At 36.4% G+C, this 72,089-nt stretch overlaps 2 protein-coding genes across 4 annotated transcripts; one reads left to right on the top strand and one right to left on the bottom strand.

Annotated features, from left to right (window-relative positions):
• Positions 1–18,058: 18,058 nt before the first annotated feature.
• Positions 18,059–50,743, bottom strand: LOC110703736 (ycf3-interacting protein 1, chloroplastic-like). 3 transcript variants are annotated; one of them, XR_002507758.1, is made up of 7 exons: positions 50,177–50,740; positions 50,043–50,087; positions 21,824–21,937; positions 20,728–20,808; positions 18,732–18,899; positions 18,566–18,633; positions 18,059–18,308 (listed from the first exon to the last, which is right to left on the bottom strand). XR_002507758.1 is itself a non-coding variant. In XM_021881518.1 (7 exons), exons 1-6 carry the CDS (start codon positions 50,495–50,497, stop codon positions 18,625–18,627), a joined length of 738 nt encoding a protein of 245 aa, XP_021737210.1. In that variant the 5' UTR covers positions 50,498–50,737; the 3' UTR covers positions 18,059–18,308; positions 18,584–18,624. The 3 variants fall into 3 exon arrangements, 2 of the variants coding, with proteins under 2 accessions (XP_021737210.1, XP_021737209.1); XM_021881518.1 differs by having other exon boundaries at positions 18,584–18,633; positions 50,177–50,737; XM_021881517.1 differs by lacking the exon at positions 18,566–18,633 and having other exon boundaries at positions 50,177–50,743.
• A 3,745-nt stretch (positions 50,744–54,488) lies between these two features.
• LOC110703752 (protein FAR1-RELATED SEQUENCE 5-like) lies at positions 54,489–55,538 on the top strand. The gene has a single exon (XM_021881537.1). It carries the CDS (start codon positions 54,489–54,491, stop codon positions 55,536–55,538), a length of 1,050 nt encoding a protein of 349 aa, XP_021737229.1.
• The last annotated feature ends 16,551 nt before the right edge of the window (positions 55,539–72,089 follow it).

Below are 72,089 nucleotides of genomic sequence, written 5' to 3'. Positions count from 1 at the left end.
GTTAATGAAAGTGTTAAACTTTTAATGACATGTTTGGTGTATGAAATAAGTACTTTTTGATATATCTCATATAATAAGGTTGTAAGACAAGTGTTTATGATCTTAGTACTATTTTTAATTATAATCTAATCAACATCTGATTATGCCATTCCAAATTAATACGGCTGATTCTTTTGTGGTATTGGACATGATATATGATTTGACTTGACACACAAACTTGCAATACCAAAATTAATTTTTGCAAATTGCAACTATTGATACCTATTACTTTTGACTGATAGCCCATGTATGATGAGTTTAGATTATTGTGTAATGATATTGTGCCATCGCTTGTGTAATGTGGTGTCTTTCAGGTCTAGAGCTCTTTACTTTCTTTTACTTGGTGTTAAATTTTTCTAATTGTGATGCTGATTAGAAATTTGGAGTATGATGCATTTGATATTGGGTTTATTACAACGGATGACTTTACCAATGCGGACATTTTGGAAGCAACCTATCCGGCCTTAACCAAAAGATTTTATGATGATTGGGCTGCTCATCCTGCAATTCCCATTGTCACTGGTTTCCTTGGAAAGGTTTTTTGCTGCTCTACAAAATATTGTCAGGGAGTCTTTTCTTAGAAATTACATCATCTGTTTTGATTCGTTATGGAAGTGCCTTTTCAATTTCTAGGCTTGCAAGTCTTGTGCTATCATAACACTCGGCAGGGGTGGCAGTGATTTAACTGCTATAACCATCGGCAAAGCACTAGGCTTAAGGGAAATACAGGTTGATCTGTCTTATATTTTATTGTTTAATATTTGAATTGTATAAGATCATATCCTAAAATATAAGTAAGTGCTCAAAAGATTGTTCCATTATATATTAAACTTATTTGCTTGTATTTTCTCAAGTATGGAAAGATGTTGATGGTAGCGATTTATCCTCTGATGAGTGTCATTATGGCATCATTTGGCCTCTTTTAGGATGATTTTCATACTATTTTATAGCCCTTTTCCTTAGCTTTTCCTTGGTTTTGTTCTTTATTTCGTTAGTTTCTACTTTCCATAGTTAGTTTCCTTGTTTTGTGCATTTCTTTGTTTATTTGTTTTTTTTCCCTTTTATTTGTTTGTTTTCGTTTGTTTTTAGGTTATGATCGTGTTTCCAAGGATTCTCGAGCCTTCCTCTCATATTTCTCATCAATTTGGATGACTCATGTTCGCCTTTCGGAGCTTCAAGTTTGAAGGAGCGCAAATGGCGAGTCAAGAGATCGGTGCACGTATGGGGTGGGGGCGTCATCTTTGCCATGAACCCACCAAAATGTCCCTTTCAAGACTGCCTTCCTTGGTGTTCATCATCATCATAAAGACGATCCCACGAGGATGAGCTTGGACGAAGAAAGAGAGGAAGTACCCTGAGGTCGCGCACAAGGGTAGTGCGGTCGCGCACCAAGGTGGTGCGGGCGTACCATATGGTGGTGCGGGCGCACCTCTTCTTGCCCTTGTTCCGTACCCTTTTTCCTGCGGACGCGCTTCTTCCTTGATGCGACCGCACCTTCCGGGGTTTCTTTTGGGACAATCTAACTACTTCTTCTTTTTTATCTTTCTTATATATAGTATTTCCTTCTATATTTAGAGAGAGAAGAATTATAATAGCATTAGAATTAGTTTAGGTTGGATTTTTAGAGAGAGAAACTCTAGGTTTTAGAGAGAGAATTTCATAGTGGATTGTTGATGATTGAAGCTTTCTCCATTTCCTTTGATCTTTGATCAAGTTTGTAAGATTTCCTTTTCTTTAATGCAATCTTTAGTTTGATCTTTAGTTTGATTTCAATTGTTTGTTGAATCTTAAATTTGATTGAAGTTTGATTGGTTTGTGTTTGATTTTAGCTTGTTTGATTTGATCATGATGAATTTGTTGCTTAGTGTTGTTTTGATCTTGATTTCAATGGCTAGTGAGTAGATAGCTTGCTAGGGTAATGGTGAAGCATGTATGAGTAATGGATTAAAACTAATTGGGAAAAATTGATGGAGTTGACTATGTGATTAAATTGGTTGATAATCATGTGCATGTGTGTGATTAATTAAAGAGTAACTAACTTTGATTGTTGCACTATATTGCATTGTAAGTTCACAATGATACAAACCATTGATTTGTGGCTTGCATTTACACGATTAAGGTGTCTTGTGATGTTTCCTAGCTAGATTTTATCGTAGTTGACGCTAGTTAGACCTCTAGGAGAATAGCTTGATATTCTCTCTTGGTTGCATGATTGATTTGCCCTCACATTTCTTGACTTAGTCAATTTAACCTCCTAATTAGTTGAATCCGTTATGATTACATGTGGATCCTAGCCCTAGTGTTTATTACATTTGATTTCTTCTCGTTTATTAGTCGTCTTTGTCCTAGCATAGCATTCACACCTAATCATTACATTTCGGAATAGCTTGACCATAGACAATAGATAATTGCCCACCATTCGTTTGGTTTCGACCCTCAACTTACCATTATACTTGTGAAGGGTTGTGTTGAGTGTTTATAAATATTGTTTGACCTTGGGTAGGGGTTAGCCTCAACGATCTAGCTTCAACACTCGTCAAAATGGCGCCGTTGCCGGGGAATGGTGTCGTGATTGTATATTGTTGTTGAGTCTATTACACTTAATTCAAAAACACAAAAAGATTTTCCTTTAGGCTACACTTGTAGCCGTGCTACTAATAGTTTCGTTTGAGATTTTGTGCAAGTGAACATGGGAGAAGCTCATAGAGTGACGTTGAAGGAGTTGGGCACGCCGGGCGCTTACAAGTATGAGAGCGAGATTGCTCTATTATTGATCCCGGATGGTGATTTTGAAATCAAACTGGCTATGATCACCTTGATTGAGATGAAACAATATGGTGGTACAACAAGTGAAAATCCTCTCAACCATCTCAAGGATTTTGAGAAGTATTGCAATACAATTATGGTAGGCGGAGTCGCTCAAGAGTATATAAGGCTCAAGTTGTTTCCCTTCTCTCTCATTGGAAGAGCTTTAGAGTGGTTGGATAAGGAGGTCAAACCAACGTCCCTAAGGACATGGGATGAATTTACCAAGGCTTTCTTGTCTCGCTTCTACCCACAAAAGAAGACGGCGGAGGCTAGAGCCTTAATCCAAAGTTTCAAGCAATTGCCTAGAGAGAATCTCTATGAAGCATGGGAGAGGTACAAGGATTACCAAAGGGAATGCCCTCACACCGGAATTCCAACCTATCAAGTCATACAAATTTTCTATGGTGGTTTGAGCTCTCAAGGTAGATCGAGCCTTGATGTCGGAGTTGGAGGGCCGATTATGAACAAAACGTAAGAAGAGGTTGTGGATGTAATAGATGATGTGGTAAGGAATTACATGGATTGGCATGATGTAGAGAGAGAATCGACAAGCACAAGTGGCTCAATCGATCAATCTAATGTCGTCAACAATTTGTCCACATTGGTCTCGGAGTTAGGAAAGGAGGTGATTTCTCTCAAGACCAAGCTCGAGAGTCCTTCACAAGCTTCTAGTCTTCCCTCCCATTTTAAGGGGAAAGGTACATCTTCCTACTCCAACCCCCTTTTTGCTTCTTGTTGCATGATAAGAGAATGCTTGGTTTGTGATTTATGTGGAAAGAATGATCATAATGCTTCTAATTGCTCCAATGTTCCTTGTGATGGATATGAGAATGTGCATGTGAATTGTGTTGATAATAATGATAATGGACCTCGATTTAATGCTCAAAAGAATGTTAGGAGTAGGAATTGTCATAGTCATGGGAGCTATGATAATTATAACCAAAATAGTGGTTATGGTAACCATGTGACCCAAGAATTTTGTGGTAACCATAATAACTTTTGGTGTAATGATCAAAGCCATGGCCAAGAATATGGGGATCATAACCAAGGTTATAGTAACCATAATCAAAATTCCGGCGAAAATCATGGTAGGGGTAATTGGAGTAATCAAAGTAGGGGAGATTTTCAAAATGATGTTCAAAGAGATACCCCACCCCAAATTACTCCAAAGACTCAAAGCCAAGGTGATGATTTCTATGCTCAACAATCCCAATTGAATAGGCTAGAGAATTTCATGATGACTCAATCCGAGAAGTTTAATGAATTCACATTGTCTTGTAACAAAATGTTTGAGGTCCTATTTACTCATGGAAAGATGCTTGAGAAACAAATCAATGAACTAGCCATCCCTTTGAGAGATTGTGCTAGTCCTCTTTCTTTACCCTCACAAGAAGTTGACTCTAGGGAACCGATGTGTGCTATGACCACTAGGAGTGGTAAGGTCCTTAAAGAGAGTGTTTCTAGGAAGAGTAAGGAGAGTGATTCGAGTGAAGGGAATAAGCATGAAGAGCCTAGCAAGATGAGTGAGGATTCCAATGATAATCCTAAGGAGAAAGAGAGGAAGCAAGATGAGGTTTACAAACCTAGACTTCCTTACCCCCCCCCCCCAAAGCACAATAGGCACAAATTGGATGAGCAATTTGGGAAATTCATCGAGATGCTTAAGCAACTTCATCTTACTCTTCCTTTCACCGATGTGGTAGAACAAATGCCAAATATGCTAAGTTTCTTAAGGAAATTTTGAGCGATAAGAGAGATTGCAATATGGTGGAACCGGTGAATTTGGGGGAGTGTTGTAGTGCCTTTATTCATAATGACTTACCCCAAAAGTTGAAAGATCCCGAAAATTTCTCCGTACCTTGCAAAAACAAAGGAAAATTATTCCAAAATGCTCTTTGTGATCTTGGTGCTAGTGTTAGCATCATGCCTTATTCCGTTTTTAAGAAACTTAAGCTAGGTGAGCTCCTTCCATCCAACATGACCCTTCAATTGGCCGATCGGTCTATTAAATTTCCAAAGGGGAGAGTTGAGGATGCTCCTCTCAAGATAGGAGAGTTCACCATTCCCGTTGATTTCATTGTGCTTGAGATTGCGGAAGATGACCATATCCCTATCATCTTAGGAAGACCTTTGTTAGCCACTTTGGGAGCCTTAATAGATGTGAAAGGACGTCGTATTACCTTGAGAATTGGTAAGAATGAGGAAAGTTTTGAGCTAAAACCAATGCATGAGTCTTTGTCTCTTGTGAAAGGGATTATGTGTGTTAATTCCCCTCACCCCATTGATAATGTAAGCATGATTGATTCCTCAACTAACAATGTTCTTGAGAATCATGATGATGTGCTTTTGAGTTGTGATTGCAAGAAGGTTAGTGAAGAGAAAACGAAGCTTCCCAAGCTTATGGACGAGGAGGAAATAGACATTCCTCATTGGTTTGAGCTCTACCCTCAAGAGGAGGACGATGACCCCAATAGTGTGGATGGTGTGAAACCATTTACAAAGAAGAACAAGGCAAAGAAAAGAGCACGAGATTCTAGGAAAAAGAGAAAGAGAATTAGATTATGGAAAGAGAAGCTTGCTTTTGAGGAGTTATTGAATGATGTCTCATCAAGCAACAACGAGAAGTTGCTAGAAGTTGAGGAGAAATTTGCTCTTTCCGCCACTTTGAAGAATGTGTTTTCTTTTACCCTCCATGATTTGGAGGAAGAGTCAAGCTTAGGACCATAAGCAAGCGCTTCCCGGGAGGCAACCCGGAGATCTCTAACTTTTCTTTTTGATTTTGAATTTTCTTATTTTCCCTTCTTTTACTTTCTTTTCTTTTGCTTTTCTACTTGTTTGGATTTGTAGGTTGGAATCTTGGGATTGGACTTCATCAGGTGAGCATGAGGAATGAGAAGGTGTTTTGCGGTTTTTGATGTGATTACACTCGATATCATCGAAATTTGAGGTAAAAGGGTAAGAATTTTAGTGAGGTAAGATAGGGAATTTTGTGCTTTAAAAGTTGAAGGAAGTTTGTTTTCGGTGGGTTCATGTGGTGCTACCATTATTTTGGGATTTTGAACCAACTAAAATGGGGTTTTGCTACTGCCTATGTTGGTGTTTATTATCATCATTATTTGTGTACCCACCAATGGCCGCACCCACTGCCATGCCCCCTTATCTTCTCCTTCCTTATTTCTTCTTTCATTTCCCCTTATTTCCTCCTTCTACCTTCGACCCCCATCACCCTCATTCCCTCAAAACCGCACCAACCTTCTTCCATAAGTCATCAAATTTCATTTATCCAAAACCTTTGGATCCAAATCCCTTTGAATCCAAATTTTGTAGTCTAGTGTCTTTTAATTAGCTAGTAGTTTAGTTGGTTACTTAGTGTTACTTTGTAGCTTCCTTTTCTTCTCTTTTTGGTTTTGAAGTTACTAACCATTTTCTTTGTTTATAGCTTCTTTTGCTTTTCTTGTTCTCACATGGCTCTATGATGATGCTTACGATCTTGGAATGCAACGAAGGTGGTTCTTTCTATCGCCTTTCTTTATTATGCTAAGCATGGATAGCCCGGTGAGACCTTTCTAATTTTCCTCTTTATTTTTCTTTGGATGCATAGATTAGGTTTAGTTTAGGGGGAGCTGAACGGTTCGAGGATGATTTCTTTTGAAACGTAATGTGTTTGGGATCGATGACGATGTTGTCATTCGATCACTTGTATGTCGATTGGGATATATGTGTTTAACTTGCTTTCTAGTTCTTTTCTCCATTTCTCCTATTCTTCCTTTATCTATGACTTTCCTTTTCTTTTTCTTTTCTCTTATTTTTCTTTTCTTTTATTTTCCTTTGTCCTTGTTTTGGTTTTGGTTTGATTTTGAGGCTTATTTTTCACCATTTTTATTTTCCTTATGAATTGGACTTTGTACATTGGACTTTGTCTTTTGAATGATTTTCTTCCTAGGTAGTAAGGGTATGCACGGTTTGAGACTATGCTTGGTTAACTCTAGGATAGGTGTATGCTAGGGTAGTTGGTTTGAACTAGGTGGATCATGAAGCCGGATTCTACTCGTTTGTGGCATGTTGGTAGTTACTCCCTATAGTCAATTTGACACCACTAGTGAGTTTTTGCTACCTCCATGTGAGTTTCATCGTTTTTTAAGCTTTCAACCTATCTTGTATGAGCGGCGTGGATCCTTGACTATTGCAAACCTAATCCATAAAGCTTGATTTATGATTCTTAAACCCGAGACCGAGCTATCTAGGGAGGACAAAGGCACCTTTTTCGGGGTGGTATTTTCATTTTTAGGATAGTTTGTTTAATATTTGTTTTTGGGTTTACATTTGCCTTCTTGCAACCATTTGAGCCTATTTCCTTCTTTTCAAGCCACATCTTTAGATCTTTGGCCTTTTGTTTCATTTTCTTTCTTTTCTTGTTTTTGTGAAGCAATTGATCATTCTTGACGGAGTTGTGGTGATATAGTTGGGATATGTGGTTAAATTGATGCAAGCTTGTGATTTCATCTTCTTTGTGAATAATAGCAAATGAGTATGAGCAAAATCCGACCTACATTATAAAAGGCATGGACAAATAAGTGCAATATTGAAAAAGCCGTCCGAATTTGAAAAAAAGAATGGACAAAGCAAAGCATATAAAAAAACAAAAAAATTGAAAAGTGAAAAATTCAAAAATATTTTGATGTATCCTTTTCTCCTTCTAAGCATTGAGGACAATGCTTCATTTAAGCTTGGGGGAGAAGCGTTTACGCTTTTTGTACTTATATTTGTGATTCATAGCTTTAAATAAGCTTGGGGTGTACGTATTTTTGTTTGGATTGGTGATTACTTGATTGTGATTCTAAGAAAGGGCCCGTTCTTTGCTTCACTATTAGGAAAACCACCAAATTTCAAATTTTAGCCTACCTTCACCCTTTGTGCCCTTATGTTACAACCTTTGGGAAAGCCCTTTCGACCTAGAAGTTGAGTCACTATTCGGGGGAGGGAATCATGGGTCATTGCCTAAGGAAAGGGGATGCATAGTCAAGATTGTCGAGTAGCCTAAATAAATCTCTTTTTCCGGTTCCTTCGAGGAATCATTGGGGTGCTCGCTAAGGGGAGATTTGAGACTAGTGGGGAGAACGCGGTAAGATCGATTGGGATGAACGTGGATTGTGATGTCTAGTTCCTATGCTTAGTATACCCATGTTTCAATCAACCTTGGATATCTTAGAAAGTGCATACCTTGAATGCTTGAGAAAGATTTTCATTCATTTGCATTGTAGTCTCTTTGTAAGTCCATTTCGCAAAGGTTTTGTTTTCCCTTTTCCCTTTTTCTTTTCTTTTTATGGTTTTTCCTCTTGGATGTTGGGGAAGAGTTATGGGTAAACTCTTAGGATACCCTTACGAGAGAATTACTCGTCCTCTAGGGCGATCTAGGGGTTTAAAATGGCTTGTTGTAACTATAAACAACCGTGATTCCTACGACAGTGAGTCTTAGTGTATATTCTCATCTTGAGTCTTTCTTTTTCTTTTTGTTTTTTTTTTAATAATTCTTTCATCCTTATTCTTTCTTGCTTTGTTTTGCTCGAGGACGAGCAAAAGTTTAGCTTGGGGGAATTTGATGAGTGTCATTTATGGCACTCATTTGGCCTCTTTTAGAATGATTTTCCCTAGCCCTTTTCCTTATCTTTTCCTTAGTTTTGTTCTTTAATTCGTTAGTTTGTGCTTTCCATAGTTAGTTTCCTTGTTTTGTGCATTTCTTTGTTTATTTGTTCTTTTTCCCTTTTATTTGTTTGTTTTCGTTTGTTTTTAGGTTATGATCGTGTTTCCAAGGATTCTCGAGCCTTCCTCTCATATTTCTCATCAATTTGGATGCCTCATGTTCGCCTTTCGGAGCTTCAAGTTTGAAGGAACGCAAAGGGCGAGTCAAGAGATCGATGCACGTATGCGGTGGGGGTGTCATCTTTGCCATGAACCCACCAAAATGGCCCTTTCAAGACTGCCTTCCTTGGTGTTCATCATCATCATAAAGACGATCCCACGAGGATGAGCTTGGACGAAGAAAGAGAGGAAGTGCCCTGCTTTCAGGTGCGGCCGCGCACGAGGGTGGTGCGGCCGCGCACCAGGGTGGTGCGGGCGCACCTCTTCTTGCCCCTGTTCCGTACCCTTTTTCCCGCGGTCGCGCCTCTTCTATGATGCGACCGCACCTTCCGGGGTTTCTTTTGGGACGATCTAACTACTTCTTCTTTTGTATCTTTCCTATATATAGTCTTTCTTTCTATTTTTAGAGAGAGAAGAATTTGAATAGCATTAGAATTAGTTTAGGTTGGATTTTTAGAGAAAGAAACTCTAGGTTTTTAGAGAGAGAATTTCATAGTGGATTGTTGATGATTGAAGCTTTCTCCATTTCCTTTGATCTTTGATCAAGTTTGTAAGATTTCCTTTTCTTTAATGCAATCTTTAGTTTGATCTTTAGTTTGATTTCAATTGTTTGTTGAATGTTCAAGTTTGATTGAAGTTTGATTGGTTTGTGTTTGATTTTAGCTTGTTTGATTTGATCATGATGAATTTGTTGCTTAGTGTTGTTTTGATCTTGATTTCAATGGCTAGTGAGTAGATAGCTTGCTAGGGTAATGGTGAAGCATGTATGAGTAATGGATTAAAACTAATTGGGGAAAATTGATGGAGTTGACTATGTGATTAAATTGGTTGATGATCATGTGCATGTGTGTGATTAATTAAAGAGTAGCTAACTTTGATTGTTGCACTAGATTGCATTGTAAGTTCACAATGATACGGACCATTGATTTGTGGCTTGCATTTACACGATTGAGGTGTCTTGTGATGTTTCCTAGCTAGAGTTTATCGTAGTTGACGCTAGTTAGACCTCTAGGAGAATAGCTTGATATGCTCTCTTGGTTGCATGATTGATTTTCCCTCACATCGCTTGACTTAGTCAATTTGACCTCCCAATTAGTTAAATCCGTTATGATTACATGTGGATCCTAGCCCTAGTGTTTATTACATTTGATTTCTTCTCATTTATTAGTCGTCTTTGTCCTAGCATAGCATTCACACCTAATCATTACATTTCGGAATAGCTTGACCATAGACAATAGATAATTGCCCATCATTCCTTTGGCTTCGACCCTCAACTTACCATTATACTTGTGTAGGGTTGTGTTGAGTGTTTATAAATATTGTTTGACCTTGGGTAGGGGTTAGCCTCAACGACCTAGCTTCAACCCTCGTCATCCTCAAGCACAACTTGTACCGTACCTGACATTTGATGAGGCAGCTGAGCTTGCTTATTTTGGGGCACAGGTAAGCACTAACTAATTTTTTTCATGTGCTGAGGTTGATTCTTTGTTGCTTAGGGTTAGTTCATTTCTAAAAAGAGAAGCTACGAAGTACAAACCTGTAAGAAATCACTTGAATATAGTCCTATTGTTAGAATCCATCTTTCTTTAATCTTTTTCCTTAGGTTTCATTATGTTTCATTATTTAATTGTTGAAATTGGTTTCGTAAACATGGACAGATTAAGCTATATGAATGTGTTATATTGACTGTGGGTATATTGATTAATGTGTTAATTTGGTTGATTTTTTATCTATTTTTTCTGTGATTCAAAATCTCCATTCCTTGCCTTACTTATCCTTCATATTATTCATTATTTTCTTAAACAAACTCATTCTCTTACATTCCTTGTCTTACTTATCCTTGACATTCTTCAATATATTCATAAATTGCCTATTATATATTCATTCTTACTACGTAGTACTGGTATGCATTGAGGATTTGTACAGAAATCTTAAAATTTTACATTTACCTTTCCTTAAACGTGCGTATATTTAGCTTCTTATGTTAAGGTAGAATGATTTATGTGGATTTTGTGAAATAAGTAATAATGATTAATTGCACGAAATAATACTGCATTACTTGGTTTCTCTATCCTGTCTCATCACTCTTTCATTGAGTATATATGGTTAATGAACCATTTAATGATTTCATTATGTCTTCAGTGCGTATCATCTTTGTCTTAACTCTTAATTATTAAGGGAAGCTTGCATTTTTTACCTTACATCTGATATTCTGATTTCCCACACCTGGAAACATTTAAGGAAATAGACTATTACTTGTCCTATACTGCTATAATTTGCTTTAGGTGATAAGCTGGTGATGTATATACTTTTTGAGTATTAATTTTCATTTGATCGAATCAAAACATAAAACCAATCTACTAGAAATGGCAAAATTTCAGGGATGATATGTGTTGTTGTTTTCAGTCTAAATGCCTAATACAAGATTGCCTTCGGTTTTTTTTTCAAACATAGTAATTAAGCTGGTATCTACAACTTGCTTCTTGAATCTGTTAATTGTGTTTGGTGTTGTTATTCCATTAATTGGTATCATAAAATACAAGATCACCTTTAGATTTGGTAGCACTCTAATCTAGTTGAATTAGGGGGCCGTTTGATCAGACAATGTGCTGCTTGAGTCCTTAATGTGCATGCTAATGTGCATCATTAACTGTTATGTTTGTCCTTATATCTATAAGTGTTATGGGATCTTAAAAACTACTTTTATGAATAATAACTGTATAGGTTGACAACAGTCTTACGAAATGAATAGCGTTCCATGGCGAGCTTTTAGATATATTTTGTGCTCATATGGTCTTTGTTTAATGTTATGTCCTTATGTGATAGCTATGCTGTGAATGCTTGATGTTCTTTTTGTGATAGCCATTTGGGCATGAATATGCGTATGCATATGCAATTAGGTTTATAAAATGCGTCATAATGAAAGTTTCAATGAATTTATTCAATATTTTGTCTTATCCTTGCTCTGTTTTTTTTTTCTACAGGGCCTTTACAACCCTTATATGGGTCAACAATACCTTCAGCTGTATGGTGTTCCTGGGACACCAGGTGCACCCATGTATCCATATGGACAGCTTGCCCGCATGGTAAGGTTTGGGGATGGAATCCGCATTTGTAAGTCCCTCCTGTTGTTCATTTTATCATTTTCTCCGGTAGATCTTGAATATGTATCATTGTATCAAGCTATTGAAATTTGATGCCAATATTATTATGTCATAGGGGAAATATTGATCCAGACCTCCACTCCTACATTTTCTGTACAAGGATGTGCAGCTCAAATGATTCTGCTTGCTGGACCAAGTGTTCTGATGTCACGGATGGTGTATCAGCTGCTTGTATATTAGTTTATTGTATATCAGTTGCTTGTATATGGCAATTCTTAAGTTTTTTTTTTTTTTTGAACAAGTTCTCTTAAGTTTTAGTTATTAGTTTATTGTATATTAATTTGTATACTATATTTGTATAAAATATAAATATCTCATTAAATGATAAAATGGTGTGAAAGCAATCCAGCATTTTGCTGGATTTTTTTAAATTGGATTACACTCTATTCGTAACAGGAAGATATTAGGCCCATTACAAATAAGTAGTTATTCGTAACAGGCAACACAAGTGCCCGTTACAAATAATGGGGTTATTCATAACGGACATTTGGATGCCCATTACAAATAACTCGTTATTTGTAACGGCATTTCAAATGTCCGTTACAAATAACCCCGTTATTCATAACGGGCACCTGTTTTGCCCGTTATGAATAACTACTCATTTATAACAGGCAAGTGCCCATTACAAGTAACATATGCTATCCATAACGGTCGCATACGTAATGGTTGTTTCCCATTACAAATAGGCATTTTTCCACTAGTGGTAGCCATTCAATATCATCTTCATCTGGAAATTCAATAAGAATATACTCGTGGAAAATTCTATGGTAAGTTTTTATCTTATGTTTTTTATTCTTTGCTGTCTTAAACTCATATAAGCTCTGGTAATTTCTAAGGTAAGTTTTTATCTTATATTTTTATCTTATGGTAAGTTATAGAGTTGCACTGCTATGTGCAGCGCAACTATTAGTCTTGCGTGTGGCTTTTATGGTAAGATTCGATTTTATATTTTCCGTATAATTTCCGAATAATTACAAATCTTCCGCAGCGCAACTCTGGAAGTTGCGTTGGGTGTCGCGCGCAACTAAAATGGTTGCGTGTGGTAGCCCAGCGCGACTTTGTGAGATGCGCGCGGCTTTTTCTTCGGCAGCACTAAGTTTTAACCTAGGCACTCCTAAATCCGTCATTATTAGGGTTTAAGCACGGGCTTAAGCCTAATTATGATTGGATTTAGTTAATTGGACCTTTGTTTTGGCTTTTTTATAATTTGGGCTAGTCTATTGTGTTTTGTGGCTTAACCAGTTATCCATAAGTATTCTTCACTTTGATCTAACACGAAGATGACTTTATTTATCGTCATTTCACTTTTTGTCGGGACAAGAGGCCAAAATTAGATGTCTACAGATAAGAATTTGTAGCTGATGATGTCAAAGGAGCTACCCGTGTCAATAAAGATACGACCAACTACTTTGTTAGCGACCTTACATTCAATGATAACCAGGTCGTCATGCGGCCGACAAACTTTGCCCCAGTCTTGTTAAGTGATGAAGATCTCTGGGAAGATGCTGCTAGCACACGCTTACCCCTCATCAACAACATTGACCATCTTTTTCAGATGGTCCTTGGTGCCCTAAATTGTCAGGAAACCTCCCACGAATTTAGCTGATATGGTGTAGATAAGCTCTTTGTCACTGTCCGAACTACTAGTAGGTTGGGTAGTGTTCTAGGAAGACTGCCCAAGATCCATCCTGAGAGTCACTTTGGAATTCAAGATGTATGATTTCAGCACTCCCTTGTCAGCCAGATAGCTCAACATCCGCTTGACGCTATAAAAGTCGTTGGTGTCATGGACGACATCCTCATAGAATTGGCAGTACTTATTTTTGTCCCAATTTTTGGCGAAAGCTTTCATTGCAGCCGACTTCTAAATGGACATCCGGTCCTTGATCTCCATGCGGATAGAGTAGCAGTCCTTATTAAACTCGTACTTGGGGGCGTACGGTTTAAATCCTTTCTTTTTCTTCTGGGATGGCTGTTATGAATCGACAACCTCCCAGACTTCTTTTCTTTTCTTGCTCTCTTCAACTATAAGAGCCTGCAGAGCAGGCCGACTCTCCTTTTGTTTCTAAGACTTCCTGGAGTCTGACTTATTGCTGGGCGAGCAAAGGTCGGCGCTTGTATAAAGCTTTCCGCCTCCATCATCGCCTCTTAGAGGGTGAAAAGCCTTTTCCTAACGAGGTCAAACTTAAAGGTTGACCCGTCCTTCAGACCCTTGAAAAAGTCTATGTAGGCAACCTTGTAAAACATTCCTTAAATTTGGATTCTCACTAGATTGAACCGACGTAGAAGCGAAATCCTTCTCTCTCTCCCTACCGGATGGTGCTCAAGTTGAGACTTGTTTTCTTGGCAGGGATGTTCATCAAGAAGTTGGAAGAAAACAAGAAGGCAAGCCTCTTGAAGCTGTCAATACATCCGGCTAGCAAGTTGTCAAACCTTTGTTGGGCTATTCCCTTCAATGTAGCCGGGAAACATCTGCATCCAGGTGGCATCATCCTACCCATGTAGATACAAGAGGTTGATGTAGGCCATGAGGTGATCTTCAGGATTGGTGGTACCGTCGTAGGTACCAACCAAGACATCCTTAACCTTGGTCGGTTCTGGCGCCTCTTTTATCCCCTTGGTGAACGCAGAAGGTTATTCACCAAGTTTTAGCGACCGGAGCTGCCAGTCCAAAGGTTGGAAATTACATGTCGCGCGGCCTCTAAAGAGGGTCGGCTGCATGTAAGGTGGGGCATACTGCCAATATGGCATGTGAGGAACATACGGGGCTAATCTAATCATCTAAGGGCCTGTATGGACGGACTGGCTGCTTGACAGGCTCTCATGAGCTTTGTGGGAATACCTTGCCGACTTATTCTTAAAGCTGTCTAGGAAGCTCGACGTAGAAGGCGACTCATATAGCTGATGATTTCTCTTATGCTCTATGATATGTCGAGCATCAAAAAATGATTTCTTGCTTCCATACGGCTAGACTTTTCGGATGTTTTTCCTTGTACCCGTCTGGGGCAGAAGGACTTTGGACCAGTCTATTGCGGTCGAGGCCTTCTCCTTTGGGTGTGGAGTAGGTTGCCTGTCCCTGACTGGCTTTCTCCTCTCAGCATGAGGAGAATTCTTGGCTGACTGACCCTTGCAGCCATCCGTCTTTTTGTTGATCAGTTCCCTGATCTCCCCCTTGAAACTAGTCATGAATTTCATGAGTTCGTCTTTAGTGATAGGAACATGTCCTCTCGCAGACTGGGATTCCCTAGTCGGTTGTCTGGAGGGTTTACTTGTACCTGCCTGGTTGTCACCCCGTTCGAGTTGATCCCTAGGATGGATACGTTTATAGATGAGTGACCCATCAGAGGCCTCATGGGTTTCAACTTCTATGTCATTTTATGTGTCATCACTTGTAGAAAAATTGTCATTCATAACGGGCTATTTGTAACGGGCAATGCTATGCCCGTTACATTAAATATATTTGTAACGGGTAAAAGTCCATTACAAATATATAATATTCGTAACGGGAAAAATATTGTTTATTACAAATACTATATTATATGTAGCGATTACCATGTGCCCGTTACGAATACTAATTTATTTGTAACTGACATATTGTGCCCGTTACAAATAAATTAGTATCTGTAACGGGCACATGGCCCGATACAAAAGTTTGGTTCAACTAATGAGAGGAGCCCATTAGTTTTATTAGGGTTTCGCTCTCCAGCCGCCAACCCCCCCTCCCCACTTTGTTCTCTCTCCTCTTTTATTCTCACTCTTTCTCTCTCTTCTCCCCACTGATCCTCACTTTATTCACTAATGTCGTCCTGTATGATGCTTTTAAAATATTTTAGATCCTTCTGAAAATGCACTCCGAGCTTGATGGGTACAGAATCGTGTTTGTATTTTTCATGCTTTTTTCGATTTACAAACAACGAAGGTAGTGAATGTGTTTTGATGGGTAATTTTAGTCTAACATTTTTTTAAATTGTTGTTATTTGGGTAGAATTCTTGGTTTATAATCGTTTTTCTTAGTTATTTATTTTGAGTATATAGATTTGTTTTTGGCTTTTAATTTAGGGTTTATTTGCATTATGTTCTTTGTTTATGAGAGTAGTTTGATCTTTCAACACTACCACAAAATAAGCTTTATAGAACGCCTAAATAGGCAAAATAGAACGCCTAAAATAGGCAAAATAGAACGCCTTAGAGGCGTTCTTCAACTATGGTGCCGTATAAAGTTTATAAGACGACTTCTGGAGGCGTTCTTTATTCAATACAATATAGAACACCTTACTTAGATAACAGCTTCTAATTATTCCTAAAGAATACCTATCCAACTTGAGACTTCTGTATTATGCGTTACTTTTGCCACTTTTTGTAGTAGTGCAATTTAATGATTGTAGGGGAGCAAACCTGAGTACCTTGTAGTCTCCGCCACCACTACCTCGGCAGTTGCCGCCACCACTACCACCATTTTATGCGAATAAAGGTGTGGAGTAGGGGAGTAGACTCAACGGCAGACGACATAATCAGGGGGCGTAGAATTCAAGTGCGTGAGTAGATCTATGTTCGTTCATTCAAAATTTATAAATCTGTAGTTGTTCTTTCGAATTTTGAGGAACTATGCATGTTGGCTATTATTAAAAGCACTGAAATTGTATTGTGATTGTATCATATCTTCCATTTTTTTTCAATTTTTTTGGGTCTTTTTATTCGAAGTTTCGTCGTCTCAAAACTCATCTCAAATTTTTGTATTTGATATTTTTTATATTATTTTGTCTTTATTTAATATTGGTTTTGATACTTATTTTACTTTTTCAAATTTGTCTTGATTTTTTGGATTATCAAACGCATGAAATCAAATGATTTGATTGTTAAGGCATGTTGACTAACAGAAATCTAACAATAGTTATGAAAGTCTAACCTCAAGAAATCGAAGCTGTTGGACCAAGTTTTTATTTCAGCTCATTGTAAAACTTAATTAATTAATATGCAATACAACTTTGCAAGTTCATATCAATCCAGAAATGAAATAAAGAAAACACAAGTTTTCTACAAATAGTTGGGATACCATGAAAGTTTGATATTTTGTCTTGAATTTTTAGCTGATGTTTTGTTTGATAAAGTAACTCTTAGTTTTAGTTGAATAAAGCTAAACATTCTGTCCAAAAAGTAAGATTTTTTTGTAGTTCTGAATTGGGATTTTAAGTTCAAAATATGATATTAAAATTATTTCAATGAGTTAGTTTCAATTTATATATTGTATATATAGTTTTCAGATCTGGGAATTTTCATTGCTATTAATTGTTTAATACTTGTAAGCAATATGGATTTTTCCCGTCATATAACTTGAGAATTTTCATTCCTTCTACTTACAAGTTTTATCTTCTTTGTTTGATTTAGGAATCATCCTTGCATTCAAGAAGGGAACCAATTCAAAGACATTAAGGGATGTAGAGTTTAAGATTGATGACAAGGAAAATTATATCAAGTTCCAACAACTCTAAGAAATGGTGGAAGATGTAAATCATTCAATAGTAATTTGGAGGAATATCATTTAAATCTTATATTAGTCTTAAATAAACTTGTTTTTGTTGTGAAATAAAGGGGAAATATAAGAGTTTGAGAGAGAATTAATCTATGTGTGTTTATTCCATAGAGTAGGGGATATATATATATATACAGATACAATGTTAGGGTTTGCTTTGAGAATGATAAACCCTAAATCTAGAATGTTCCGGAGAGTACAAGAGTATATAGACATCCACAAATATTTCATAACACTCCTCCTTGGATGTCTATTATCGAAGACTGTGCCTCATTAAAACCTTAATAGGAAAACTTTGTGGTATAAAAACCTAATGAAGGAAAAAGAGTACAACAAATATATATAAAAAAATAAATGTTATTGTATAAATGTTATTGTATAATACATTGTTGGATGCGTTAGAACATATACTTTCATGATATCAATTTTCCTATAATAATCAATGTCGTGTCTCGGCAAGCGTGTTTGGTCAAAGTGTAACACTTAAAAAAACACGGAGTATTAAATATTTAAGCATGACTCAAGAATCACAGCGTAAAACATATTTAAACATTGTTGGCATCTATTTAGGGGCGCTCCATTACCAATAACTCAATGAGGATGATCTTAGGCTCTTAGCAATCAAAAGCAAGTGGTAGAATGAACAAAAGAGAGAATATTAATTTTAACAGATGAATATAATAAGAATTTTAGAAAAGGAAGGTAGTAAGCAGAAGAGTTGAAAGCTTTTCCAATATATACCATGGGTAGCAGTAAACCTTTAACTGGTTATACGGATCACAATACTTTTACTCTTATGGAGAAAGGCATGAACATATCTACTGAAGGGAGTTGTAAAATAATATCAAAACAACTGAAATTCCGATTATGACCGGAAAGGCTGAGACGAGGTATAATGCTCCATATCCCTGAAATCCAATAAACCATTTTGTTAGGACACGGTTAGCTGCTGAAATGGCATATCATCGATCTGAGTATGCTGAAGAAACCTATTAATGCATTTGTTTGATGATTTAAGCATTCTTGATTAGCTGGGATTTGTGGATGTTATAGCTCAACAACATATTTCCTATTCTATACCAAATTTTAGGCGTCCCGTTCACAACTGTGAAATGAGTGTCCTAGTAGTCTATCAGCAGTAAAAAATCTTTCATTTTATATTTACCCAGATCAACATTCTCACCGCTTTTTTTCTTGGTCTAGAGCTATATCATTGCATGGAGCTCAGCTACCCTAGAAAACCAACCATTTCAAAAATACAGGCATCAAATAATGACAAAAGATGAAAAAATGGTTAAAGCGTTCTCAATGAAGATAGAACATAAACTTACTACAACTGGAGGTACATCAGTATCATCAGAATTTTCGGCTGTCGCAATCTCAGCTGCTGAATCCCAGTCCATGTTCAGCCTCTTTGCAGCGATTACAGGATCAATACCTGTATCAGTTGCTTTTGCGTAGAGGGATTTGTTCTTTGTCGTCTTCTTAGAAGGTTCAGCCTATCATAAAAAAAGAGCGATAAGGAACCTTGATGAGAAGCTGATGCCTTTAAAAGACCAATTGATTCAAGGAAACATATGTAAACCGTGATTTAGAAGAGTGAGTGGGGTCCTTTCTCAATTCCTTGAACATGTTTGGTTAAACCCAAAAACAAAACAATAAGCCATAGCTGTCAATGACTCATTATGATCTAGATTGATAGATACAGAGCCAAAGTACTCCAATATCTAACGAAGTCCTCTTGCTCCAATCTCTAATGACCTACAGACCCCGTCCAAGCGCTGCGTACAGAGAAAAGGTTTGGACTTCAGACAAGTTGATCATAGGTCCCCCTCGATCATATTTGCTACAAATATTTGGGTAGGTCTCTAAAGTAGGTGTGCAGTTAACCTAATTCTATATAATTTTCCAGCAAGTTCTTTGATGCATCAGGTTAAGGATCAAACCTTTTCAATCTAAACATCAATTCACGGAGAGTTCCAAGTAGTATTAAAGACGAGATTATCAATTTTTTTTTTAGTTCCAAGAGTTGATATCACTCAGCCACTGCATAGGTATTTGTGATCTCCCTCAGCTGAAATAGATTGTCAATGACCCAGTATCTTACTTTTTTTTTTTTGACCCATTATCACACTTAAGCTAAACTAATATGTACTTTACTAATGTTAGTATGTAGAACTCAGCTCATCAAATCCGGTTCTTGCACAAGGATATAAATTTTTCATAGGAAAGTGAGCAAAAATGGTGGATGTCACCTAAAGACAGCATTAAGCTGAAATAAGCTATGCCAGCCTTAAGCTGGAGGCAAGATGAATGTGATACTGTTGGGGACACAGAATAGGTTGCACCTATGTATTGATCTGATTTATTGCTAATAAGAAAGAAAAGCGATATAGCAGATCAGTGCACAGGACCCCACTAATTTTCAATCTGAAATAAAGAGAGCAATCTAAAGAGGAAAGGGTGTTTTTTTTTTTTGTTGGCGCGCAAAAAAGCCAATCGAAGTTATTTGTTGTGATCTCAAACTTGAAACAGAGAACAAAATGTAAGGAAAATAGAGAATAGAACAAATGAGACGATCCCTCATTTGCTTTGGTTTATTCAACTGAAGTAACTATCTCTCTTAAGTAGCTTGACCATCATCATTCTCTAGGGTTAAGCAAATTTTATAAAGTATCCAGCTTACCATATTCAGGTTATTAATACCTTGACCATCTTTCTCTAATGTTAAGCAAGATAATTCTCCAATATTACAGGGTCAAAATTCAGCCATGGAAACATCATTATATTCAAGGATTTTCATTCTTAATATTCAAGTACAGCTAATGGGGGGAAAAAAAAAAATTGACCGTAAGCTTGTTAATCTTCTAAATAAGTACAGCCTCCGTTAAATATTAGTTGCAACATGGGGTATTTGTGAGATATAAAAAAATTTCAAAGTTGCAATTAATATTTAACGGAGTTAGTATATATTGAAGATGATAATGGACCTTTATCATGGACTATTTCGTTTCATCTATGCCTCAATTTAAGCTTCCTAATTCACTGTGTAGGGTTTTACGTAACATGCCAACATTAACACTTCCAGAGGGACTACTAATTATTCGGATTTGAGAAGAAATGAAATTGCAGCTCATCCAATCTTGTCTAAATAATAAAAAAGCTAACAGCACAGTTCTGTACGTGAGAATACAACTATAGATAAACAGTACATATCAAACTCATATGGAGCAAAACATTAATCTAAAACCAGCAATTTTAAATTTAACTAATGAAGATTGAAAATAGTTGGACAAAAATAAAATCTAGAGTTAAATATGACAATACCTCCAAATTTGGCCAGCTAGTCATCTCCACTGCAAGCATACGCAAGGCAACACGATCTCGTGGAATTTTTCCATCATTTACCTGAATAGATATGGTTCAAACAATAATTTTGCTTCTCGTTCCAAATTCATCAGCTAACACAGAACTTAATCGTGTGGAAACATCTTATTTCAACTTTTATTGACATATAGAGCAAATAAATTATCTTGATGAACACAAAAAAATAAAAAAATAAAAATAAAAAAAATTGAAGTACAAACATTCCTAGACTTTCATTTCTCTCCTAATAATTTGGGCACCTGTTATTCATTTCAGTCTGCCATTTATTTTATCATGTCAATTTTCGCTGGATCAATCGGATACTTAAACATCACAGCAAGCCTATTGAATATGAATTTGTACAATATCTTGATCCTAAACTCACAAAAATATTGGGTCACAGAAATGACACATCACAGGTGTTACTTTTACATAACATTTCGCACCTACAGAGGCATGAATTGACAAATTGACAAATTGAAAATTTGTAATTTGTATTTTTAAGTACATTCTTCACATAATGACTTAGAGTTGCTCAAGGGCTCAGTCAATAAAAATGGAACATAGTGTCCGAGTTTGATATGATGAACATGCATATGCATCAAAGGCTTACCTAATCCATATCTATATCAACCCAGTTGTGTATGCATTTCAACCCACCATCTTCACCAGGCCACCCCTAGCATCAAAGGCCCCCCAACTCTATAACTCATAATTCCAATTATGTGTATGCACCCCCCACCCCCCCTGCCCTAAAATATAATTAAATTAAATCTGCATGCCCCACAAGAAAAATCAGTGAGGCTTCATGGTACATGCATTTTGAAAATGAATTTCAAAGTAAAAAAAAAATTAAGGAAGATGAGAAGATAAGATATATTAATAGCTTTAATAGTTAAAAATAGTTTGAGATCAACAATCTAACACAGAACGACGAAGGGCATCCTGAATGTCATAATCAGTAAACACGACAAATTCAGAATTCTCGAATAAATTAACATAGGCATGTACAGAGAAATCACTAATACACCAAGATAGGTGAAGGATATACACTCACTTCTTCTAAAGCAGCAACTAAATCCTCCCTTGTTGGTCCATCAGAATCATCAATTCCAATCAACCTTCGCCTCTCAACTTCTCTAGGGTCCTCAATCATAATAGTCAGCTTGACCTACAAAATTAGACAAAGTAAACTCTGATTAAGGCATTCCACTCACGTCATGAAGTTAAGAATGATAGCCTTAACATAGCTTCAACAAATTGGCATTAAAAAGAAATACATCCGCAATTCAGCAGCAATAAGTTCCACGCAAGTACACATTATCATGGCATACATAAATATTCTTACTTTGCTTAATTCATAATGTATATGCTAAAGATAAAAGTAGTACAAATCATATAGGATAACAAGAAAATGGAATGTGAATAATTGGGAATATAATCTCCAAAATTCTTGCCTCCTATGCTATAAAAAGCTTAAACTTACATGACCATATCACCATCCACCAATTACATCACCATGCTGCTGATTATCGACTTATTTCACAGATTTTAGAGCATCTTTATCGGTGAACCCAAATAAATGGTTCATGGGTCACTATCACCATTTCTCTCTCATCCACATCAAACCAACAAACCATTTACAATATTCACTCTTAACAATGAACACTAAACAATGGTTCATCATCAATACTCCCTACCCCACCTTATTTTATTTTTGTAAATATAATCTTTTTTGTTTCATAATTATAATTTATTAACCCGATGTCAATGTAATTAATTGACGTATTTAATATTTTAATCGTGATTACTAATTAAGAAATTATCGCATTTTTTTATCAGCTTTTTAAAAAAACTAATTCTTGTGATTAATATTTTTTAAACAATAACGCAGCTAATTTTAATTAACAAAAATAAAAAAAAGAGGTACAAATCGTGATTACAGTTCTACAACTATAATCTAGTACATTTTATTTTAAAAAAAAAAAACAACTACACATCATTTTGTAAGATGTCCTTAGGGATAACCATTTGTTGTAAACCTAGTTGCCTAAGTTTTCGTTGTTACCAAATTTATTCCATATATGTTCGACCAAGTCGTTTTTTTAGCTGCAAATGAGTCTGTTGATCCTCAATCTCTGTTCTACGAGACAAGTATAAGCCGATATCCACAATACGATCAGTACGGTACTCGGTAGTGTCCTCATTAGCGTTGCCTCCAGCATTCATAAACTCATTGGTATTAACGTTATTTTGATACGTCTCTCGTTCATCTTCAACGATCATATTATGTATTATGATGCAGGCGAGCATGATATTGTGGAGTATGTCGGTATCCCACGCCAAAGACGGCTTTTTAATAATGGCAAAACGAGCTTGAAGGATCATATTTTGACCCAAATTTTTTTTCTTCTTTCTATTTGTTTTGGGGTTGGTATTAGCATCCATAATTATAATTTATATTTGGAAAAAATAAAAATTTAATAATAATAATAATAATAACGACAATAATAATAAAAATAATAATAATAACGATAATAATAATAAAGGAAATAATAATAATAACGATAATAATAATAATAATAATAATAATAATAATAATATTAATAATAATAATATTGGTAATTATAGAGGGGATTTTTGAAGAGAAAAATATAGTAGAAAGAAATGGATTTTCAAAGTTGAAGAAAGTATAGCAATATGGGTGTCTATTTATAGAGGGGAAAAAAATAGAGCCGTTGGTAATTTTTTTTTTTTTGATTTGTGTTTTGTAAAATATATCCGTTGCAAAATTACAACGGATTTATTTAAAACAGTGACACGTGTCAAGCAGAGGCTGGGCCAAGTGGCGCGCTCCCAGTCGCTGCTTTCTATTTTTTTTCCTGAAAAAAAAATAAAAATGGGTGGGGTCCACAATCCATAAATTTGTCCAAATGCTTGCAGCAGCAATCGATCCCACAACCATTCACTATGAACAATTATAGAGATCACCATTAAGCCACCCATTCACTTGTTCACTCATTGTGAACTATTTTTTTGTTCACCCTTAAGGCTGCCCTTAGGGACTAACTTAGTAATCAACTTTGGGGGTTTGGGACATTATATATGATGGAGGCCAAAAAGTTTTACTTTTTAAGGTGACCCTTCAGTACTGTTTATTAAATCTGGTGCCCTCATTACATTTAACCTTACCTTAATCATAAAATTCACTAATATACCCCTAGTTAAAATCCATATTGAACAATTTTTACCACCACTCTTAACTACCCACAGGCCACACTCCTTCATTAGCTCAACCGGCCTAACCTTTTTTTTTTAAAAGACACTGGCCTACCTTAAGCACCCAGCCATTGGCAACTACCACTTGACACCCAAAACCACCATGCAATCACCTCCAAAGCTTTCTTGTCAGCCAGGTTATACTTCACCCAAAATCCAAGGAAATCGTTATAGAGAAGAAATGCAAAATTGTGGGATTGGGTAGTGCTTTAATGGCATAAGTGGCGGTTTGGTTAGTGGTTTTGCAACTTAGGTTGTCGTTTTGGTGGTGAGGCTAGGATTTCGGAGCTTAGGCATTTGATTCATTGATTTCAAAGTAGTTTTTTGGTGGTTTCGAGGCTTATGTAGTGATTTTAGGTAGGTCTGCATGGTGGTTGTTGCTCTAATTGGTGGGTTGGTAGTGGTAAAAATTGGTATAGATGGGAAAATCAATTGATGTGAATCAAGAGAAAAATTCTTTTGATGAGCCAAATACATTGATTTTATGTCCAATTGGGTTTGATATTGGAGGGAAAGACCATAATTGGTTAGCTTGCTTGACGTGGAAAGAAGATATCTTGAAAGGAAGCAAAAATTACACACTTAACTACTGGCGAGGATATTCACGCGCCAAGATAGACTCCACTGTCGACTCCCTACCACCGCGTGAACCCAGCCACGTCTTGGCTGGCGTGTGTCACTCCTAGTCACGGTTCAAAAATGTGGCAGTATCATAACGTATCGGGCGAGTTATAGCGGTTTTCCATTTTATCGAACCGATATTTAGCAATTTGATGCGGGTTATGAAAATACACCGCATTTTGGACCAAATCGGCCGATACACCAATATAACTATGACTACCCAAAAAATCGTATAATTTCGTTCCATTGAAAAATAGCGAGAAAAGGAAATAGAAAGAGGAGAGAGAGAGAGCGGGAGTGAGCTGTCAAATAGGTAAGGTTTGGAAAGTGGGTATTGGACAAGTGTCATTTTATATACCATTACTTTTTGTTTTTGACTTTTTGACTACTCCAATAAATTAACAAGTTAGTTTTCTTTTAGTCTTTATTTATGTGTTACCTATTACGTACAGTAAAAGACAATTTATTTTAGAGGGATTGAATTAATAATTGAAAATAATTAAAATAATACTAATTTTTAGTATTAGAAAATGATTAAAAAATTCATTTTTAAAATTTATGACTTATAAATTGATAAAACATATAAAATTATAAAACTAAAATCCAGTCTCCACATCGCGATCACCGCATCAATTCCGTTACCGCTACACGTTACCGTTATCGCGATCGCAACCGTGTCCAAAATCGCATTTTCAAACCATGCTCCTAGTGCCGTGTGTCATTGCCGGCAACGCCAAGTATAGTCCCTCATTTATGTTTTAATGTTAGTTTCTTCAAGAATTTTGTTTACAAGTTGTTACCTTTCATTATAAAGGATTTTTCTTATTTTTAACTCTTAGGATAGAGTCATAGAATAAAAATGTGGTATCGATCGCAATCGCGGAAACGATCGCGGTATCACGGTAACTGAATTGATGCGTTAGTTGCGGGCTAGCTTGCGGTTGTAGCGGCAGAATTTTGTTTAAAATTTATTTAAACTAAAAACTATATTTTAGGATTTTATTTTATTTTATATTTATATTTTATAATTAATGAATATAGTTTAAACTTTTTAGCCTAAATAACAGTCGAATTTCACTAAAAATAAATTAAAAGAACACAGCTGTACAAAGTAAAGTTAAATACCTATTCAACAACAACAACAAACAAAAACAGAAACAGAAAAAAAAAAAAAAAAAAAAAAAAAAGTAAAGTTAAAAACTTGGCTCAAGTACATCCACATGGGGATATTTAGTTTTTTTTAAAAAAAAAAATAACCTGCCCCACTATCCCCACCTACCCCCACTTATGAATTTTTTAAAATAAAAGAAGTCAGATTTTTTTTTCTTTCTCCTATTCAAGTTCAGAAAAGAACTCTTTTGATTATAATGGAGGTTTCTTCATTGTTTTATCATTTTTTTTCTCCTTTCATTCAATTTTTTTTTTTTTTTGGTGAAAACGAGGGGCAAGCCCCAAAGAGAAAACAATCCTTTCATTCTTTACAAAGCAAGAAATTCATTGGAGATTAACGAGTTGTGAAATAAAATCGATCAATGCGCGCGAAATTTACTTTGTATCAGTTGAATCGGCTAAAATCTCGATGTTTTTAAAAACACTGTGTCAAAGCGGCAAACTCGCAGCGGTAAGCTTGAAATATGGTACATACCGGCCGAATCGCGACGTATCGGCCGCATTTTTATACAATGAATAGACTATAATTTCTCTTATTTATTTAAAGTAGATAAACTTCGTAAGGTCGTTAGGGAAGTTGTTAAGAAGATAGAGTTTGTTTTACGATTCGTTCCAAGAGTTGGTCAAATTTCAAGTCATATCCGTTCGTTTGTGTTCAATCTTCAACAAACTCTTCAAAATTGGATCTTTATTTCAAGATTGTGGGTTTTCTAAAAACTTGATTGAAGAAGTAATTAGGATACAGTGATATACATCATCAATATTCATGGATTGGTTAGTAATTAGATTTACACAATCACCCACAAATTACGAGTTAGCCACAAATTAAGCATATAAGCAACATGGTGCAATATACAGTTGCTTTAAGATCAATTTAGAAAGGAAAGCCTTTTGGTTTCCACAATGTAGAGATTCTCACAACATGAGCTCACCATGTAAAATATGTTTATCTTTTCAGTATTTTATTTTTTTTTTTTTAAAAAAAAAAAAAAAACATTAATGTAAACAAGTGGATAAACAACATAAGCTTCAAATTGTGAATTGATTTTGTTTTGTTTTGTTATTGTCCTGTAATTAACTTTTATTTGGTTTTACAAGTAATTTATAAAATTTATTTAGTAAGTTTAGATAATTTAGATAGCAATTGCGTGGTAGATTAAAATTCAAGTTAGTATTAAGTTGATTAGGTGTACTAAGGCATTAATTTAGCTAGCAAGTACACCATTAAAGGTTATTTTACATAAAGTGAAAGTAGAGGATCTCTTTTGCTTGGGTTTTAGTTAAAAATGGATGTTACTACAACTTTTCCTGGTCATGTGTGGACTTGAAGATGAGGCAGGAATTGAGTGGTTTGTGACAGGTAACCATCCTTCAAACTTTTTGAGTCATGATTGCTCTCTTCCAGTCTATGTGGATTTTTTGACATAAAAAGATATTTGATGGTTCTTTTGAGAGACATAAAACCCGTCTTATAGGTTATGGAAAAACACATAGCAGGGTGTTGATTGTGATGAGACCTTTAGTCTGGTTGTCAAACCAGCCACTACTCATATTGGTCTTAGCATTGCTCTCTCTAAGTCTTAGGCCCATTTATCAGTTCAATGTCAAGAATGCTTTCATAATGGTTATCTCAACTAGACTTATACACATCAGCTCATAAGTTTAGGGTTAATTGTGATTATAATTCAAGTGATCGCCAATAATAGATTTATTTGTGCATTAATATTCAACTAACATAGATAAACAGGTTTAGGGTTAATCTTATTGATTGCATGTTAGTCAGAAAGCGCACATGAATACAATCAGAATAAAGTAGAGGTCTATTATTAGGGCAACTTCAATCTCTTTTAGGTTGGATTTGTACCCTCATCCCCGAACCCTTATTTGGTTCTAGACCTTATGGAGTTGAACGATCTCTTGGATCGTTAAGGGGTGTAACCTTCACCTCGTGAACGGTTTACAAGTTCCTAAAACTTGTTGGCGACTCTTTTGCTCTATTTTCTTCCCTTTTAGACGCCACCGTACTTTAGTGTATGATCACAGTGGGGTTCAAGCTATGGGGTTAAAGCTTGAATTTATTCCCTACAGTTTTTGGCGACTTCACTGGGGATTAATCAAGGACAACCTCTTTATTCAAGTCTCGTTTTTTTGATAAACCGATTCGTCAAAAGAGGAAGGCTAAAAGGATAATGGCAACTCAAGAAGAAGTCAATGAGCTTAGGAACCAACTAGTTACCATGACTGAAACACTGAAGCTCCTCACCCTGATGATCCCGTGAAGCAACAACAAATGAACCTCATGCAAGAAAGTTTGAGGAAGATATCTAGTGACTATAAATTTCAGGGCATGAGTTCACAAGGGGTCTCGCTGGACAAGGAACTCCTTCCGCATAAGTTCAACGCCACTGACATCCCTAAATTCAAGGCAACAGATAACCCTTTTTTTTATTTAAGAGCTTTTGAAACTATAATGAGCATTAAGGGTATCGATAAGAAGGTTTTCCCCTCTATGTTCCCACTATCTCTTGAAATCGTTTGCCAACTGTTTAGGGTAAAAATTACCCATGACAAATGGACCAATCTGGACCTGCCACGTGTCCATCACGTGGGCCAATCAGCGTCTGCCACTTGTCACCCTAAGAGGTCCAATATGGACTAATCAGGCCACGCCACGTGGCCTCCCATATGCCAAATAGGCAAAATGGCCACCAAGGCCCAAAGTCCGAGAGAAGCCCAATTTGCCCTGGTTAACCTAAACCTAGGATTGACACGCTTCTCAAGACTATAAATACTTAATTAATCCTCATTAAAGGGGATTCAGCAATTGATGACTCTCACCTAGAGAAGTCTAAACACATTGATCACTCCTCCCCTAGAGGAACCAGATCTCCCACCTTTACTTTCCGCATTTATTACTCCTCAAACAAGTACTAACTTGACCGTTGGAGGCGGAGCTCCCACCACAAGGAGTCTCCGTTGTTTTGCAGGTACAGGCGCAAGGATACCAGTCCCGGAATTGTAACTCTCCCGCAGGACATCAGAAAACCCCGAAACATTTTGGCGCCGTTTGTGGGGAGAGTACTTTCGAGATGGTATCACAGTCTGTATCGGTTCTAAGTGAGAAGCGTTCCATGGACGACCCCCTGGTCCAGTCAGACTAGGATACCGACGAAGAATATGAAGTTGAGACTCACACGGCCCCTGACGGGTCCCTCATAGCTCGACGCACCCGTCCCATCGAAAGGAGGGAACGGGGAGACTACCTGGCTAAATCTAGTAAACCAGCCGGCCCGCCGCCTGATCATCAACAGGCGGCCGAGGGATCTGCCCCTATAACCAGGAATGAACTCATGGCCCTCATGAGTAGTTTCAAAGGAGAGATCTAAGACTTGATCAATAGAAGGGTGCCTGTTCCTGCAAAGGAACAGTCGGCCAGAAGACCCTCCCAATCTGGGAGGAAGAACCTGCAAAGGATTGGGAGGCGACTACTCACCCTAGACCTAAGGGGAGAGAGGCGCCAGTGATCGACCTAACAAAGTACCACTTCCCTTCTCTAGGGAAGAGGAAGCCCATCCGCCTTATTCAACTGGATGGATCAAGGAAAACATACTCTGATGCTCGAATGATAATCGAGCAAAAGAAGAATCACCAACTGTCAGAGTCGGCCACTACTACCGATTTTCAAGACAGTCTTCATAATACCTCCATGAGGTATACCCAATCAAATTACGAGAGCCAGATAGGCGGCACCTCCCGTCGGTCTGGATCCCATAAAAACTAGTCGGCCCCGCATGTGCCACAAACGCCATACGGCCGAATAACAGGAGTCGGATGGTCAAGCTTGTAGGCTATTATTATTATCAAATCATTATTATGATTTTGAATTAAAAAAAAAGAAAAAAAAGGGCGACTTGTTTCTTTAAATCTGTTGAGTGGGGCTGTGCTACTTGCAACGAAAGCCAACTAATTTCACACTCCAATACACCATAAACGCCATCATTAATTCCCAAGTATTTGCTATGCTTTATGAGCTGGTCCACTCAATTTGGGGATGATGTCAGGCGGCAAAGCTCCACTAGTTTATTAACTATTTTATTAATTAGTGGAACAAGCTTGTCCATTATCTATTCGTCTTTCATTTTCTATATAGAGAAGCTAGCTTACTTGCATTATGAGAAAAGAAAAGTGTAAAGTTAGATGGGAAAGCAACTCACTTGTGTATCCTAAGCGGCACCTAGGCATCGTTCCTCAAGCTATCAAGCAAGAGGCAGCCAGCCATGTTAAAGCAGGCGACCTTCACAACAAACGCAACAAGTGTACGTATAGCTTGGTTGGTTAAATTTAAACAACTAGCATCAAGTGTACGTATAGCATCAAGTATAAGGTGTTTGACAACACGGCCGCAAAACAGCCAGCCTAATCCGAGCCATCAAACAGCCGGTGATAAATGAGGATAGCCTTGAGAAAGCTAGATGAATTTGAAAAAATGGCGTTTGTGTAACACTCCTAAAGCCGATTGCGGTACGACGCTAACAAACAAGTCCTCGTAACCATGAAAGAAGCCGGCATGCTCCACATGTAACCTCAAGCTAAGTGATTCTTGAATCTCGAAGTATCATGGGAAAACAGCAGAATATCAAACGACACTCCAAGAACAAGCGACTCTAAATGCCGAGTCGAATGAGTTCGTGTGTATGTACAAAGTAGGCGGCTAGGCGGCTGTATGTATGTAGGGGAAGCACTGTACCACCGGCTGTTAAGCCATCAAGAGAAGCTAACAAACCCCCCTTTCTCTCATACAAGCAGCATCATCATACCATCAATAACCATTATGGTGATTAATACAAGCGACAAGCGTATGATTGAGTGTGTACCGTTCACACTTAGTGTATGAAGACCATCTAGATATGGCGATGGGCGAGTAAACTCACCTTGTGGGAGCAGCCAGATTCCGGCACTCTTTAATGAACAGCGGCTAATATATAATTGGCAAGAACGCTATGAGGACAGCCGACACATCATGGCAAAATAAACCGGCCTTATCACCAATTGTATCACTTGCCTAGCTTACCAACTAAATTGCTGAGAGCCGATGGCGTTCAGCCCAGCCCCAGTCAGGCGCATGTGTTAAGTACACCGACTCACCTAAAACAGTCGGCACTTGGTTGAAAAGGCATGAGCTCAAACTCAAACTCAAGTAAAATGCAAGTAAAATGTTAAACTCAAACTCTCGGTTGCCGGCTGCGCACCTTGGTTATTAATGGTGTCCGAAACCGTTTAACACCAAAAAGTTCCTTGTTTGAGAATGTGCAAGACGATATCTCAATGTCGAACTTCAAGCTAGCTCTAATAAAGCAGCATATGCGAGAACGAGAGAATGTTATGCATGGCTGGATACGCAAGATGGGTATGGACGCCTGAATTTGAGAAGTCGTTTGTAAATTTTCAGAATAGGCGGCCCTCGTTGCCAGTCCACCATTGAAGCGCCCGCACAAGCTAAGCCGGCCTTAGGCTACAGCCGGCATTAGTGGTTGAGCACAGAGATGCACCTAGCTAGTCAAGCCTTTGGCTATTTAACTACACTTAGTGTCCTCGCTAAACTAATGAAAGCAGGCGTCAAAATACAAGGCTCCCAACTACCTCAATACAGCCAGCTTTATGACACCTATGCTTGAACAATCGGCTCCTAGGCATCGTTCCTCAAAGCCAGCAGGCGGCAGCCGGCCCCAACCCAGCCACTAAGCACCCGGCCTGCCAGCTCTAAACAGCCGGCTGTTACACGAAAGAAATTATCATCAAGAAAATTATCATGGGTACGAGTACAACTAGCATCATTATGCTAAGCCCAACATCATCATGATCATGCATCGTGATTTTGAAGCTGAGAAGATTGGATGTCTTGCCAAATGAAAGCAAGCGGCATGCCGAATGTCTGGTGGTATGATTATCATGGTTTCGTAGCCTTGGTTTAGGCGACCTCAATCATTATTATGATAAAAAAAAAATAAAAAAAAAAGTATAAGATGCCCTAAAAAATGTTGCCTAAGGTTATTAAACCAGGCAGCATAGGCACTCTATTGAAGACCGTCTTTCTTCGTGGATTACCTCCACTTGTTTGCATGACAGTCTATCAGGCAAGAAAAGCGGCATGAATCTTAGCCGACCCCCTATACAATGAAGTCTCGTAGCTATGAAAGCAGCCGACTCTCATTAATAACACCATCCATCCTTTATGGAAGGGAACTAGGTGATCCATCTACTCTAACACTTGAAATGATTTCAATACTTGATACTGATTCAGAGGGGCATGCCACCTGTACCTTTACAGTCGGCTACTCTCCATTGAGTATTTTACTCTTTATCTTCAAAGGGGCATGCCGTCTGTACCTTTATGGGCGGCTACTCTCCATTGGTTATTTTACTCCACCAGAGGGGCATGCCGTCTAGACATACAGTCGGCCACTCTCCATAGAAGAGGGACGGCTGTTTCCAAAACAGACAACCACCCCCTTATACTTAGCTAAAAAAGATTAGGGCCAGGCCGACCATGTGCCTAAACAAGCGGCTGCCCTCTTCTTACTTAGCACCTACGTTCGCCAAGAACTAACCAAGGCCACAGGCCCGATGATCAGCCCAGGCGCCAGGCCGACTGATCCTCCCTTAAAATTAAACTAATACGACCTGTCCCAACATAATAGCAGGCGTCCGGCGGCATCCCTCCGGATGAAATTCGTCGCAGAGAGCAGCTCCCTTTTAGGTGGAACATTGCTCTATAAACTAAGTACACGGCACCTAGACGACTGTCCCCAAGGACAACCACGTAGCCGTTTTTGAGACAAGGATAACTCTATCACTAACTAAACCAGTGGTAGCAGCTGACATATGAGTCGGATGACCCCTGTATTACTTGGGATAAATTCAGGGGGTACCTCTTGAGTTAATAGCCAACAAACATTGGCGAATCAAAAGGTTCAGCCGGCCTCCGCCGCCTGGTACCTTTACTACTCAAGCAGGAGTGACGGCGACTGAGTAACACCAAAGTCAACTCATAGGCACTCCCTCAAACTTGGTATGGAACCTAAAAGGTTTGAGTAGACCGCCTGTTTTTTGGCAAACAGGGGCACTCAAACCCCTATTCCTACTAGGTAACCACTCCTTGGGTTAATAGCCAACAAACATTGGCGAATCAAGGGGATCAGCCGGCCTCTGCCGCCTGGTACCTCTACTACTCAAGCCAGAGTGTGACGGAGACTGAGTAACTCCCATGTTAACTCATAGTCACTCTCTCAAACTTAGTATGGAGCCTAAAAGGTATGAGTCGCCCGCCTGTTTTTAGCAAACAGGGGCTCTCAACCACTACTCCTGCTAGGTTAACAACCTTTGAGTTAATAGCCAAGAAAAACTTGGCGAATCAAGGGGACTATCCGGCCCCCGCCGCCTGGCTTCCCTACTACTAAAACAAAAGAGGCCAACGGCCGAATAATGCTAAATGCTTACCCTTGTGCAATAGTTGACAGTCCACCTGATTGGGGCTATCTGCATAGTGGGGCAAAGAATCGGCATCTGTCTAGTTCGGCGGCAATCATTATTATGATTGATTAACCTTGAAAATGTCATACCGCCCAAGGTATCAAAATTTTCTAAGTTAATCAAGTCCATCTCCCATTAGAACTAGACAAGATGCCGACCTAGCAAAGCTTCGAGGGTCTAACTTTCGAAAGGAGCAATCCCTCCTGGAAAGAGAAATTACTCCTTCCGAGGGGCAAATGTTTAGAGTAAAAATTACCCATGACAAATGGACCAATCCGGACCTGCCACGTGTCCACCAAGTGGGCCAATCAGCGTCCGCCACTTGTCACCCTAAGAGGTCCAATATGGACTAATCAGGCCACGCCACGTGGCCTCCCATATGCCAAATAGGCAAAATGGCCACCAAGGCCCAAAGTCCGAGAGAAGCCCAATTTGCCCTGGTTAACCTAAACCTAGGATTGACACGCTTCTCAAGACTATAAATACTTAATTAATCCTCATTAAAGGGGATTCAGCAATTGATGACTCTCACCTAGAGAAGTCTAAACACATTGATCACTCCTCCCCTAGAGGAACCAGATCTCCCACCTTTACTTTCCGCATTTATTACTCCTCAAACAAGTACTAACTTGACCGTTGGAGGCGGAGCTCCCACCACAAGGAGTCTCCGTTGTTTTGCAAGTACAGGCGCAAGGATACCAGTCCCGGAATTGTAACTCTCCCGCAGGACATCAGAAAACCCCGAAACACCAACCATGGTTCTTCTCCCTTGACAAAGAGAAAACCTCTACCTGGAAATCGATAGTAAACGCTTTCATTGATAGGTACAAGTGCAATATTCAAGTTGAAACCGATCATAGACAAATTGAGATGCTAAGACAAAAAGAGAATGAAGGTTTTACTTCTTTCTTTAATAAATGGAGGGAAACTTCCGCCAAGGTGATTGAGGTCCCCACCGAAAAGGAGTCTGTGAGGATGTTTATCAAGAATCTCCAAGAAAAGTATTCAAAGCACTTAAAATATCAACACAACTTGAATACTTTCAAGGCCGTTTATGACATCGGAATTGAAATCGAAGACGACCTCGCAAAACAAAAAGCTACTAACAATAGTAACCACGGTGGCTGGAAAGGAAAGAAGAACGACAATCCTTCTTCTTCCGAAAACGCCCACTCTAGTAATAATGTTAGTACCTTTGACCATAATGGTGTCTTAGCCATGGACAATCAAGGATCTAAAAGGAAACTCAGGCGAGAGTTCACACCCATTGGAATGACCTACGATGCTGCTTTCGATCGTCTCTATGATCGAGGATTAATCAAACCTATTGGCCCTACCGAGGATCCAACACCAGAAAATCGATCTTCGAGATGGAATCCAAACTCCTATTGCAAGTACCATCGAGGGCGCGGTCATACTACTGATGAATGCTACAGGTTTTAAAATCTCATTCAAGATCTCATAGAAGCAAACAAGATCCCATTGCCTCTAGCTAGCGAGAAGACTAGATGATGTCGGAGCGAACAACACAAGACAAGAGGCGAGCTTCAACGACAAGATTTCGTGACCTCTTTGTTCTATTTCTTCTCATTTACCCTTTCCCCAATAAGTCTAGCATAGGCACCTTTTTTTTCTCCTTAGATTTATTTTGTAGGATTATTATATATTTTCTTTTAATAAAATGAGCATTTATTTCCTTATATATGATCATTTCATTGCATTGCATCTTCAAAAAAAAAAAAATCCATGTCGAATTAAGCACAAGGTATACCAATGACTTAAGGCACCCCTTGTAGCCACATCATATCTCCTTTCACCTTTCAAATATGCAATCCTTTCTTCATAAACCACTTTGAGCCTCGTCTAACGATAAACCTTCTTCTTTTTTCAACCTACATCTACCTAACCTTGGGATGGGATGGTGTTTAACTTATGCAATTTCAAAAAGGCTTGAGTGAATTCAAAAGATTAAAATGGCAAAAATAAAAGCAAAAAATAAATAAAAGTGTTCAAAAGGGCAAGTGTTCCAATGTCTTTGACATGAACATGTCTTTGATAAGAACACGTCTCAGATTGCGTCTCTTATTGAGTGCTCGGTACCGTGCCTGAGAAACACGAATGCCAAGTGAGTGATAGACCGCATGTTCGGGATTACCCACGCTTGAAAAAATAAAATAAATGCTTAAGCAAAAAAAAGAGCTAAAAAAGAGTTAAAATCCTCAAGCATAAAAATATAAATATTTCAAAAGCGAGGTTGCACACCTTGGGGGCTTATTTAGGGTCTTGAGCCTTTATCCCCTTCTTCTTCAAACCTTTAGCCTAACCACGTTACAACCCTTAAAAAGACCTTTTTGAGGTATACACACTTGTGCGAGGTTCGGCTAGAGCTACGTTCGGCCTGATTCCTAACGGATACGTAGACAACCTCACATCGAGGTGCGGCCGTAATAAAAATGCATTCATATTCACATTCACACACTTACACCATGATCATGTCAAGGGATTTCCTATGCTCATCCCTATCCACTTAAAGCTAGACTTGGGGGCTTGATCCCTACATCATTAGCTTACCTAGCCTAAGAGTCACCACCATTTGACTCTTTTAACAAATAACATCTTTCCACACACTTAGCCCTTGCGGCCTAAATTTAGTATCACTTTCACACACTGCACAGATACATGATCAAATATACTTCCCTTAGGAACCCTTTGTCATGAAGTCTTAACACAACGTTGAAGCATGCCTTGTCATGTTAACATCACTCATCATTGCATCACGAAGTACGAAGTGCTTAGCCTCCGTGCCTAAGTTACCCAAATACTTTCATCGTGGATTCAACAATTGAGAAATCCTAGGATGAATTAATCCTTGCACAACATTTGACTAAGCTCATTCAACATGCACCTTCAAAAACTTTCGATTCTTTTTTCGCGTTTTTCTTTTTCGGGAGAAAGTCGGTACCCTCCACAAAAATGACAGAAAATTTTTGTTCTTTGCATTTTCGAGTCGCACAATCATAATACAATGCACACACGAGTCATGTACACATTGAGTCATGTCGTGTCATTTCACTTTGTGTCGAGTCAACCTCGAGTCAGTTAATCATATCGAGTCAAGTTTATACCTTGAGTCGTGTCAAGTCGATGAGTCAAGCAACATTAAACCTTAGGTCAACCCTAAGATAATTAAAAAGATTGGCAAAGTTCTATAGTCAAAATAAATACATGTGCAGCAGAATAGGGAAGACCCTACTCCAATTCCTGGCGCCAGAAATATCTCAACAACGACAGAGCTCGAAGCCTCTCAGAAAGGTGATTTCGACCTCATACAACAATTTCGGGTTCCTTGGTACGCCAGTTAGCCCCTATAAGCAATTTGACATGATTAAGTAGTCAGTTTGATTACAATCACAATAAGTAGTCGACCTGATGAAAGATCGTCTCACTTAGCTTAAGCGCCTAAAACACTGGCTCATTACAATCGGTTTAAAAGCAAGCACTAAAACGACAATATTTCCAAAAATTGGATTGTCATCCCCAACTGACAATATTTCCAAAAATGGATTATCGTGCATCTTCTTCAACGACAATTTTTTCCAAGATTGGATTGTCATCTCTGGCAAAGTTTCCAAGCGTAGATTGTCGTGCTCCTTCTTAGTTTGGCAAGTTTTTCCAAGTTCGGATTGTAATACATTCATAGATCGCTGGCAAGTTTTCCGAGATTGGATTGTCATACACCCAGTTCCCTATAGCAAAATTTCCTAAAGGATTGTTGTAGGACTCTATTTCGGCAAGGTTCCCCAACGTGGATTGTCATTAATTTCAGTAAGTGGAAAATTTTCCCGAAGTGGATTGTCGGTCGACTCTTTCTTGCAAATGTTCCAAGACGCGGATTGTCAATAGTGGCAATATTTTCCCAAAAGGATTGTCGCATAGCGTTGGCAAATTTCCAAGGTGGATTGCTTTCAAGAGTTATATTCCAAGATGTGGATTGTCAATCGTAGCAAAGTTCTTATGAAAGATTGTTACGAAGCATTGACAACTTTTCCAAAAATTGGATTTTGGCAAATTTTCCGAGATACGGATTGTCGCTTCATCGTGGCAACATTTCCAAGGATGGATTGTTACGTGGCATTGACAACTTTCCCTAAATCGGATTGTCATACATCATACAAGAGTTGTGTTGGAAACTATTCCCAGATAAAAGAGGATTGTCGACATACTGGTTCACAAGCAGCAAAGCGCCGACGTACTGGCATAGCAGCATTAAGGATAAAAGCAGTGATCTTTTCGAAGGCTATCACAGCGGAAATTGGAGTCATATAAAAAAGAAGCTCTTTGTTCAGAGACACGTGAACATATCCAAAGGAAGCTCTTTGTTCAGAGACGAGTGAACATCGAACATCAAGATGGTGTTCCCTAGATTGTGGAGGGTTGTCACAAATAACTGAGGATTGTTTCAAGAGAATCAATCTTCGATGGTATTCCCTTGGACGTGGAATATTATCAAAGCGGAGGAGGATAGTTTCAGGCGAAGCAATCTTCTAATTTGGAAGCAATTACAGGCGTAGCAGTTTTCAAGCGGGATGACATTCTCTAGCTTGTAGGAGGTCATCAAAACAACAGTAAAGCGACAGCAAATCGGTTACTTTCAGAGACGTGTGCTCGACGGTGCAAGATACGCGTTTCTTAACTCTTTTATCTGTTTAACTAACGCTAGTTTACAGGTATCGGCATTACAAGAGTGATTCTGGATCAGAGAATGTTCTGAATCATTCTCCTTCCCTATCGATACTTTGACTTTTGTTTTCGAAACTTGCGTTTCTCCAAACTCAGTCAAAGTGGGGGCTTCTGTAGACACCCATTTGTGTCTCCCCAAAACCAAACCCAGTGATGAGTACCTTTCACGTCGAATCATAATCGAATAAAGTGAAAGTGTGGAAAGTCTAGTGTTGCGGATAGTTTTAATTTCTTTTCTCTTCTCTTTGTTTTTGAAAACTTATTTTAAGAAAACAGTCAATCCAGTTTTCTTGGTCCATGATATGGGTCCAATAGTAGTGTAGTTGGATGGGGATCGCAAAGACCTTTCCAACGATATATTATAAGCCCAATTCCGATGAATATTGAGGAAGTTATGGCCAATTTACTAAACTGGGCCCGGTTTGAGCTTTATGTGCGGCCCAATGATCTAGGGGAGGGCCTAATATGATTTATCATTCCTAATGCAATTAGGAATGGTTTTAGTCTTCTAGAATTTTCTAGAAGGTTCTTTTCATTCCTAATTCAATTAGCATTGATAAATTGACTTTTGTTGACTTTTCAGAGTTTTAATCAAAATCAAATAGCATTTTCGAGGGCAATTATATGATTTTATCCTCCAGTACGGCAAACTTACCTGATTTTCGAAAACGCGTTGAAAATAGGCTTGGCGCCTGACCCCAGGCTTTGGTGCCTAAAACCAGGCCTGGCGCTAGCCATTGGCGCCCGGCGCTAGTGTTGGTGCCTAGCGCCAGCTAGCCAGGGTTTGCGCCAACTCTTTTTTTTTGTGCGTCAGACTTTGTTTTGTTTATTTTATCTTTTTGGCTGATTTTCTCTATAAATATCGTATTGAAAACTCCGTTTTCAATGATCAATCATCTACATTCATCTACAATCAGTTTTAATTAGCATTCTTTAATCTTTCAATTCTTTCTTTCTTTCTCTAAACTTTGTTTTCTCATACAAAATTCCGTATTCATAAGATCTAGAAACACCTAGCCATATTCAAAGTTGCCTTCGCCTTAGACGTGAAAGGTTTAATTTCTGAGGGTTTGGTCCCAAATCTCTCTTTCAATTATTTAATTTAATTGTTTGATTTATTTCCTTGAAGTTACTAACGTGTGTATTTTGTTATTAGAAAGAGGTACGAGTCATCAAAGTAAGTACTTTAATGGTTTTAATTGATATTATGATGTAGAAATCATGTTTGTATTGTTCTTATGATATTCCTAGTATCATGTCTAGGGTGATTTTAATATTAAATATGATTGCTACGATGCTTCCTATGCTCTTCCTAATATTTATGATTGTTAGTATCATTTTAGGGTTAAAGATTTGATTTTTATTGCTTAGTGACATGATAGGGTTTGTTATTAATCTTGTTAGTATCATGTCTAGGATCTTGCTATTTTTATTATGCTTTAATATTAACATGAACATGACTATGATTATAATTGTTATAATTTATGATGATTATGAATATTATTATTATTTTGATGATGATTATTTTATTTATTATGATTATGATTTTTATAATTATTGTCATGATTATAATTATTATTATTTTATTATTATGTTGCTTGATACATTATTTATTTATTGCTTGGTCACGCCTTTATTGCATGTTTAAAGGGAATTTGTACTTGTAATCACGTTTAATAAGATAATTAATAATCTTGTTTAGGGTTAATTGTGATTATAATTCAAGTGATCGCCAATAATAGATTTATTTGTGCATTAATATTCAACCAACATAGATAAACAGGTTTAGGGTTAATCCTATTGATTGCATGTTAGTCAGAAAGCGTACATGAATACGATCAGAATAAAGTAGAGGCCTATTATTAGGGCAGGTTCAATCTCTTTTAGGTTGGATTTGTACCCTCATCCCCGAACTCTTATTTGGTTCCAGACCTTATGGAGTTGACGATCTCTTGGATCGTTAAGGGGTGTAACCTTCACCTCGTGAACGGTTTACAAGTTCCTAAAACTTGTTGGCGACTCTTTTGCTCTATCTTCTTCCCTTTTGGACGCCACCGTACTTTAGTGTATGATCACAGTGGGGTTCAAGCTATGGGGTTAAAGCTTGAATTTATTCCCTACAATATCTATTTGCAGATCTTGGCTACTATTGTTTAGGTTAGTTGCTTGATATATGTTGTTGGTTTCCTGCTGTCTTAGTTGTGTGTTTTTGGTTGCATGTTGTTGTTTGCCTTACTTGTTGTTGGTTGCCTCTTGTTGTTGATTGCCTAACATGTTTTGGTTGCCTAACCTCTAGCTTGTTGGTTTACTGTTGTTGTTGTTGTTGTTAGCAACCTGTTGTTGTTTGTTGGCTGTTATTGGTTACCTTACTTATGTTGGTTGCCTCTTCTTATTGATTGCCTAACCTATTTTGGTTCCCTAACCTTTGGCTTGTTGGTTTCCTGTTGCTGATGTCATGGGTAGCCTGTTATTGTTGGTTGTGTTTTGAGTCCCTAGTTATTTGAAGGGTTTGGTGATAGGTGAATAATGACTTTATGTGTGTTTTAGGCTGTGATGTAATCCTTCTCATGGAATTGTTCACAAATGTATTTTTTGAACATCAATTTCTAACACACAATGCAATTAACATAAGCAACTCAAAAGTTTTTCATTCATTAATTCATTCTTTTCAAGTGATACACCATAGTTGCCTTACAAAAGGGACCTATTCTAACTGCAAGAGTTACATGATTACATTGACACACAAATTAAACTTAAAAAAAAAAAAAAAAAAAAAAAAAAACTAGTCTATAGTTACACATAACCACAATTGTGTTTGAGCCTTTTACATATGGTTATGTGTGTCAATCTGATTGTAGGCCCTAAATCAAAAAACTTTCTGTGCACCAAACATACACAACCTTGCACCTAATCAGCATCAACTTCCATTTCATATTCATTGACTAGTTATTGTTGGTGTGAAGGCCTGACTAGGTACTTCACACAGATTAAACCAATTCACATGGCACTTCCAGAGAATCCCTTGTCTGTTTAATACTCTTTTCTTCGTATGCTGTAATATGTAATTTTGACCACCATCTTTCTTCAGAATTTCAATCATACAACTTTACAATGATACTCAAATGTATCTGTTTGTTTGCAATAGAATCAAATGTATTGAATGATTTTTCAACTTTCTCAATTAACTCATCCACATTGTTTGGAAAATGTTCATATTAAATGGACTGAATTGAGTTGAAAAGCCCCAAATCTAAAACATTAAGATAAGGGGATTGAGGGGGTTGGTATACCATTGTGATGTTGAACCCTTGTTGTGTTGTTGCTGCCTGAAACTCCTCATCTTGGGGGATTTTGTGATTGTATGAAAATATTTTTTGCCATGCATGAGGGCCACTTTGCAATGATGGTTGGTATGACTTTGTTGAGGAGCATTTCCTGATTGCGCATCCTTGTTGACATTTTGAATTGCTTTTGTGACAAGAGTCTCTACTTGCTTGTTCTTGCTTGATTTCTTAGTTAGTTTCTTGATCACAAATGGGAAAATCCCATACTTTCCGTCAATGGCAACACCATTTCTGTCACGAATTGGGCTTCCAATGACTTCCGTAAACATGACCTTAATCCTAAACCTTTTGGATTGTTGAAATCTGTAGGGATCTTCCTCTTTAAGTAACAAGTAGAATTTTCTTGTTTCTGGGCTCAAATAGAACCACTTAATCCTAAACCTTAATCCTAAACCTTTTGGATTGTTGAAATCCTAAACATGTCCTTAATCTTAAACCTTTTAGATTGTTGATATATGTATGGATCTTCTTCTTTAGGTAACAAGTAGAACTTTCTGGGCTCAAATAGAACCACTTTTTCATCATTGTGGATGACATGATGCATGTCCACAAATGTTGCATCTTTAGTAGGTGTACCCATTGTAGCCTTGCCACCTTGTGGTTATCACTAAGAGCTGGATAGTTGGTGCTAGTGTGCACTCTGAGTTTCCCTCTTTTTTCAGTCTATGAGTTGTTAACACATTTTGTTTCTTCTTACTTTAAATTTTCTTTCGGTTGTTCTTAGCCTCAGTGGAACTAATAGCAACCATTCATCAAACTACTCTCTTAGTTTAGGACTAGTTTTCCCCAATTTTTTCACTCTTCTGTTTTTGTTTCATTACATCTGCAAAAATTTTGTTAATTGTGCTTCTGTCAAGCATTGTGCACCTCTCAGTAAAGTTTCATCTTGTAATGTTGATCAAATGTCATCAACAATTCTTCTTTTTCCATTCAATGTAAGCTGCTTTCTACAACTGATTTGTGCCCCATTTTGTGCATCTGCGCTGTTATCATCATGTTCTAATTCTTCTTCTTCCATCAATAATTGATCCAAACAAAAAAAAAAAACTGATCAAAATCTTCATCTTCCATTTTTTTAGACTTTTTTTAGAGAACGTGCTGAAGCTTCGACCCTTCAAATGATGCTACTTTAACCATCCACTAAATCATGATTATTTTGCTAATTTTGTATTTTGTAAACTGATTGTGTTTAATGCTAATTTGGTAGACTATTTATGGTGGTTGTAATTTATGAAGAGAGAGAGAGAGAGAGAGAGAGAGAGAGAATCGCCTTTAATGTAGTGCTCTATTCATAATCTGCCTTACCTTTTGTAACTTAATATGGCTGTTAGAGCCAAAATTTCCAATATGGGTGAAAATTTTAAAACTTCTGAAAATTTAAAGTTCCCTCCCTTTTTGTAAAATCTGTTCAGTTTTTTGCTCCAAAAAAAACGGTCCCACATGCATTTCAATTCCTTAATCACACGGGCTTCTTTTCTCTCTCATCAACTAATCTCCACTTAACAAATTTCTTCTACGAGTTTGTGCAAGCAACTTTGTTGCACATAATACGTAGCGGAGGAAGTAGTTGGAAAGAAAACGTTATGATAATTCTTGGTTGCATGGATCTACCCCATGCTCAACGGGTTAGGCACTTAGGCGTTTGCAACTCTTACAAATTCTAGTTCCTTTATTAAAAAGAGTAATGTAGAGAAGTAGGAACACTCAAATTGCATGAGTCTTATGACCATGACATGTGCAATTCCAGAATCGTTTAGGGGCACTATGTCCAAATAAGATGATGCCAAATTGTTTGTTATTGAACTTGAAAAGCATTTTGCGAAAAATGAAAGGCGAAGTTCTCTTTTGAATAGTCTTGTTTCCTAAAAGTATAAAAGATCGGGGAACATACGTGAGTATATTCTGGAAATGTCTCATTTGCTTCAAAATTAAAGGCACTTTAGTTAGAGTTGTGTGATGACTTGCTCGTGCATTTGGTTTAGATCTCTCTTTAAACAGATTAAGGTCAATTATAATTGTCAAAAGGAATAGCGGGTGGACTCTAAATGAGGTCATTTCTCATTGTGTTCAAGAGGAAGACAATTTAAAGTAAGAAGAAACAAAATGTGTTCACTGGACATATTCCTTACAGGATAACAAGAGAAGAAAGAAGGGTAAGGATGTTGTTTCATAATCACAGAAAAAATAAGGCTGCAACTAAAGCATCCGGATGCTTCTACAGTGGTGGTATGACTCACAAAAGATACAATCCACAAAGTACCATGCTTAGCGTGCGAAAAAGGGTATGTTTTTTTTTCTTTTAGTCGAATTTAAGGTTAATTTAACATTGGTGCTTGAACATACTTTGTGGCTAGATTCCATAGCTAACTACTTACATGAGTGTTTCCATGCAGGGTTCCCTCGAAAAGCACGTGATGGAGAAAGATAAATCTATGTTGGTGATGGCAAGATAATTGAAGTTGAAGCTAAAGGCACTTTTAGTTATCATTAACAATTGAATATTATTTGGATTTAAAAGAGACTTATTGTACCGTCTTTTACACATAATTTTATTTTTCTCTCTACATTGGACAAATATGGTTACCTTTGTTCTTTTGAAAACAATAAAGTTAGTTTATTTCATATTCAAAGTTGGTTATTTGGATATGATAAGTTATATTTATTAGATATTATTGCTTCATCTAATTAAACTTTGCATGCTAGTATTTGTGGTACTAAAAGAAAAAAATAGCAAATGAAAACTCCCCATCACTTTGGCACAAACGATTGTGGCATGTTTCTAAACAATGAATTCAGAGACTTGTGTCAAATGGAATTCTTAATTCCCTTGGCTATTCAGATTTTGATGTATGCATTAATTACATTAAAAGGAAACAAATAAAAAGAAATTAGGAGTCGGACAAGCTTCAAATGTATTAAAACCAATACAAACGGACATTTGTGGTCCATTCTATGATGGTCAACAATACTTTATAATGGTCATAGACGGTTATTCTAGTTATGGCTCCCTACATCTAATCGATGAAAGATTTAAAGCATTAGATGTGTTCAAATCTTATAAATCTTATAGGCAAGATGAAGAGAAACTGGACTCTATAACTATTAGTTAATTTATTAGGTACCCTAACAGTCTAAGGGTTATAAATTTATAATCCACATCTAGATTAAATTTTGAAATGGGAAATGCTAGAGTTTTTAAATATTAAGTTTGAAAGGGAAGATAAGGTTAAGGAGTTCATCTTTGAAGCGAAACACATTTCTCTACCTTTGGATGCTATCAACCATGATAAGACTTCCATTCTTAACACGGTTGAATAAACAAATCCAAAAAATATAATGATTTCTCTTCAGATTCAACATGAAATTCCTAATGAGTAAACTCAACGGATTCAAGAATAAGCGCCATTAAAAAATCCACTAGAGAAAGAAGTACAATTTCAGATAACTATTGTTTTACTCTAAAAGTGTGAGGATAACAATGAAATTAATGAAGAAATTGTTGCACTACTTTAAGAACAAGAGCTAGATAACAAAATGTTAGATGATGACCCAATCACCGCTTGCTAAGATATTAAAGCCCTACTTCTCAAGAGTGGATTGATGCCATTAATGAGGAGATTAAGTCCAAGATGAACGATTATGTAGGACCTTGTTTCATTGCTTAAAGGTGTGAAACCCATTAGTTTGTAAATGGATTTCTAAGAACAAAAGGAATTCAAATGGCAATGTGATAAGGCGTAAGGCTTGTCTTATCCCTACGGACTCGAATAAGTTTCTCGTGAATGGTATCTTAAGTTTCAGTAAGTCGTTATGTCTCTTTGACAACACAGATGATTGTATGTGCCATAAGGTTAATGGAAGTAAGCATATTTTCTTGGTTTTATATGCGACATATTGCTTGTCGGCAACGATATATGCTTCATGAACGAAACCAAGAGATTTATATCAAATCGTTTTGGGATGAAAGATCTTGGAGATGCCTCTTTTGTGTTAGAGATACAAATTCATCCAGATCGCCATCCAATCACTCTTAGGTTGTCACAAAAGGGTATCTCAAAAAAACTTTGAAAATGTTTGAAATACAAGATTTCTTTGAATGGTATTGAAGATAATTCAAATTTATGAGTGACAACATTATTTTATGCCAACAATAATATTATTGTATGCCACAATAATAATAGCTTGACAAAATCAAAGCATATTGATCAATTGATGTCACGTTTAGAATTGTGAAGAGGGAGGGGAGGGTAAACAATTGTACCCAGAGTACACTAGCACAAACCCCATGATTGTAAATTTGCTTGCTAAGGGTGTTATCACGTGAAGTATTTCATGAGCACACTGCTCGTATGACATAAACATATCATGGATACTGTGGTTTTTATTAAAGTATTTTCTAATAAAGTATTCAATTTGGTTTACTCATATATTAAAACATATTGTTAATCCTACTAAAATCTAAAGTGTCCAATTAGAAACAGACATTTGGATCACATTCATAAGCTATTTCCATGCTATACACTTATGCTTGATTCATGTAGTTGATTTATTGATATTGTGGCCATTGATGGGTCTAGTTACATTATAGCAAATATCGCATAACCAAAATACAATTATATATGTGAACTATTCGGACATGAATATACTTATTCGTTGTCATATAGTTTGCTCACATAAAGTGATCTAATAAGTAATTAGTAAGCTTATTTACATCTTTTTTTATAAGGTATAGGTTTAGTCTTGTATGTGACTGTTGGGCCCTTTCAAATACATGATAGGGGGATTAGGAAGAGAGTCCATATAAATAGACATCTATGGTTATGGTCCCTAGTAGAACATACAATATACTATCAATTACTCCCTTCGTTTTTAAATACTGCTTCAATTCTCTTGAGCACGTATACTGATGTTAATTTTTTATCAATAATATCTTTAGTTATCAATAAGTATAAAATCTAACAATTAAAAATTAATAATGTATTCATTAAACGATTCCAACAAGTACCCACAAAACTATATTTTTTCTTACGTATAAATCACAAACATTAGTCAAAGTAGTACAAATGAATGGTGCAAAAATTAGAAATGGAGCTAGTATTTAAAAACGAAGGGAGTATATCCCAACAACAGAGAGAAAACCATAGGGTGTAGATCTGCTAGAAGACACATAATTAAGAAGGGGATTGAATCAAATCATCATGAAAACAGCTACGCTTCTTCAGTTGCAATTGTGATTACCGATAGATCAGATATGAATATTAAGGGGTCGTTTGTTCGCACGGGATAAACGAATGGAATAAACAAAGGAAAAGGAAAAGAATGGAATGAAAATACCTTACTTTTTCTGTGTTGTTTGTTTTAAAAACAAAGGGAATAAATCCCACCCGTCCAATTACCACACAATCACCTAATTCCTTCACTTTCCACCTTTTCCGGCCACCACCCATCCACCAAACCACTCGACACGCCTCCCCCACCATTTGTCGTCCTTCGCCAAATTCCCCCGCCCCTTGCTGCCCTGCGCAGTTCTCCCCTCCCCTGAAAAACCTCCCTCCGCTCCCCGAAAAACCCTACAAACTAGTTTTACTCCCTATTCCGCCGGTCGACCCTCCCCACCCTTGAAACCCTAGCACCTTGGGTGTGAGGTTGGGGATGGCCTGCCGACCGTTTTACACCATTTTACACTGAGGGAGAAGGTTTTTTTTAGATTTTTACGATGATGGAGAAAGGGTTTCGGGGCATGAATGGCCGGCGAGGGTGGGGGGGAGGAGGCAGCAAGTGGTGACGTGGCTGGCTAAGTGTGTAGTATGAATTAATCTTAATAAGTGGAACATCAAATATATGGAATTGTGGATTAAAGTTGTTGTGAGTAAGTTAGTTTGGGTTATTTATTGTAAGAAAGACAAGCTTTAGTGCACGGTGGATGCATATTATATGAAACGCAGGGATTATCTTGCTCTTTACTGTTCAATAAATATATGTCATGGGCTTTGAGGGAAATATTTTGATGTGCATTTATGCAATTTGGCTTCAAAGAAATGATCTCATTTTGATGGTGCAAATCTTATTCTTGATACTGGTGGTTGGGATGGATATCTTAAAAATGGATCATTTTCTATTCAGAAAATGTATCAACATCTTAATGGTACTCAGCCTAAGGTGCCTTGGAGAAAAGTTCTTTGTAATAATCAAGCAACTCCGAGGAGCTTGTTTATAACCTGGTTGACTATATGGGGAAGATTATACTGTTTTCCTGGAATTTAAGGTCCCCTCTATAATTTGCAAGTTACATAACAGTGGAAATGAATCAGTTGAGCATTTATTTTTGCAGTGTAATTATTCCTTCCAGGTTTGGAGTCTGGTGTTGCAGACTCTGAATTTTCATAAAAGACTTGATTCTTTTACCAGGGAGCTTGATTGGGCCATCAAATGTGGCAAAAAAAGTACTATCAAGCATAAGCTTTTTTCTGATGTTCTTTGCAGGGTGCATTTATGCAATTTGGCTTCAAAAAAATGATCTCATTTTTAACCAGAAATGCAGGACTGTTCTGTGTTATTCCATGATATTAACTTTTAAGGTAGCTAGTAGGTGCTCTGATGTTCAGAGAGATTATTTGGCAGAGCTTTGCTGTAACTAGAGGCTTGTTTGCTTTCTCCTTTGGTGTGTTAGTTTTCTTCAGAGGCGATTTGTGCCAGTTGATTAAAAAAAAAAAAAAAAGTGAATAAGATTGCTTATGGTATTCACGGCATAGAGAGAAAAAATTAGTGAATTTTAGCAAGGCCTAACAAATACAGTTAGAATGCGATGGTACTTTCAAAAGCAAAAATGAAATCAGTTGTTTCCATTACATACTGTTTGGTATGATGGGTGAGCTAACAAACTCCATTTCCAAGATAACCATTTTCACCCATTTATTACCTTCCTAACCCTATTATTCCAAAATTCCCCCTCCTCAATCCCCAATTTTTTTTGGCAATTAAAAAAAAATTATTAATCACCAAGAGCAAAACTGAAACACCAAAAACTAGAAACTGCTAGCAACCAAACAAACAAACAAGCCTAATACATCATCCTACAATAAGAAAATTCCTTTGACTCTCATTACAACGACAAGCAACTCTAAAATGGACTTCCCTCACCAAAACAGCAGCAGTCCTGTATCTTTGTTGAAAAGCAATCTCATTCCTCAAAATCCAAATTGAATATAAACATTCCCTAATTATCGGGCTTTATTTTCAATAGGACTAGATTGATAAACAATACAAGCATATTGATGATTAGACAGTATGATGCTACGTGGGTGAAATATATATATCTTGATCTCGAATGAATAAAAAAATTCATACTTCGTATATAGTACTTTATTTTTATAATTTTTAGACAAATTTGGTCTTAAAGTAGTGCTACGTTACTCAGTAACAGTATGAGTGTCTTATGAATAATATATATATCCAAAGATATGCATTAATCAACTTTGTTTGAAGTCTTAACCATCCCTGTGACCACTGTATTCATTTAACTCAAGAGAAATGTTCTGTATTTTTTAGTGATATGATCTGAAATTTTATAGTATTGTAATTTGTCACATCAATTTATCGCTAGCGAATTAGTCATTACCCCTATTCTTCATGTCAAGCAAAGGAAGTCCCACAATATCGTTGTCAAATTTTCTTTCCTTCAATCTTGTTGATTATTCTTATTAATCACACTTAATTAATTTGCTTCAAAAATATATGTTCCAAGTATAAGATCTGATATTTGGCTTCTAAAACAAAAGGTTTAAGGTGTGTCACTTCAAATTCATCTCCCTATACAAACTCCATGAAGACAATGGCAAACACCGCATTTCAGTCTATGACCACCCCTTCATCTGCCTTATTCAGCCAATTAGCCATATTGAAAATAAATTCAGAGACTTAAAACCCCATTTTATTTCTCTCTCCTTGACAAATCCACCAGGCTGCAACAACAGCACAAGTTACACACACCCCCATAACACAGAAGTGGAAGACCAGGGGAATTGTTTACGAACAATTTGTGCATGATTATCGTTTTCTAATAGCTTCCACAATTTGCATCCAATAAGTCAACATGCAAGATCAATTAGCGGCCTAAAGAACAAATAAATTGGGTTTAACAAATTTTAAGCCTCACTAACCCAATAAAGCCACATTTAACTCCCTACTCTTAACCTTCCTTTTTCCTCTCCTCCCGTCCGTCCTCTCCCTTCCACTTTGAATTTTACTTTCTTTATAGAGTAACTTTTCTAGTAAGGAATCAAACAAAGAAAAACTATTGAGTTTTAAATCCATGTAAAACCATATCCAACAAACACGGTTATACCAATACAAATAAACCTTGATGGAACACCCCAAATCAAATAAAGCCTTGTTGGAACACTAACTTTTTTTCCCCAAATTCCATATACTTCCTAGATCCTGTGATATCAATCAACTTAATTTCACTAAAAATACAGGATTTTATGCACTTAAAATGCGGGTTAATCTTCTTTTTACAAAGAATTGTAAGAAATTCCAAGAGTGGGTGCATCACCAATTGTAAGAAATTAAGCAAAATTAAAAATTAGGTACCTCTCCAAAAAGCATGTCCCTGTTTTTCCTGAGAAGCTCCAAAACCTAAACAAGAATGATCCAATAAAATCAAAATTCATAATACAATAAAATCAAACAATAAGACATACTACAAATAGAGAAGATAGAATTACTCTTTTAATTCGGCTAATGTATTCGAGATCCTCAGGAGTAGGTTCGGGTTCTACATCGTCTTCGTCATCCTCAAAAGCGGTAGAGGTAGCCGGAATAGTCGAGTCATCCATACCAACACGGCCGTGCTGAATTGAACGACGGTGGTTGACATGGTTGAGGGAAAGAGAGAGAATGGTGTTGGTGGTGCTGCTGCGGTTGAAAAGGAGTGAAGTGGTGGTGCTACGGCAATTGTAGTGGTGAGATAAAATGGAAGAAAGTCTAGTTGAACAAGTTGAAGATGATGATGATGGTAGTGGCAGTTGTAACTGTTGGGTTCCCATTCTCTCTCTAAGCTTATCTAGTGAAGTCTGTTTTTTGGTAAGGAGGTTCAAATTAATGTTTTTTTTTTTTTAAAATTTTATTTTAGTATGTGAACTTGAAACATTGCATTATGTCATACGTGGTCATGTGGATTGTTGTGGCTGAATTCTTAAAATATCATTATGCGGTCATTAATGGGGATGAGCAAAAATTCAAGATATCATGACTTGAAATCGGAACCTATTTAAGCCGAAACCTACAGATCAGGTTTCAATTTTGGGTAATTAAATTTTGGATTCAAAATCTGTAGGGTACCCTATTAGTACAAGTTTCTTGTGGAGTACACGAAATCTGAACCTATCATTTGAGCCCAAAAATAAAGCTCTACGAAACCTAATTCTTAATGGCTACACCCCCCTTTACCTACTCCCCCCACTCGAAATCACAATAAAACCCTTACCCACACCCCACTAACCAAGCAGTTACCCGCCACTAACCACGGTAAATGCAAGTAACCGTTGATTCCTCGCGTATATATACAACAACAACAACAACAAAAAAAATAAATCAAAAGCATCATTTCAAACCTATTTTTCAGAAATTCTCTCGCATCAAAAACCAAAAAATCGCATGAAAATCACTACAAATTGCTTCAAAATTACTTCAAATTGCTTTAAAACTTCTAAATATGTCTGACATTCGAGATGAAGTTCGTGAATCGCAACTAAATTCCAAAAAAGAAGAGTAAGAATTTGTTCATTTTAGTATAATTTCGAAGGTAAACCCTAGTTTTTTTTTTTTTTTTTTTTTTTGTGTTTTGATATTCCAAAACAAAATCTACTATAATTACACTTATTTTTGTGCAAAATAGACTAAAATCTACTATATTTGTTGGTATTTGTAGAAACGAAACACAGAAGAAACTTCGAAGGTTCCACCGGAGAAGACGGTTGTTGAACAATTATTCACTTTCGATAAATGTTCATTTTCATTTTGATAGATGTCATATGATATTAGTATATGATCATTTACATTCTTACCTTACATCTACTAGGGTTCATTCTTGAGATAAGACTACCCTAATTTGTTTATGATCTTTACATATTAATGAATGTTTACTGGTATTTAAACATATGTTTATTTAAATGTAAAAACGTACATATTCATTCTCATATTGAAAATATTCACATAGACTATAATAATACATGTTTAACTTCATACTAAATTATATGCTCATGAGCGTCATTTGAATATTATATTACATACATTTTAACTCTAATATTTATAGATGCTTATTTGAATTTGATAAATAGATGTTCATTTGGATATGTGTATATTCACACATATATTAATGAATGTTCATTCACATGTCAAAAAATGTTCAAAAATAAATAACATATTGTTCATTCATCATAAACCTTTGATGATTCTATTTTTAAATATTATTCTATTTTAGAAATGTTTAAAAATAAATTACATATGGTCACTTACATTATGGAGTCATATAATTCTTAATTGATTTTTTTATTAAATGTGTATAAACAGTGATGATGATGATATTCCTATTCAATCAAGAGTGAATAATACAAATGATCCTCAACTCTTAAAAGATATAATAACAAGTTTCCCTGTTGAAAAAGACATGTCTGCAATTGCAATGTGACATAATCATTTATAATAGATTATATATTCATTTTGACATGGTAATTTTTTTTTTAAAAATTCTTTTGATACATATATATATATATATATATATATATATATATATATATATATATATATATATGGGATCATGTGAGAACCTAAGCATAGAATAGGAACTAGGAACTAATCTGGTGCGTTGATCTTCCTTGATCTAATGGTTGATATCCTACCCGCATTTTTCATTTCAGTAATGGCATTTTGGTAATTTTGCCAAAATGAATGACCTCCTTTCTTTCTCTCTCTTTCCCATTCATTCTCTCTCTCTCTACGCGTCCACATTTTCTCTCTCTAACATCGATTCTCCGTCGTGGATTTGAGTTCTTCGACTTTGCGAATTTTTTTGCTCAGATTTTTCGTTTTTGATCTTTTATTACATCGTATTCTTCAGGTTTTTTCATTCATTGAGGTAATTTTCTAATTATATTTGTATTTTGTTTGTTTATTTTTATTTCATTGTTTATTTTGAGCTGAGTTTTTCGATTTAGGGTTTTTATTGTAATTTTTCTTAATTTTTGCTTATTAATTGTTCTTTGAATTATTCTATACAATTTATTGTTTGATTTTGGGTTTTATTTTTACGATATTGGTTTTTAATTCCTATTTTATGGTTTTACACTTACGGATTCAATGTAGTTGTGTCTGCATATAGTTGATATATTGTTTGTTGTTATTAATCTAGTAGTATAATTTGTTGTTGTTTTAAATTTACTTTTTGCATTCAGTCATTAACTTTTCATTATTAGTTTTCTATTTTCTTCAAGTTTTTTAATTTTTTTTATTTACTTTATGCTTTGAGTCATCTACTTTTTATTATATCTCTAATAGTTTTTATTAGTATATTTTTTAAAAATATTGTTTACTTTTAGTTATAGTTTATTTACTTTTATTTACTGTTTATTTACTTTTTCCTTCTATTCATTAACTTTTCAGGAACATGTCTGAAAGCGTAGAGCATATTTTTTAAAAATATTGTTTACTTTTATTATAGTTTATTTACTTTTATTTATTGTTTATTTACTTTTTCCTTCTATTTATTTACTTTTCAGGAACATGTCTGAAATCATAGAACATTGTTCTTCTTCTGTCACTACTGAAGATAACAATGTAAGAATTTTTAAAACATCCACTTAGCCTTTTCTTCCTAAAATATATTATAATTTTGGAGGTGATAAAGAGTATATGCCATGTTCTTCTGAAAACAAACCTTTTTTTGGAATGATATTTGATACCCTTCAAGATGGTATTGCCTTTTATTACAAATATGCTAATGAGTGTGGATTTAAAGTCCGTTCTAGTACTACTAAATCACAAAAGAATAAGAATGATCCTACTGGTAAAGGAGTTACTAAAATTAATATTTATTATGTAGCAAAGAAGGGTATGTGACAAATAACAAGAAACCTGGTAAACAAGTTGAAGGTGCTTGTTTAAAGAGAAAGATGTGAAGAAAGTTGGTTGTCCTGCTAAGATAAAATTTAGGTTATGTACTGGTGGGAAGTATATGGTGTATTGTTTTTATGAATATCATTCTCACCCTTTTTCTACACCTATTATTAGGCAAGTTACTAAACATGAAGTTGGTTTAAATTTTGCTCATAAGAAGTTTATTTTTGACAACTCAAAGTTAAATATAGGGGCTGTTATGTCTTATAGGATCATGAAAGAACTTTGTGGTGGGTTTCAAAATGTCAGGGGCAGTAAAAATGATTTCAAAAATTTTTCTAGGGACTTGAAAGTTTATATCTCTAATGTTGATGGTGCAATGTTTGTTCAGAACCTTGAACAAAAAGTGAAAACCAGTAAAGGGGGTTATTATTTTGATTGCTGTGTTGATGGAAGTAGGCATTTGACTCGTGCTTTTTGGGCAGATGCTATTGGTAGAAGAGATTATCAATTATTTTGGGACTCTTTATCTTTTGATTCTACCTATGATACAAATAAATATTCATTGGTTTTCTGTCCTTTTACTGGTGTTGATAATCACAAGAGATGTGTTACATTTTGTGCTGCTCTATTATCTAAAGAAGACATAGATTCTTTTGTGTGGCTATTTGAAACTTTTTGGAAGTGTATGGGAAGAGAACCCTCTTGTATTATCACTGATCAAGATCCTGCAATGGGTATTGCCGTAGAAAAGGTTTTTAGAAAACTAAACATAGGCTATGTATGTGGCACATAATGAGGAAGGTACCTGAAAAGGTTGGAACTACTTTTTGTAATGAAACTGATTTCCTGAAAAAGCTAAGTACAGTAGTTTGGGATAGAGAGATTGATCCTCATGTAATCGTTGATGGCTAGAATAGTGTAATGAAGGAGTTTAACCTTGTTGATCATGAGTGGTTTGCATACATGCTCAAGATTAAACATCTTTGGATTCCTGCATATTTTAGGGACCTATTTATGGGTGGGTTATTGCGTTCTACATCTAGGTCTAAAGGTGAAAACAGTTTCTTTTGTAATTTTACAAATCCTCATGTGACCTGTGTTGAATTCTTTGTCCGTTATGAAACTGCTCTTGATGCTCAAAGGCATGAACAGGATGAGTTGTACAGGCTTAATAAACTTAAGCCTCAATTGGTTACTAATTTAAACTTAGAAAAGCATGATGTTGTTGTTTATACTCGTTCCATATTTTATGATTTTCAAGAAGAATTCCAGGGACCCTGTTTTTCATGTGGTGTTGAAAGTTGTAGTTCTCTGTATGGAGATGGTGTGGAGTTTTCAGTTATTGTTGATCATGAGAAAAGGAAAAATTTTGATGTAGATTTTGACTTGGCAACATATGAGTCAAGTTGTACTTGTAGAATGTTTGAGAGTCAAGGTGTTTTATCTAAACACATTTTGTTTGTTATGAAAGGCAAGTGTATACGAGAAATTCCTGATGCTTATATCTTTAATCGTTGGAGAAAAGATGTTCTGAAGAAAGCTTCTGTCATAGATGTTGCTCTGGATGATTCGTCTAAGTATGATAAGAAGAAGCAATTGGTTAGTGATGTGTGGTCCAAGATTTCCAATTGTGTGAGTTTAACTGATCAATCTGAGGATGATTTTTCTGAGCTTATTAGGAAATTATCTTCATTTGAGGAGCAGATGATATCAAAGAATAATCCTGAAAATGCACCTAGTTCAAAAGAGGTGAAAGATGCTGATATTCAGGTTTTGGTTGGGTCAAATGAAGTTGATGTAAATGTCTTGCCTCCAAATCAGTGTCTTAATAAGGGTTCTGCTAGAAGTTCAAAGAGGTTGAAAAGTACAAAAGAAATAGCTACTGAAGAAAAATCTAAAAAAGGCAGAACTTGTAGAGCTTGTGGGCAATCTGGTGTTTCCCATGATAGTAGAAACTGTCCAAACAAGTAGTCTTTCAGGTATTTTACTCTTAAGTGTGTTCTATTTACTTTAAACTTCTATTTATTTACTTTAACAGTAACTTCATTTACTTTTTTTTTATTTGGTATTTTACCTCTTTACCTTTTTTATTTACTTTAGGTTTTAATTTATTTACTTTACATTCTAATTTATTTACTTTAATTTGTGACAAATAACTGATGTTTATTTTGTGCAGTTATTTTAATACTTGGAAATTAGAAGATGTTTTGGAAGATCAAGATCAAGATTTAATGAAAAAATATTTTTTATTATTTTTATTATTGTAATATTTTTACATTTACTATAAGTAATTGTACTACAGAACTTAAGTTTAGTTTGTTTACTTTTAGCTATTATACTTTAACTTTATGAAATATTTCATTTACTTTTATCATATTTTATATCATATGAATTATTTGATTTATATAATGTTCTTACTTACAAAATTAAAGATAATTGCTTGTATTATTCCCTTTCTCCTAGAATACTTGTTACCATATCCATTTTTTATTCTAAAATACTTGTCACATTTTTCGTGGAACCCGAGTTGACAAGAGTATTTGATACCGATTTTGAACATGAATTGACGTGTAAATGACCCGACCCAAATGTAACTCATATATTATTGACTTGCTGATTTCAACTTGATTATAACCCGTAAAATTATTGACTTGAACCAATTTGACTACAATTCTAGAATGAGTTAATTTTCTAACCATTAATTATTGACTTTACTTGAATGTAATTTGACCGGTTATCAAACTCACCTAAACTTGTACCAAATCAGATATCGATTTTGAACATGAATTGATGTGTAAATGAGTCGACCCAAATGTAACCCATATATTACTGACTTGGTGATTTCAACTTGATTATAAACTGTAAAATTATTGACTTGAACCAAATTTGACTAAAATTCTAGATTGAGTTAATTTTCTAATCATTAATTATTGACTTTACTTGAATGTAATTTGACCGGGTATTAAACTCACCAAAACTTGTACCAAATCTAATAAGATGTAAGGTCAGTTGTAATTCGATCAACATAGGCCGGATGTTAGCGAGGCAAATAAAGTAGAAGACTCGACCCATCTTCAGTTTGTTGTAAGATCACATTCGAGTTGGTTAAACACTTCAGGTCAAACACTTTGGATCATGTTCGGGTTGGTTAAACACATCGGGTCAAACTCTTCGAGTCAAATTAGAGCTGGTAAACTTCGGGTCAGGTGAGTTCGGGTGTTTGGTCAACATAAGGTCAACTCCATTTTCGAGTCGGGTATGTGTTGGGTTGGGTTAATTTTGGGTTTTGTGTCATTTTTTGGGTTAATAATTTTCTAACCATTAATTATTGACTTTAATTGAATGTAATTTGACCGGTTATTAAACTCACCTAAACTTGTACCAAATCTAATAAAAGGTAAGGCCGGTTGTAATTCGATCAATATAGGCCGGATGTTAGCGAGGCAAATGAAGTAGGAGACTTGACCCATACCCAGTTTGTTGTATGATCACATTTGATTTGGTTAAACACTTCAGGTCAAACACTTCGGATCATGTTCGAATTGGTTAAACACTTCGGGTCAAACTCTTGAAGTCAAATTCAAGTTGGTCAACTTCGGGTTAGGTGAGTTCGGGTGTATGGTCAATATTAGGTCAACTCCATTTTCGACTCGGTTATAGGTTGTGTTGGGTTAATTTTGGGTTTTTTGTCATTTTTTGGGTTAATGATTTTGGGTCAATTTTGGGTCATGCGTCGGGTCATTTGAGTTCGGTCAACTATTATTACTTGAATACTTTTATATCCCATTTCTCCCTTTACTTTATATCCATTTTCTATTAATTCAACAGTATTTTTTTGTACTTAAAATTGAACACCTTATTTCATAAAGTTTTTTTAAAAACTTTTTTCCTTTTACTTTAAACATAGTATTATTTACTCTAACATTTTTTTCATTTACTTATAATCGAATAACATTTTTTTAACTTTAATACTTTTTCCCATCTCCACCTCTACTTTTAATTCATTTTTTTATTACTTTAAAAGTATTTTTCTCTACTTTAAAATTGAACACCACATTTCAGAAAAAAAAAAATTTAAAAACTTTTGTATTTACTTTAAACACATTGTTATTTACTTTAACAGTATTTACATTTACTTTTATATCTTCCATCATTTTTGAGAAAGAACAATCCTAGTAATTTAACTTAGATATATAATATGTATTCTTTTTTTAACACAAACTGGAAATATTATATTAAGTGGCTAAACCCATAGTTTTAATTACAAATAGCATCACATAATTTTCACATTTATAATTGATGCTAACCAAAATAAGGTCTAATATTATACTACAACTACCAAATTGCTATACAAGTTGCAGAACTTGAAGCTGCACCAGTAACTTATCTTCAACCACTACTTAATAAAATTTTTGCATTAATACTACACAAGTTCAAGTACTCTAAATATCTATGATATATTCAAGTCTACTGATATCATTTACATTTGTTCTGATTCTTTCTTTTCTTCCCAATCCTCAACATTTGTTAGCAGCTTCCGTTTCATTTGATTTCTTTCATTAAGAAGTAGGTCAGGCACTAATCTTATATGATCGTGATTCAGTCTTGCAAATTCCTGTAAAAAAAAAAGAGTATAATTTAGTATAGATTAGTTCTAGAGTGTAACGACTTCAAAAATAAGTATGGTAACTTATCTATGTTATTGTTCCTAATCCTATGCCATTTGCACCATCATAGGTAAGTTACCATACTTATTTTTGAAGATAATGGTGCCAAGCTCCATGGTGTGACGCCAGTCCTGTCGCTTGGCCAACAGTTCGGATTATTGGTCGGGTCATCACCTAGTGTCTAATTAACCAGTTTGCTAATTAATTCGGTTAATTTTCGCTATCAATAACACCTTGTCGAGTCATTAATCGAGTCTTAGTCATATAGTCTAGACACATGGTCATGACACGAGTGTCAACATGTCACCTACACTCACTAGTCTTAGCACACACTTTGAGTATATGTCACCTTGACCACGTCTTAGGTTCATGCATGAGTCAGTCTTTCCGTCATTTGAGTTGGGGGTACATTCTACTCCTAATTCTTCATATCCCTCCATCTAAATCTTCTTCACATTCTATTCCAATCTTTCTTCACTTCCTCCATCCATTTCATGATTGAATAGATTTGAGTCAAATAATTAACAATAAGTATCCCCAAATTCCTTTTCCACAATACTTGGTCAAGGAAAGAAGGCGATTAATTAAGGACAACCTCTTTATTCAGGTCTCACTTTTTGATAAACCGATTCGTCAAAAGAGGAAGGCTAAGAAGATAATGACAACTCAAGAAGATGTCAATGATCTTAAAAACCAACTGGCTACCGTGACTGAAAACGCCCACTCTAGTAGCAATGTTAGTACCTTTGATCTCAGCGAAGTTTTAGCCATAGATAACCAAGGATCTAAGAAGCAACTAAGGATAGACTTCACCCCCATTGGGATGAGCTACGATACTGCCTTCGATCGACTCCATGCCAAAGGACTTATTACTACCATTGGACCTATTCAAGATCCCGCACCTGAAAAGAGATTACCTAGTTGGAATCCAGACGAACACTGCAAGTACCATCAAGGTAGGGGTCATACTACTGAGAGATGTTGGAAGCTAAAGGAGGCTATCCAACATTTGATTGATAATAACAAGCTTCTCATGCCTCCAGTTAACAAGAAGAGCGAGTGATGATAAAGGAAACAACACAAGACAAGAGGCCAGCTTCAACGACAAGATTTCGTGACCTCTTTTTTCTATTTCTTCTTTATTTTTTTTTCCTTTCCCCAATAAGTCTAGCATAGGAACCTTTTCCTTTCCTTAGATTAATTTTGTAGATTCTTTATTTTCTTTTAATCAAATGAGCATTTATTTCCTTATATATGATCATTTCATTTCATTACATTGCAAAAAAAAAAAAAAAAAAAAAAAAAATCCATGTCGAATTAAGTACAAGGTATACCAATGATTTGAGGCACCCCTTGTAGCCACATCATATCTCCTTTCACCTTTCAAATATGCAATCCTTTCTTCATAAACCACTTTGAGCCTCGTCTAACGATAGACCTTTCTTTTTTCAACCTACATCTACCTAACCTTGGGATGGGATGGTGTGTAACTTATGCAATTCTAAAAAGCTTGAGTGACTTCAAAAAATTAAAATAATAAAAATAAGCAAAAAAAATAAATAAATAAATAAAAGTGTACAAAAGGGCAAGTGTTCCAATGTCTTTGATATGAAAATATCTTCGATAAGAACACATCTCAGATTGCGTCTCTTATCGAGTGCTCGGTACCGTGCCTGAGAAACATGAATGTCAAGTGAGTGATAGACCGCATGATTGAGATTGCCCACACTCATAAAAATAAAGATAAATGCTAATGCAAAAAGAGAGCTAAAAAAAGAGTAGGAACTCAAGCATAAAAATACAAAGATTCAAAAGCAAAGTTGCACACCTTGGGGGCTTATCTAGGGTCTTGAGCCTTTATCCCCTTCTTCTTCAAACCTTTAGCCTAACCACGTTACAACCCTTAAAAAGACCTTTTTGAGGTATACACACACTTGTGCGAGGTTCGGCTAGAGCTACGTTCGGCCTGATTCCTAACGGATACGTAGGCAACCTCACATCGAGGTGCGACCGTAATAAACATGCATTCATATTCACATTCACACACTTGCACCATGATCATATCAAGGGATCTCCTATGTTCATCCCTATTCACTTAGAGCTAGACTTGGGGGCTTGATCCCTACATCATTAGCTTACCTAGCCTAAGAGTCACCACCATTTGAATCTTTTCAATATATCTCTCCACACACTTAGCTCTTGCAGCCTAACTTTAGTGTCACTATCACACACATCACAGATACATGACCAAATATACTTCCCTTAGGAACCCTTTGTCATGAAATCTTAACGCTGAAGCATGCTTCGTCAGAATCAATCATAATTGTCATTGCATCACGAAGTATGAAGTGCTTAGCCTCTGTGCCTAAGTTACCCAAATACTTTCATCATTGAGTCAACCATTGAGATAGCCTAGGATGGATTAATCCTTGCACCTTGAGAGAAAGTATCAAACAACATTTGATTAAGCTCATTCAACATGCACCTTCAAACTTTGATTCTTTTTTCGCGTCTTTCTTTTTCGGGAGAAAGTCGGTACCCTCCACAAAAATGACGGAAAATTTTTGCTTTTTGCATTTTCGAGTCGCACGATCACATTACAATGCACACACGGGTCATGAGTCAGACGTGTCTTTTCACTTCGAGTCGAGTCAACCTCGAGTCAGTCGATCACAGCGAGTCAAGTTACACCTTGAGTTGTGTCAAGTCAATCAGTCAAGCAACATTAAGCCTTAGGTCAACCCTAAGATGATTAAAAAGATTGGCAAAGTTCTATAGTCAAAATAAATACAGGTGTAGCAGAACAAGGAAGACCCTATCACAGCGTTCGGCGACAGAATCAATTCTTGGCACCAGAGATATTTCAGCAGCGACAGAGCTCGAAGCCTCTCAGAAAGGTGATTTCGACCTCATACAGCAATTTTGGGTTCCTTGGTACGCTAGTTAGCCCTATAAGCAATTTAACATGATTAAGTAGTCGGTTTGATTACAACAGCAAATAAGTGATCGACCTGACGAAAGATCGTCTCCTTAGCTTAAAGCGCCTAAGCATTGGCTCAAAAGCAGAAAAGGCACCAATGTATAGGTTCAAAGAAACGAAAGCGCCAACGTATAGGCATAGCGGAAGCAAAGTTCGAGCGAGCTTTAAAGATCGACAAGTGTTGGTCTTCGGTAATTTTCTTCGGAATATTATCGCAACAACTGAGGATGACTTCAAGTAAAGTTATTTTCGACAGCGTTCGCTAAGATTGTGGAAGTTTCCACCAATGATTTGAGAAGATAGCACGAGATGGGCGGTCTTCGACGGCATTCGCTAAGATTGTGGAGGTTGTCACCCAAGATTTGAGAAGATAGCACGAGATGGGCAGTCTTCGACGACTTTTGCTATGATTGGAAAGGTTGTCACTATGATTCAAGAAAAGGCTCAAGATGTAGCAACATTGATCGACGACGTTCCCTAGATTGCGGAAGATCGTCAAAACAATCAGAAAGATGGCGTTCCCTAGATTGTGGAGGGTTGTCACAAACAACTGAGGATTGTTTCAAGAGAAGCAATCTTCGATAGTATTCCCTTGGACGTGGAATATTATCAATACGGATGAGGATTGTTTCAAGAGAAATAATCTTCGATAGTATTCCCTTGGACGCGGAATATCATCATATCGGAGGAGGATTGTTTCAGGCGAAGCAATCTTCCAAAATTGGAAGCAGTTACGGGCGTAGCGGTTTTCAAGCGGGATGGCATTCTCTAGCTTGCAGGACGTCATCAAAACAAGGATACAGTAGCAAATCGATTACTTTCAGAGACGTGTGCTCGACGGTGCAAGATACGCGTTTCTTAACTCTTTCATCTGTTTAACTAACGATAGTTTTGCAGGTATCAGCGTTGCAAGATTGATTTAGGATCGCAGAACGTTCTGAGTCATTATCCGTCCCTATTGATACTTTAACTTTTGTTTTCGAAACTTGCGTTTCTCCAAACTCAGTCAAAGTGGGGGCTTCTGTAGACACCCATTTGTGTCTCCCCAAAACCAAACCCGGTGATGAGTACCTTTCACGTCGAATCATAATAGAATGAAGCGAAAGTGCGGAAAGTCTAGTGTTGCGGAAAGTTTTATTTTCTTTTCTCTTCTCTCTGTTTTTGAAAACTTATTTTTAAGAAAACAGCCAATCCAGTTTGGTTGGTCCATGATATGGGTCCAATAGTAGTGTAGTTGGATGGGTTTGCAAAGACCTTTCAAACGATATATTATAAGCCCAATTCCGATGAATATTGAGGAAGTTATGGCCAATTTACTAAACTGGGCCCGGTATGAGCTTTATATACGGCCCAATGATCTAGGGGAGGGCCTAATATGATTTATCATTCCTAATGTAATTAGGAATGGTTTTAGTCTTCTAGAATCTTCTAGAAGGTTCTTTTCATTCCTAATTCAATTAGCATTGATAAATTGACTTTTGTTGACTTTTCAGGGTTTTAATCAAAATCAAATAGCATTTTCGAGGAAATTATACGATTTTATCCTACAGTACGGCAAACTTATCTGATTTTCGAAAAAAGCGTGAAAATTAGGCTTGGCGCCTAACCCCAGGCCTTGGCGCCTGGAACCAGGCCTGGCGCTTGGCGCTAGCCATTGGCGCCTGGCGCTAATGTTGGTGCCTGGCGCCAGCTAGCCAAGGGTGGCGCCAGCTCTGTTTTTTATGCGTCAGACTCTGTTTTGTTTATATTATCTTTTTGGTTGATTTTCTTTATAAATAACGTATTAAAAACTCCGTTTTCATTCACGAATTCTCATCTACATTCACCTACAATCAGTTTTCATTCGCAATCGTTAATTCTCTAATTCTCTCTTAATCAATCTCCAATTTTCATGATCTACAATCAGTTTTAATTAGCATTCATTCATCATTCTTCTCTAAACTTTGCTTTTACATACAAAATTCCGCATTTACAAGATTTAGAAACACCTAGCCATATTCGAAGTTGCCTTCACCCTAGACGTGAAAGGTTTAATTTCTGAGGGTTTGGTCCCAAATATCTCTTTCAATTATTTAATTTAATTGTTTGATTATTATTTTCCTTGAAGTTACTAACGTGTGTATTTTGTTATTCGAAAGAGGTACGAGGCATCAAAGTAAGTGCTTTAATGGTTTTAATTGATTTTATGATGTAGAAATCATGTTTACATTGTTATTATGATATTCCTAGTATCATGTCTAGGGTAATTTTAATATTAAATATGATTGCTATGATGCCTTTTATTCTCTTCCTAATATTTATGATTGTTAGTATCATGTTAGGGCTAAAGAATTGATTTTTATTGCTTAGTGACATGCTAGGGTTTGTTTTTAATCTTGTTAGTATCATACCTAGGATCTTGCAATTATTATTATGCTTTAATATTAACATGAACATGATTATGATCATAATTGTTATAATTTATGATGATTACGAATATTATTATTATTATTTTGATGATGATTATTTTATTTATGATGATATTATTATTGTTATGATTATTATAATTATTATTCATGATATTGATTATTTATCATGTTGCTTGATATTATTTATTTATTGCTTGATCACGCTTTTATGCATGTTTAAAGGGAATTGGTACTTGTAATCACGCTTAATAAGATAACTAATAATCTTGTTAGGGTTAATTATGATTATAATTTCAAGTGATCGCCAATAATAGTTTATTTTTGCATTAAATTCAACCAACATAGATAAACAGGTTTAGGGTTAATCCTTTTGATTGCATGTTAATTAAAAAGCGCACATGAATACGATCAGAATAAAGTAGAGGCCTATTATTAGGGCAGGTTCAATCTCTTTTAGGTTGGATTTGTACCTTCATCCCCGAACCCTTATTTGGTTCTAGACCTTATGGAGTTGACGATCTCTTGGATCGTTAAGGGGTGTACCCTTCACCTCGTGAACGGTTTACAAGTTCCTTAAAAACTTGTTGGCGACTCTTTTGCTCTATCTTCTTCCCTTTTGGACGCCACCGTACTTTAGTGTATGATCACAGTGGGGTTCAAGTTAGTGGGATTTAAAGCTTGAAATTATTCCCTACACTATGGATTGATTAATATTTATTAAAGTTAACAACTTACCTTCCTTGTAAGTGTTGGCTGATTTAGGATACTCTCAGTAACTGAGTGTACTACCTTACTAATATCAGCATCAACACCCTTGTTTTCAGCATCTTTCTCTCCCTGATTATCAACATCAACCTCCTGATTATCAACAACCTTGTTTTTAGCATCTTTCTCTCCTTTCTCTCCCTGGTTTTCTTCCTCCTCCTTTTCATTTTTGTCATCATCTTCTTTTTGTTCCTCCTCCTTTTCTTCTTCCTCCTGCTCCTTCTTTTTATCCTTTTCTTCCTCCTCCTCCTTCTTTTTCTCCTTTTCTTCCTCCTCCTCCTCATCTTCTTCCTCCTCATCCTGTTGATAGGGTACAGTCGTATCCCCTAATCAAAAGTAATTACCTAAGTCCTCTAACTAAAGTAGATAGGGAAGTAGGGTCGAACTCCACAGGGAAACAAGTCTTTCTAGTCCTATTTAATTATTATAATCTAAATTATCTAAGTAACCAATATAAAAAATGAATATGAAACTATACTATGAAGATTGAGAATAGGGAGAAAACAATATATAAAAGGATCTAGGGCATAGGTTCACCAATAAATAATATTCCAGGGTAGAATATAATAATCATTCATCAAAGCATATGTTAATCAGATTATAAAGGGCTTTCGCTACGTATTATAATCACACAATTAATTTACTGGTATTAAATCTCATCTTTCGAATCTCGACTCAACCATTTATAAATTAACCTGCCTATTGAAACTAGACCTAAACATCAATTCTCATCTGTCGAATCTCAAATCAATATTGTCAAACTCATGCATAAAAGATCAGGCCTAATCTAGTCACAGAGCATTAGAACAATCAATAGGAAATTAATCTAGCTGCAGAATCTAAAGTTATTCTAGAAGAATTTTCAATGCCATTGTAAAAGGCTTGGATTAACTGCCATTGTGCTAAATTATGGTGGGGGCATTCTCTTTGTAAGTCCTTGAACTTCTCCAAAGCCTCATATAAGGATTCATCGGCTTCTTGGGAAAAGTTCTGAATCGCACTTCGTAGTACGGCTGTTCTCTCTGCAGGATAGTACTTAATAAAAATTCAAAACAAGAGTTTCCAAGTCAGTTATACCAAGTGCAGTTCTATTTAAGCCATTAAACCACAATTTAGCTTTTCCAGTTAAAGAGAAGGGAAAGAGAATCTCCCTGATTTGGTCTTGAGTGACCCCGACTTGCCTGATGGTATTGCAATATTGACAATTGTCGGCAATGTAAAGATTTGGGTCTTCACCCTTAGCTCCACTGAATTGCTTCCTCTCTATCATCATTAAAAATTGAGGTTTAATCTCAAATTGTACCCCATCAAGAGCCGGAGTAGGGGTGAGATGTGGAAAATCTGTAAGCTTTGGTTGTGAGTAATCACTAAGCTTCTTTGGAACCGCCATCTCTGATTCTGCGTCTGATGATACCTCTGAATCGCTAGAACCAGTTGGAGGATCGCGGTGGTTATTATTATTATCACCAGAATCCGCCAGGATTTTCTTGTAGAGATTTTTCTGTCTATGGAAGGAACGTTCGATCTCAGGATCGAATGGGATGTACCCTGATCTGGAACACCTGGGCCTAAACAAAAAACTAAAAGCAAATATGAGATTTTCCTCAAAAACCTAACTTTCTCTGAGACAAAAAAGAAAATAACCTAGACTACAAAAATAATTAGAAATAAAAATAAAACCGTTTCCCCGGCAACGGCGCCAAATTTTGACAGGGTAAAGTCGTATCCCCTAATCAAAAGTAATTACCTAAGTCCTCTAACTAAAGTAGATAGGGAAGTAGGGTCGAACTCCACAGGGAAACAAGTCTTTCTACTCCTAAATAATTATTATAATCTAAATTATCTAAGTAACCAATATAAAAGTTGAATATGAAACTATACTATGAAGATTGAGAATAGGGAGAAAACAATATATAAAAGGATCTAGGGCATAGGTTCACCAATAAATAATATTCCAGGGTAGAATATAATGATCATTCATTAAAGCATATATTAATCAGATTATAAAGGGCTTTCGCTACGTATTATAATCACACAGTTAATTTAGCGGTATTAAATCTCATCTTTCGAATCTCGACTCAACCATTTATAAATTAACCTGCCTATTGAAACTAGACCTAAACATCAATTCTCATCTGTCGAATCTCGAATCAATATTGTCAAACTCATGCATAAAAGATCAGGCCTAATCTAGTCACAGAGCATTAAACCAATCAATAGGAAATTAATCTAGTATTGATAATTAACAACAATAAATTACCCCTTCCTATTATTTATGGATCCCCATAAACCCTAGAAATAGAACTACTCACACATAGTTGGAACTAAACAAATTAAAGCAATAAAACAAGACATAATTCAAGGAATAAAATAAACAACTAAGATTAAGAGAAAAGAAATAGTTACCAAACGAATCTGGAATTAAGAATGAATTAAGAACAAAGGTTTAAGAGAGAGAAAATCTAAGAAAGCAATTAAGAGAGTAAAAAAAGAGTAAAGAGAGAGAGAGAGATCCTAAAATCGTATTACGGAGGAGTATTTATACTCCGTACAAATCCTAAACTAAAACAAACTAAAACGACGCTAATCGTCTCCTAACAATAACATGTGCCCGATCGGGCGAGGCACCGCTCGATCGGGCGCGCCTTTTTTCTCTTCAGTTTGAATCTCGCGCCCGGCCGGGCGCGTTACCGGGCGCCAACCTTAGCTTCTCCCGCCCGGCCGGGCGCGCCTCCGGGCGCCAGCCTTTTTGGCCGGGCGGCTCTCTTGGGCCACTAATTGGACTACGATTGGGCTCCAATTCTTCGGGCCAATCTGGGTTTCCTCCTCGAGTCTTGATTACTCGGTCCAAATGCCCTGGTATCACCTACACCGAGTCCTTAATCTCCGGTTCGATGGCTCTAACCGGTCCTGGGCTATAAAGTCTGGTTGTGATTCTCCAATGCCCGTGATTGCTTCAAAATATCTCGGGAAAATACTCCAAAAGTGTAAATCCCTGCAAAAGTCAACCAAATCTACGAAAACACTAGAAAAGACCAATTACTAATAAAAGTGGCTCTAAAGAGCCAAAAACACTACTAATTATGGCCAAGGGACGGGGGTAAAATACTATATAAAATAGATACATCAAACTCCCCCAAGCCAAACCTTTGCTTGTCCCTAAGAAAAGATCTCATCAATGAATCAATAAATATGCTTCACCCCAAAAAAGTAAAAATCAAGCACAAACGATTCAGGGTTAATCAAATAAACATGCTTCAAAATCAACCAATCAAATCCATCCAATTACCTTTCCTCCCTAACATTTGTCAAACAAAGCAAACCACAAGAGCATATAGAATTCAAGACTAGTGCTCACGCCCTCAACTCTCATTTTTGTGGCGAGTAAAAGATGTACTCGATCGCTCTCCATCCAACCCCTTTATGTGAACAATGGCCTCCCAACTCACACTCTCGTGTGTATAAAACAATAAACGCTCAATCCTACTAGTCGACTCGAAATATGTCAAATCATAACTTGCATTGATAAACAACACTTTCACATTCATACAACTCTATGCACAAAGGTCGGAAGGTCTTTAAAGCTTGTAATGTAAGGCTAGGGTAAAGGGTAGGATAAATTTGGGAATAAGTGAGAGAAAAGCTATGCTTAAGGGAGCAAGTCCTAATAAAACCCATGATCAAAATAAAAAAATGATCAACAATCTCCAACATAACCAACTCTAACAAAAATCCACCAAACATACTCCAATCATAATAAACAATCCCAACACTTACATATCACTCATAAAAATATAATAATGAAGAAGTGGAGTGAATAAACAAACTTTATTTCCAAACTTGAATTTTTCATTGAAGTTCTTATTTTTTTCTTTTGAATCAACCTCCAACTAGAACATTTGAACATTGAACATTTTTTTCTTTTTTTGCTTTTTTTTTCTTTTCTATTGAAGTTCACTTATTTTTTCCTTTTTCATTTTTTTCCTTGAACTTCTTTTTTTTTTTCATAACATCATGCTTTATTTTTTCAAGAAAATATAACTCTCAAACTCATCAAAAATAAATATGATAAAAAACAAAACAACTTCTCAAAAACCCACCCAGATTGTGCAAAAATAAGCACACTACTGTAGGCGTCGTTCGGAGTGCGCCTACGTTAAAACATGTGTTGAATATGCTTGGTACTCATAGGAAGTGGGAATTAACATTATACGATATGGGACAAGGAAAGTAGGGAGCCGCCAACAAATTTTTAAGGAACTTGTAAATCGTTCACGGATCATAAAAGGCAACCACGATAAAGGGACAACGATAGGCAACAACGATTGACCCGTGAAGGTTACACACCATTCATAATCCATGAGATTACTAACTCCACATGGTTCGGAACCACTAAAGGAGGATCGGGGATGATGGTACAAAGTGAGTCATGGAGTCACATTCGCCCGTACTGGCCTCTACTCGATTCTTATAGTGAAAAGTGATTCCTGCGATCTCAAAGACATGCAAACAAATAGTCAATTTACTCCAAACTATTATTAAGCTAAATTGGTTGAATATTAATGCAACATATAATTCTAAAATATCGTGATCACTTGAATTAATAAGAAGATTAAAAAGGAACCTAAGCCGGTTGTCCAAATTATCTTATTAGGCGTGATTTTCAATTACATATTCCCTTTAAAACATGCAATATGGTGATCATAACAATAATAGAATAAACATTAATATTGGAAGCAATTCAATAATAATAGCGTTGGTCAAATCAAATATAAATTTACCTAATTATGATACTAGCAATATAAAAATAAAATAAGAGTAATTAAATTAATTATTTACTCACATTCTGCACATTCCTTTAAATTGCTACATCATGAATAAACTATTAGTAACTTCAATAAAAATATAAATCAAATGCAACTTAAATTAAAAAGTAGAGTTGATTTGGTCCAAACCCTCATTTAATTATACCTTTCATGCCTTGGTTTAAGGACGGAACCTCGGGTTAAGTATGGACTCCTTATGGTGCTTAAGGAAGAATGGTGTAATTAGGAATATAGGTTTAAGGCTTAGAATATCGGAGAGAGAGAAGAGAATGATTTTTTGTGTAAAAGAGAGAAAGAGAGAAGGGTTTGATGATCAAGCTTGTTGATGATTGGAAAAGGGGTGATATGACCTCTATTTATAGAGAAAAAAGAGAGGTCGAAAAAACAAGATAAGATCCGAATTTAATCGGAATAAAACTCGATAGACAACATTTTTTGCGTTTTTTGTTTTTATCATATATTTTGATCCAGAAATTGTAATAAGATGAATAAGATATAGTTGGAAATATATTGAAGTCTACTTTCTAATACAATTGGAATCCGATTAAAATATTTTATAAAATAAAAGATATGGCCGAAATAGTGAGACGGTGTCAGTTTTGGATAGAGTTTGACATTTTATTCATATCTTTCCCGTTATAGCTCGGAATTGATATTATAATATATCATTTGAAAGATAATTTCAAGGGATATCCAAATATATAAAATTTGGATAAAAACTATGAGGCACGAAAATAATATCTGTCTACCTTTGAACGTCTTTCAATTCGGATAGGAATAGGATTTTCAAAAAGAAAAGTTTTATTCAATTTCAAACTCTGTAATCTTATCTTTTCAAAAAGGATAATTAAGATCTTTTAGAAAATTATAGAAGCTACTAATAAATCCTAATTGGTTTAGGAATTGGATCAAATAATTTGGACCCTCCACATGATCATTGGTTCTTAGGTAAGGTGGGCTTAGGTTCGGTTTGGGCTCAGTTTAATATTTTGGCCATAACTTATTCGTTATAACTCGGATTTGGGCTTATAATATATCGTTGGAAAGCTATTTTATAGCCCCATCCAAATATTTTATCATTGGACCCAGATTATGGACCAAAATAAACTTGATTAAATGTTTTTATAAAAAGGACACGAAATGAATGATTTTAAAGGACACGAAATGAATTATTTTGGGTTTAAAGGCACGAAAAGAGGAAAATAAGTTATATTTTGGGGAAATGGGCTAGGAATTGGGTTGGTTTATGAAATGAAAATATGGATTTGAATATAGATTTAAGCACTCCAAAGATTAAATACTAAACACGACCAATAATGGCGGTGAAAGGTTGTGCATCATCGAGTTTGGTTTTGGGGAGACATTTTTAGGTGTCTACAGAAGCCCCCACTTTGACTGAGTTTGTAGAAACGTCAGTTTCGAAAATAATAGTCAAAGTAGTCGATAGGGACGGAGAATGATTTAAGACGTTCTGCGATCCTAAATCACTCTGTATACGCCGATACTTGTAGAAAAATGCTTGTTCTACAGATAAAAGAGTAAAGGGATTGAACGCTTATCTGACACCAGTGTATCGGTGACAAATGAGTTTGGTATTTTCCTATGATTGAAGGAATCCACTAAATGACGTTTGTTTGCTTGAGGAAAGCCGACAGATGAGTTTGGTAGCTTTCTAAGCCTGAAGAAACCTACCGGATTACACTTTCCATGCTTGAGGAAAGTCGACAGATGATGAGATTGCAAGTCTCTGTATATCGAGAACCTTGCGTCATGAAATGATGGTGGTTCGATTGTCCCCGAACGTGGGCTGTAGTTGGTTTGCTTGTCCCCGAACGTGGGCTGTAAATGGTCTGCTTGTCCCCGGACGTGGGTTGTAGATGGTCTGCTTGTCCCTGGACGTGGGCTGTAGATGGTCCGCTTATCCCCGGACGTGGGCTGGTTGTAAATGGTCCGCTTGTCCCCGGACGTGGGCTGTAGATTGTCCCCGGACGTGGGCTGGTTGTAAATGGTCCGCTTGTCCCTGGACATGGGCTGTAAATGGTCCGCTTATCCCCGGACGTGGGCTGTAAATGGTCCGCTTGTCCCCGGACGTGGGCTGTAAATGGTCCGCTTGTCCCCGGACATGGGCTGTAAATGGTCCGCTTGTCCCCGAACGTGGGCTTTAATTGAGACCTGTAAAATGAAATTTGCCAAGGGACTCGTATAGACTATGATTGACTTGGCCAACTGACTTGATCAAGCTTTGACTTGACATAACATGACATGTGTATGACTTGTGATTGTGTGTGTATAAGTATGAGTTGAGTGTGTGCAGACACAAGCAACCGAAATTTTTGTCATGAAACGAGTGGATGGTACTGACTTTCTCCCGAAAAAGAAAGACGTGAAAACTGAACTTTTATTTTTGAACTTCCCTTGATGAGAAAAAATTTTGAAAAAGTTTTTGAACTTTCCCAAAAGAAAAAGATGAAAAATGGAAGAAGTTTTGAACTTCCTCCTTGAGGAAGATGAAATGAATCGCATGGATTGTATGCATGATGCAAGTTCCTAGGCTAGGAGGCTAAGGACAATTACATCATGTGACACTATAGATGAATGAACTTAGGTCATGGAGCTAAGCATCATATATGGTGTAAAGAAACGATCTTGAACGTCACTTAGGTCTGTAAGCTAAGCACGTATATAGATGAAGTGATTATTGAGTATTGCATAATGAATGTTGTCCTGAAAGATGATGAAACATGCACAGTGTTGAAACAAGATTCCATGATAAAGGGTTCTTAAAGGGAGGATGATATGGATATGGATGTGTGTGTGAAAGAAGTGTGTGAAAGTGAGTGGAAAGGCTATGGTGATGGAAATATATGTGTAAAGAG

This window comes from Chenopodium quinoa, unplaced genomic scaffold (assembly GCF_001683475.1).
Source record: "Chenopodium quinoa cultivar QQ74 unplaced genomic scaffold, ASM168347v1, whole genome shotgun sequence".
In the NCBI taxonomy this organism is placed as follows: Eukaryota; Viridiplantae; Streptophyta; class Magnoliopsida; order Caryophyllales; family Amaranthaceae; genus Chenopodium; species Chenopodium quinoa.
This window is presented reverse-complemented; position numbering and strand designations above follow the sequence as displayed.

Bases quoted from the DNA above. Each gene is read 5' to 3' on its own strand.
- LOC110703736 (XM_021881517.1), bottom strand. From the start codon at position 50,497: ATGGGAACCCAACAGTTACAACTGCCACTACCATCATCATCATCTTCA. The intron at 50,088-50,176 runs GTAATTCTATCT...ATTCTTGTTTAG, and splicing joins ACATTAGCCGAATTAAAAGA to GTTTTGGAGCTTCTCAGGAA. The intron at 18,900-20,727 runs GTATTGTCATAT...TTTTTATGATAG, and splicing joins CTAGCTGGCCAAATTTGGAG to GCTGAACCTTCTAAGAAGAC.
- LOC110703752 (XM_021881537.1), top strand. From the start codon at position 54,489: ATGAAGGAGTTTAACCTTGTTGATCATGAGTGGTTTGCATACATGCTC.